General features: G+C 42.8%; 5 protein-coding genes across 5 annotated transcripts; 4 read left to right on the forward strand and 1 right to left on the reverse strand.

The window, feature by feature from the left end:
- Window positions 1-4,977: 4,977 nt before the first annotated feature.
- Window positions 4,978-26,920, forward strand: ankrd27 (ankyrin repeat domain 27 (VPS9 domain); the record flags this gene model as incomplete). The annotated part of the gene is made up of 29 exons (XM_080539490.1): window positions 4,978-5,079; window positions 6,217-6,327; window positions 6,754-6,910; window positions 7,693-7,850; window positions 7,991-8,050; window positions 8,152-8,205; window positions 8,629-8,694; window positions 9,129-9,205; window positions 10,052-10,173; window positions 10,895-10,973; window positions 11,139-11,271; window positions 12,145-12,237; window positions 13,133-13,257; window positions 13,689-13,771; window positions 14,707-14,822; window positions 14,959-15,051; window positions 16,157-16,354; window positions 17,127-17,186; window positions 17,521-17,634; window positions 17,808-17,852; window positions 18,171-18,290; window positions 18,754-18,948; window positions 19,240-19,359; window positions 19,717-19,890; window positions 20,122-20,215; window positions 21,304-21,382; window positions 23,751-23,823; window positions 24,091-24,259; window positions 26,916-26,920. 29 exons carry the CDS (start codon window positions 4,978-4,980, stop codon window positions 26,918-26,920), a joined length of 3,075 nt encoding a protein of 1,024 aa, XP_080395616.1.
- Window positions 26,322-33,459, forward strand: LOC308165276 (palmitoyltransferase ZDHHC7-like). The gene is made up of 8 exons (XM_080539428.1): window positions 26,322-26,444; window positions 26,855-26,988; window positions 27,481-27,783; window positions 27,973-28,097; window positions 30,522-30,618; window positions 31,584-31,665; window positions 32,206-32,336; window positions 33,035-33,459. The coding sequence occupies exons 3-8, from the start codon at window positions 27,487-27,489 to the stop codon at window positions 33,212-33,214; spliced, it is 912 nt and encodes a 303-aa protein (XP_080395554.1). The 5' UTR covers window positions 26,322-26,444; window positions 26,855-26,988; window positions 27,481-27,486; the 3' UTR covers window positions 33,215-33,459.
- A 4,189-nt stretch (window positions 33,460-37,648) lies between these two features.
- Window positions 37,649-41,930, forward strand: tmed6 (transmembrane p24 trafficking protein 6; the record flags this gene model as incomplete). Its single annotated transcript, XM_080539491.1, has 7 exons — window positions 37,649-37,795; window positions 38,648-38,774; window positions 38,961-39,136; window positions 39,711-39,923; window positions 41,177-41,303; window positions 41,422-41,570; window positions 41,709-41,930. The coding sequence occupies 7 exons, from the start codon at window positions 37,649-37,651 to the stop codon at window positions 41,928-41,930; spliced, it is 1,161 nt and encodes a 386-aa protein (XP_080395617.1).
- Window positions 41,931-41,984: 54 nt separating this feature from the next.
- Window positions 41,985-47,599, forward strand: LOC308165335 (mixed lineage kinase domain-like protein; the record flags this gene model as incomplete). Its single annotated transcript, XM_080539493.1, has 10 exons — window positions 41,985-41,993; window positions 42,921-43,374; window positions 44,127-44,304; window positions 44,971-45,071; window positions 45,503-45,638; window positions 45,898-45,982; window positions 46,716-46,861; window positions 47,021-47,070; window positions 47,243-47,383; window positions 47,550-47,599. The coding sequence occupies 10 exons, from the start codon at window positions 41,985-41,987 to the stop codon at window positions 47,597-47,599; spliced, it is 1,350 nt and encodes a 449-aa protein (XP_080395619.1).
- A 5,523-nt stretch (window positions 47,600-53,122) lies between these two features.
- LOC308165336 (mixed lineage kinase domain-like protein) lies at window positions 53,123-57,601 on the reverse strand (the record flags this gene model as incomplete). The annotated part of the gene is made up of 9 exons (XM_080539494.1): window positions 53,123-53,172; window positions 53,338-53,478; window positions 53,655-53,704; window positions 53,864-54,009; window positions 54,841-54,925; window positions 55,172-55,307; window positions 55,500-55,600; window positions 56,224-56,401; window positions 57,160-57,601. 9 exons carry the CDS (start codon window positions 57,599-57,601, stop codon window positions 53,123-53,125), a joined length of 1,329 nt encoding a protein of 442 aa, XP_080395620.1.
- Between the last annotated feature and the right edge of the window lie 7,101 nt (window positions 57,602-64,702).

Genomic DNA, 64,702 nt, shown 5'->3' on the forward strand with positions numbered 1-64,702 from the left:
CGGCTACAAACCCACTGAGATGTTTTTCTCGCCATCAAGCTAGAGAGACCGGCGCTGGTGCTGACTGATAGTCAGGGAGTGGATCGTCGATGGTAGACTTTCTTTGCACTGTCCATCTTCTAACGAAGGGCCTTTTGTGATGCGATGATTCCGCAGTGAGCAGCTCGCTGACTGATCAGGTGAGTTAGACTGGCACATTGGTAATGGTTTGAAACGAATGTCTTAACCAAGTGAAGTGAACGTCGCTGTAGCTAGCTAGGTGGCTAAACCTTTGACAAGTGTGTGTGTGTGTGTGTGTGTGTGTGTGTGTGTGTGTGTGTGTGTGTGTGTGTGTGTGTGTGTGTGTGTGTGTGTGTGTGTGTGTGTGTGTGTGCGCGCCAGTGCAGTGACGCTAGTAAGGTAATATTTCACACACACACTGTTTTGGTGGCTAGGATTTGTTTTACTGGAACTCGACTTCTTCCCATTCTGTTCCACACAAATAAATAGACGGGGAAAAACACGCCGCTGTACTCAGTCAATAAAAAACTGCTTCAAGAGGTTTTGTGGCGGAAAGTCACATGACATTTACTAACCAGTCATCAGAAGAGCTGTGTCGAGTTGTTCGTAGTGGTGGTGTATTCTGGGTGCAGACCAAGGGTCCACCAATCGCGCTTTTGTTTTGCCAAAATCAGCGGCCTTTTAGCTGGCACCCGGAATAATAATAATATAATAACTTTTTATTTGTACAGCGCTTTTCCTGCTAATATTATAGCTCTTTCTTTTAACTCTCTCTCTCTCACACACACACACACACACACACACACACACACACACACACACACACACACACACACACACACACACACACACACACAGTAAGACCAGAGGCAAAACATTTACATTTACAATAAAGGTTCTTGAATAATGGTATACTTTAGTGTTTTGTTGTGTGAACATTCTAAGAATGTGTTCTGCAAGTGTTTTTAGGGTTAGGGATGGCTGAACATAGACTATAGACCTCTGCATGTTTTGAAGTTGGATTGCTGTGAATAGCTTAAAAGTTGTAGGAGGAGTAGCGGTCAGAAAATCGGTAGAAAGAGAATAATAACTAGAACTAGAAAGAAAAAAAGTCCCAGAAGAAACGTTGTGGGCTTGAAAAGTCTTACTTAGTAGTGGACCATTTTTTATTTGCTGGGTAGTTGAAAGAAAGTGAGTGGCTGAAGTTCAAGAGGCAAACCCCCCCCAAAGAAACCCACCTCAAAGACTAAAAACCCATCTTCTTAATATTGCCTTTAAATGACTAAGTAATTAAATTATGATTATATAATGATTGGAGCACTTTGAGCTGCAACATTTGCAGGAAAAGCGCTATACAAATACATTATTATTATTATTATTATTATTATTAATAATAATCAACAACTGTTTTTACTGACCCTGCCTTTATAGAATACCATATATATTTTCAGAAATGAGCTAAATCTTTTTGTTGACTGTTTTGTGTGTTTGTAATGTGTAAGCGATACAGTACTCCATAAAGCTGTGTACACACATGGGGCGATGGGTTCTGCGGCTGTGCATCTCTCACTGACTAGAGCAGAGGGAAAGAGAGCAATCATTCATTCATTCATTCATTCATTCATTCATTCATTCATTCATTCGATTCATTCATTCATTAAACGATTCATTCATCCTCTGAAGCACAGGCTAATTCATGCTTTAATCAAATATCAAAAACAACATTTATTGAGTGAATTTTATGTGCACAACCGTGGTCCAGTTTCCTCCTTGTCTCCCCATCATAAATAACCCTTAGGGTCATCATTAACATTGGAGCCAGAGGTTAAGTGTTTTCAAACAGGTGCAACCTCAAATTGACCAATAAGCTTAGTCTTTATTCACTCGTTTCGTGACCAGTCTGTTTTTATAGAGACTTAATAGCAAACAACTAGCTCTTTGTCACCATAGGCACCATAGGCATAATCATTGTAGCCTTTTTTGATTTGTAGAGTGGAGTCAGTGCAGTAGACTGAAAAGTTTGCAGATGATGACGACCTGTCATGAAAGATTTGTTTGAATTGTGACCAAAAAGGCATGAAAAGGGCTGATTCCCAACACCAATCCACCCCAGTCATGGAATGCCATCTTTGGCTTGACTGAACTAGACAATGGTATGAGCTTTATTCCACTCTGATCACGAGTTTGTAGGGGGTTTCTCCCAACTGGGGCTCTGCAGGCCCAGCAGGTCAATCACATGCTACATTCTTCAGTTTCAGGCCAGCATCCATCTTAATACCAGCACATATGAGGGTGCTGTCTTCAGACCGAGCTTCACTATGAAGCCCAGCCCAAAGAGGCAACTGTGTAGCCTATGTACTGCCCCTCCTATCCTCCGCTGCCCCCATGGCATTCTCACTCCTGCGATTTGTAAAGATGGTGTTGATCTCTGCGTCTGAAATTCTCTTCACGCGCCACAAACAAGTGAGTAGTCTAATCTATCTTATACAACAGAGAGATCCGGTCCATTGTCTCTAATTGGTCAGTTTGCGTTCCAGCCGTGCCAATGTCCTTGATATACGCACGGCTAAATGGAATGTTGACACATCTTTTCGTATTACTCCGCGTTTGTATATACTATCGTTGTCGAAGTTACATTCTTACCGTTGCTTAGCAACCAATAAACAACTGTTCAGCGGAAGAACCACCCCCCTAGCTGTGCCAATATCCACGATAATATACCACGGCTCGTGTTCCATAACGCTTCAATACGACACATAGGGTTTCACATGATGTAGTCCTCTGTTGCGGATGCTCATGTGATGTTTTATTAATGGTTCACTGAGGGTTCAATGGAATGATTGGAATCCCACTCAAGGGAAGCACATGACCTTTCTTTGGTGATCACATATGGAAAATGTTTTTGGTTCAAACTATTCCATATGAACATTTGAATGATTTGGACCGTGACTCAAGGGAAAGTTGAGATTCAGATTCAGATAACATTTATTGCCAATTATGTTGAAACACATAGAAAGAACTTGTTGTGGCATTGGTGTGTGCGTGCTAGTTCTTTTTTCACAGATATACATTGAGACAAGTGCAAACAGGTCAGAACAGTGAATGACGAGTAACAAGACAAATCAGTGCAATGGAATAATAACAATATAGTGCAACAGCGGGCAAGTGCAATGTCAGAGGTTCAGTCCAGTGCAAACCCCACTCAGAGAGGGGGGGGGGGGTGTGGACAGACGGCTGAGGGGAAAAAACTGAGTCTGTGGCACCGGACCCTCACCAGGGAGCGTCACAAGGCGACCACCAGATGAGCTGTCATGTGATGTTACAAAATGTTATGCAAATGCCTTGTGGGTGCTATTCCACCAGACGTCACAGTAATATTGTTAATGATAGTCAAATTCCATATTGGAAGAGCTCTGGTATTTATTTATTGAGCCACATGCTTACACTCCAAATATGAAAGAATAATAAGTTATTGTTACTAGTCTACGTTATTCAAATGATTGAGAATATCAATATTCTGCTGTAGCAATCTACAAAGTTGTGTGATGTCACAAGAGGAAGTTCTAACATCTAATTGTTTTAGCCCATCTCATATTCTTTGATGAAAGTACCAAAAATATTTGCATCAATCTCAAAGTCAACATAACAGGACGTGTCTTGAAAGATCCTCACTCTTTCTGAGAAACCACGGTGCCTTGTCTTCATTACACAGAATATGTATTCAATATAATTTAATAATAAAATAATGTACTCAAATAGAGGATCCAATTAAACATCCTACTCATCACTTAGAAAGCCATTAACAATCTGGCCCCCTCCTACCTTGCCGACCTCGTCCCCCTCCACACCCCCTCCCGTTGCCTCAGGTCTGATGACCAAACCACCCTCAAGACCACCAGAACTCGGCTCTGGACCTGGGGTGATGGGGCCTTTTCTGCCGCATCCCCGTCCCTCTGGAACGCCCTCCCCAACCACATCAGACAGGCCAAAACCCTGCCAACATTTAAACAGGCCCTCAAAACCCACCTCTTCAAGCTTGCCTTCACCAGTTAACCCTCTCCCCCTCCCCTTCCCATTTGTCCCCAGCACTACCTTAATTAGGCCCCTATACTTTCTTTTATTTCTTTTTTTATTACTACTCGATCTTTTCAGTTTGTAAAGCGTCTTTGAGTGTCTAGAAAAGCACTATACAAGTCTAATGTATTAGGCTAATATTATTATTATTACACAGCATTTCATCAGCAAAGCCACAGGTAGACCCAAAGCCACAGGTAGACCCAAAGAGGAGGAGGCACTTGGAGTTAAATAGAAAGGGTTGTTTATGCACAACACAGTCATGTCCTAGTGGCATCTACAAACCTGATCTGCCCTCTCAATCAGCTCTAATAGCTACAATTTAGCAGACCAATCAACAAGAGAACCTCCTCTCTGATTGTTCCAGATGAGACTGATCTCAAAGAGGCGTTGCTCTCATAAAAACTGTGTTTTTAGGTCTGTCTGTTTACTGCTGTCTGTGACAAGAACTCACAAATGTCATATTTCGTCTTCCTGGTCCTGGTGATGCAGTTATGTAGTTAACCATCTTTCGTAATTTCATTTCCGAGAAAGTTAACAAGCTTAGCTGAGAGGCAGCTGTGTTTGCAGAGGGAGACCGAGGAGTGGAGACGAACAATGTTTCTGTTGTTCCTGCCGTGGTGTAAGATGCTCAGTAAGGGCCGCCTCTGAACCGGCGCTTCTGTCTCTGCTAGCTTACTGTTTGTGGACATCTCTATCGATCTCTAGACCTTAGCTAACCACCAGATCCAAATCATGCCAACATCGCTATCATTATTCACGAAAAGCTTGAAACTTGAAATGATTGTTTTGTGGACTGTGGTGTGTGTCGATGTCCCTAATATTCAACTCCTCCTTCCAACATAAACATCCTCTCCTCCCATCCTCTTCTCCTCTTCTCAGGAGCTCGAGTCCCAGTTCCTTATGGCTGTGTATGACGAGAACATCCTGAAGAACCCTTTCTACCTGGCGCTGGAGAAGCAGAGACCGGACCTGTGCAGCAGAGTGGCAGAGCTCCATGGCATCGTGAGTGACGTGGCCAGGCTGTAGAGCTCCATTCAGCACTTTACATTGTGTGTCAGAGACCACGCTCAGCAGAACACAGTAGCTGGGAGGCATGCAATGTAGTGTACTGCAATATTCTCTGCAATCCTCCACTGAGTTGTTTTACTGTACAGTAATGGAATGTTTCTCAGCTGCAATCAGGCTAATTTGTCCTTGTGACTACAGTTTCGTGACATTTCACATTTGCAACTTGATGAGGTTTTGATGTGGGCTTAACAAGGGGACACGACTGTATGCTGATTTGTCTTTTGAAAATATATGTGTGTTGGTAATATAGGTCAATGATTTCTTCCTGCAATGGATGGGGTGTGGCAGTGCACTTCTATATGGCTTAAAGCACATGATACCTGAGAGGCGTCTCTTCAGTGAAGGTTTTAGAGACAGAGGAGTCTTTGTGTTGTTTCAGAGGAAACTGTCATGTCATCGGTCTCTAATGTGTCCCTTCAACTGAGATTTGGTCAATCATATCCATATAACCATAAAATCCAATTTATGGTTGTCTGTTTGGTAAAGTTTAGTTTACTTTGGAAAAACATGTTTGTATTGTTGAAAGCCCCTACTGTGCTGGTTAGAAAAGGAAGCTTGAGGATAAAATCTGGGTCACTCACTCCTGAGTCATCATTGAGTCATCAATATTACTGTTCTGGAAGTTCTCAAGAGAGAGCTGTGTGTGAAGAGAGAGAACGGAGAAGAGAGTGAGAACTCCATTCTGAAGTTTGCAAAGAGTAGTAATGGAAAGATACCTACTAGCCTAACTGTAGGTATTTAGTGAATGTAAAACTATTGGTTATGATATCGAGTGGGTTCTTCATCGCTTCATTTGTCTTCCTAAGCCAAAAACCAAAAACCAAGACTTGTTTGGCTTGATTGCGAGGTTTCACAATTCCTGACATGAGGACGACCTTTTAATGAAACGGTGTCACATATGGGCTCATGGGGCAGCAGCCATGTCACGAAGAAATAAACGATTCTGAGGTGAAATGAGAATGACACAATCAGATGCTTTATACTGCTGAAACTCCTAGTGATGATGAAGCCTTTTTTTAAAAAGCCAGTCTGAGTCACTGTTGGTAAGTCAAGTCCCCGTGTTGCCTCCAGGTGTTGGTGCCATGCCGTGGAAGTCTTATCCTGAGCTCGTACACAGCGGACCACTTTGACACCTATGTTTTACAGCCTGGGGAAGAAGGATATCAGACGCTAGATGGAAAGGTAAGATGCACCATGATAACTTTCACTGCATGTGACCTACGGCGTTAGCGTCCTAAGACCACTATTCCAACTGGTTCCTGTGACAGTTAGAGTCTCCTGAGTACAGTGCCCTGTCCCTGTGCAATTGGTGAAGCATTGTGTTTCTTCTTTTGGCTCTGTACTCAAAAAGTTTCGATTTGAAGTCAAACAATTACTATGAGGTCCAAGTACAGATTCTCAGCTTTCATTTAGGTCACTACTTTACATTGTTAGCAGGCTCACAAAACAAGTTGTTAGTTGACTAGCGAGTGTGTCATTGATTTTCAACATCGCTGAAATGTATTAACATTTAAGTCTAATGTATTATTAGAAGTAGTAGTAGTATTATGGAAGACTTCTACAGTGGATGACTGAAGGGTGCTCTGTATGCTGCTTGCTGTCTTCCAGGTGGTCAGTATCCAGGACAGCCAGGTGAGGCTGGGAGCAGGCTTCCCGGCCCCAGCCACCGTGCCCATCCTCTTTGAGGAGACCTTCTACAATGAGAAGGAGCAGAGCTACAGCATCCTCTGCATAGCCCGGCCCATCGACACGGACCAAAGCCCAGGTAGTGGTGTGTGTGTGTGTGTGTGTGTGTGGTGTGTGGTGTGTGTGTGAGAGTGTGTGTGTGTGGTGTGTGTGGTGTGTGTGGTGTGTGTGGTGTGTGTGGTGTGTGTGGTGTGAGTGTGTGTGTGTGTGGTGTGTGGTGTGTGTGTTGTGTGTGTGGTGTGTGAGTGTGTGTGTGTGTGGTGTGTGTGTGTGAGTGAGTGTGTGTGTGTGTGGTGCGTGTGTGTGTGTGTGGTGTGTGTGGTGTGTGGTGTGTGTGGTGAGTGTGTGTGGTGTGTGTGGTGTGTGTGTGTTTGGTGTGTGTGTGAGTGAGTGTGTGGTGTGTGTGTGGTGTGTGTGTGTGGTGTGTGTGTGTGGTGTGTGTGTGGTGTGTGAGTGTGTGTGAGGGAAGCAATTTACCATGAGAGGAAGGGGGTTGTGGACAGCCACCACATAATATAAAAAATAAATACACAGTTGTAACATTAAATTCATGTATTTACAATCATTAATCATTTCAGAATACATACTGTATATCCTTCCGCCACAGAATATAGTCCCATAAACAATATCAACCATTGCATTGCAGGTCAGCACAGGTGTTCTTAATCAGATTGATTGGGAGGCGCATTGATACTGGAAATGCGGTCTGAACAGTGGGTTGTTGGGATATTTACCACTGTTGCTAGCCAATCAGAATCCAGTGTCCAAACATGCTGTTGTAGAAAGTGTGTCTTTGTGTGCGCCCTCTGCCTCTCTCTCATCTTACTGTCACTTCTCTTCTTCACTCCCCCTCTTCCTCAGCGGAGGTGGAGAACTCTGTCCCCTCCCCCTACTGTCTGAAGAATGTGGAGGACGTCAAGGAGTTCCTGGGTCGCCACGCCGACAAGCTGGACAAGTTCATCAGCAGCTTCTGTCACCACTTCAAGGAGCAGGAGAGGAAAGGGCTGAGGCACCACATCGTAAGCACCGTTCATCCCTGAAACAACATGCATGTGTTTCACTGTAGACCTGGACAGACATGGACATATCTACAGTATGTATGTCTAATAACTCTGCTGCTAACGATAGCTCTGATATATAACGTCTCTTCTCCCGCCAGGACTCGGTGAACGCCCTGTATACTAAATGTCTTCAGTGCCTGTTGAGGGACTCGCGCCTGGTGAGTGTGAACTTCAGTTCGTTCCTCAATGCTCATTGGCTGCATTCCATTGTATCTGCTGAGATGGGAGTCCTGATTGGTTGAACTGCCCTGTCTTTTAGAAAATTCTGGCCAAACAGGAGTTACAGATGACGCTCCTCAAACAGGCAGTGGAGGTAAAGAAGGAAAAAAATGTTTTGTTGATTAATGAGATTATTAATTAATATTTATTTATTTTGTGTTGTTTCAGTATTAAGAACGGAAAATTATGTTTATTTATTTATTTTGTGTTGTTTAATATTAAGAATGAAAAACGATTAGTGCTGTTTATACTTATGAATGAATTAACTGGATTATATAATTTAAGTATAATTGTTCTCACTTGAGAGTGACGGATAGGGGTAGGACAGGATAAGCTTAGGCTTCATCCTACTCCCTTTCGAACATTGATAGGCCTGTACTCTTCATGTTAGTTATTTGTTCTTTTATTATTTTAAATCATGTTCGAAATAAAAGATTCATTCATTCATTCATTCATTCATGCTCCCCCTGTAATGTCATAGCTCATGAAAATCACCAAGTGTTCTCCTCCTTTCTAGATGTACATTCATCATGGTATCCATGAGATCATCTTTAACTTCGTGGGAACTCTCGAAGCCAGCCAGGTACCCGCGCAAACACAATATTTGCCATCCCTGCCAGACTCATTTTCTGGAATCTAAAAGTTGTACATTTCTTTATTACGATAAACCCCTTGAGATGTATCATCTCATTTTAGAGAGGGTCCTAACGTAATATCACAATCATAACAGCAGAAATAATAAGAGTACAATTATGACAAAATACAGATAGACAAGAGACAAACAACAACAACAACATACATTACTAATTCAAAACATTGAAAACATTACAACCATATCAAGGCCAAATGGCTAATAGAATAAGGGAAGGTGGATCTACATACTATAATATACATACTACATTCTACAATATACTTAATACAGCTGAATATAATATGGGTTAGGGTTAGGGTATATCTAATAATCTAAATGCATGACAGGGCTGATGGTGATTGTGTTGTCATTGCTGTTACCATCAGGACGCTGCCTTCAACAAAACCACCAGAAGCCTGCAGGAGCTGCAGCAGAAAGACTTGGGGGTGAAATCTGAGTTTAGGTTTGTGTACACCACATTTGACGGGAAATCCTGGTTCTGCTTTTTTTCGTATGTTAATAATCTACAGTATAGATCAGTGTTCTTCACTTCTCGTCCTGGAAAGCCGGTTGTGTGCTGGTGTTTGTCTCAGACCACTTTGATAAAACAGTTGCTTTGTTATATCAGGTGGGAGTTTTTGAGGGTTAGGGTTAGGAGGGAGCCGGTAGAGAGAACCTGTTGATTTCATCTTTCCCTCTTTCTCCCTCATTCTCTATTTCTTTCCTCCCCACTCCTTCTCTCTCTCTCCTCTCTCTCTCCCTCTCTCTCTCCCTCTCCCTCTCCCTCTCTCTCTCCCTCTCTCTCCCTCTCTCTCTCCCTCTCTCTCTCCCTCTCTCTCTCCCTCTCTCTCCTCTCTCTCTCCCTCTCTCTCTCCCTCTCTCTCTCCCTCTCTCTCCCTCTTCCTCTCTCTCTCCCTCTCTCTCCTCTCTCTCTCCTCTCTCTCTCCCTCTCTCTCTCTCCCTCTCTCTCCCTCTCTCTCCCTCTCTCTCCCTCTCTCTCTCCCTCTCTCTCTCTCCCTCTCTCTCTCCCTCTCTCTCTCTCCCTCTCCCTCTCTCTCCCTCTCTCTCCCTCTCTCTCCCTCTCTCTCTCTCCCTCTCTCTCTCCCTCTCTCACTCTCTCTCCCTCTCTCTCTCTCTCTCTCTCTCTCTCCCTCTCTCCCTCTCTCTCCCTCCCTCTCTCTCTCCCTCAGGCTGTAAACAAAAGCCTGTAGACCCACCAAGGTGCCCAGGAGACTGATAGATACTGAACATGACTGGCCCTGCCTCTCTAACCTGCCTCCTCACCTCCTCTCTCTCTCTCTCCCCCCAGCATCAACATCCCCCGGGCCAAGAGAGAACTCAGCCAGCTGAACCGCTGCACCTCCCCGCTGCACAAGCTGCTCTGCCTCAGGAAGGTGGCCCTCACCATTATGCAGTCCCCCAGTCGCTCAGGTAGGGGTGGGTGGGTGTGTGTGTGTGTGTGTGTGTGTGTGTGTGTGTGTGTGTGTATGTGTGTGTGTCAGTGTCATAATTGTTTAGGTGTGTGTGTGTCATCATTGTTTAGGTGTGTGTGTGTGTGTGTGTGTGTGTGTGTGTGTGTTTGTGTGTGTGTGTGTGTCATCGTTCTAACTATGTAGCATAGTCATCTGGCAGAGCTGCCTGTCATATCTGAGCAGGCCCGCTTTTGTGACTTGCACAATCTACCACAGTGTTCTCCTCCTCCTCCTCCTCCTCCCTACAGCTCTGTCTCCTCACTCGCCCAATAATAGAATTAACCCTTGTGCATACACACAGAAACAGTATGCTAACTGTTAAGACCCAAAATGTGTTAGTCCAGTCTTGTTAATATATATAAATCTGGCTACACAACAACCAGTTTTGTAGAGTGCTTACAAGCCTCTCCTAATTGTAGTTTTCCAAACAGCCAATTTACCAATTTGGGAGCGTAATAAGCTGTCACAGAGGACGAGTGTCTCCCAGAGGTTAGGCCGAGGTTAGGAGTGTGTCGGGTTTTCTGTCTGTAGGATCGTCTGTTTGTAGCATGAAGTTGCCATTCATTTTTTCTGTCTCTTCTTGTCTTCTCTCGCTATGTTTCTCCCATAATCCTCACAACCACTTAAGCGTGTTACAGTTACTAAAGGAACCTCAGTAATGGAATATTTCCCCTCCACAGTGAAAATCGAGGCCATATGCGCGGACGACCTTCTCTCTGTCATTCTGTATTTACTAGTCAAGACAGAAATCCCTAACTGGTAAGCGAAAATTCAACCTTTTTGAGTCATAGTCATCGAACTATCGGGTAATCAAATTACTCGAGGTAAACTAATAAGGTTGATAGATAGACAAAGGCGTTCAGCTTATTAAATCTGACCTACTGTCCAGTCAACAGCCAACGTAAACAAAGTCTATTCTCTCAGGATGGCCAACCTGAGCTACATCAAGAACTTCCGGTTCAGTAACTCCTCTAAGGACGACCTGAGCTACTGTCTGACGTCGTTCGAGGCCGCCGTGGAGTTCATCAGCCAGGGCAACCTGAGTTCCAGCCACACGGTGAGTGCTGCTCCCTCTCGTACTGTTAACACTAGAACAGCCGTGCCTGTTTTACCTACTCTAAGAGCCGCCTCGGGGGTCAAATGACCATAGTCTTTACGATGGGAAGCTGCTATTTACACACAACGACCACTAGTTGGCCGTCTTGTAAATTAGCCTGCCTCCTACACAGAAAAGCTGCTAAATAGCTTTATACTAGCTTATCCTGATGGGATTTTGAAAATGTCAGGATACTGGGGTGGTAGAACACATATCTAGGAAAAGTCATGAAAGGAGGGTCCTGAAATTTGATCGAGTGCAAAGATATAACATTTAGTTTTTACTCACTCATGGTCAAATGACCCCACCCACGGCTCTCCTGGTGTTAAACGTCACTACAGATCCTGACACCAGTCTAAACCTAAACCTTTTCTGCAGTACTGTCAAAACAATGGACCTATCGCTAAGCCACGCCCCCTTTGAAAACTCGGACAAACAAACAACGCTTCACTGACAGTGACTGACTGACCGACCGTGACTGAATGACATTCAATGACTTACAATGGCGGGAGTTGGCAAATTTCTGATTTCTGATGTACCACAGCAAGTAATAGACATGTTTTTTTTTAATATGACAAGAATATTTAGTCTAGAAGCTTTTCACCATCGGATATCAGCGAGCTGTTTGTCCGAGTTTTCTGCCTGTAGTGACTTTTGCTGTGATATGATTGGACAATTTCTATTTTGGGGGCACGGATTAGCGATAGGTCTATTGCTACCTAACGGATGATTGCGAAAGTAAGTAAGAGCCTGGAGGTGAGTGGGTGTAGTGAGGCGGTGGTCAGTAGTGAGGCGGTGGTCAGTAGAGTGACAGACTGGCTCTGTGGTCCGCAGGGCTCCGGGGACCTGAACGGCAAGCTGCGTTTCAGAGAGAAGATGAGCCTGCTCTGCCAGACTGCTGCTACTCCTATCCACTGTCTGTTTGAGGTGAGCCCAACCTCCCTTCAGTCACCTGACTGCCTAAGACTAGCCCAACCTCCCTCCAGTCACCTGACTGCCTAAGACTAGCCCAGGGGTCTAAGACTAGGGGCCTAAGACTAGCCCAGGGGTCTAAGGCTAGCCCAGGGGTCTAAGGCTAGCCCAGGGGTCTATGGCTAGCCCAGGGGTCTATGGCTAGCCCAGGGGTCTATGACTAGCCCAGGGGTCTATGACTAGCCCAGGGGTCTATGGCTAGCCCAGGGGTCTATGGCTAGCCCAGGGGTCTATGACTAGCCCAGGGGTCTAAGGCTAGCCCAGGGGTCTATGGCTAGCCCAGGGGTCTAAGGCTAGCCCAGGGGTCTAAGGCTAGCCCAGGGGTCTATGACTAGCCCAGGGGTCTATGACTAGGGGTCTATGACTAGCCCAGTTGTCTAAGACTAGCCCAGGGGTCTATGGCTAGCCCAGGGGTCTATGGCTAGCCCAGGGGTCTATGACTAGGGGTCTATGACTAGGGGTCTATGACTACCCCAGGGGTCTAAGACTAGCCCAGGGGTCTATGGCTAGCCCAGGGGTCTAAGGCTGTGACCATCCCGGCCTGAACGGTACTGGGCCGTACACCTGCACTGGGAAGATGCCCCAGCCAACCCAAGCCCGAGATCAGCCCAAGCAACCTGACTGTCAACAGAGCATGGACCCCTGGCTTAGCCTGACCCACACATTGAATGGCCTAGTCTGACCCACTGTAGTCTCTCTGAGCTGTATGGCTAGGAGTTCCATCTGTTAAAGTGGAAAGGGCTTACAGCATAGCTTTGTTGGATTAAGATGGATGCCATACTGGATGTATAATTCTAAACATGCAGTCTAATTACTACTATAACAGTGATTGCGTGTGTTCATCCTGTAGCACATAGCCAGTGGTAACGAGGCGGAGGTCCAGCGTGTGTTGAGTGAGAGTGAGATTGACAAAGATGGGGTCAAGATGTGCCACCCTCTGTGTTCCTGTGACCACTGCGAGCTCCAGCTTTCTGGGTGAGGCTACACACACACATATACACACACACACACACACACACACACACACACACATACACACACACATACACACTCACACACTCACTCACACTCACTCATCATACAATGTATTATTGGTTCTTTATTCAGAAGAAATAAATAAGATGCAGTCAGAAGATGCAACAAATACTGTTTTGTGTACCGCATACGCATCAATGTTTTTTTTGCGATAGCAATTCGCTTTTGATAAAGACGGGGGTGTAATTATCATTTTATAATCTCTCTGGCATTTCCCTTTCTGTTTCCTTTACCCCGGGCTAGTATCATTTCCCCATTTTTGCCAATGAAGGCTTTTATTTGAACAATCAAAATGCTCAGTTGTCATTTCCGTCCTCAAGTGAAATTCCACGCTTTCGTTTCCCTTTTCTGAATATTGTGTCTGGTTGCAGACGACTGAATGACCCCTCCATTGTAACTCCCTTCTCTCGTGACGACAGGGGCTACACACCACTCCACGTTGCTGCTATCTGTGGTAAGCATCTAAAAACCCCAGCATCATTACAGTAATCCTACCTGGGGGGTATTCCATCAACGTCACTTAAGGGAAAATCCTGGCTTATTTTGATTTTTCAAAAATAAGGCTACATTTCTTTATGAATCTCGTGGGATTTATCAAAATAAGCCTGGATTCATGTCAATGTGAATTATCGCCAACAAACGTGGACAAGAACCTTTTATCCAATGTACTCCTGACAAATATGGCCCTCCTATGGGGATGTTTCTGGACCCTATAATGTCCAGATAATTATATCTACTATAATTCCTATCATTTTAGTGTTGTTATACTTCTATGAAAAGGAAATGGAAGAGGCTGCGGTATGCCAACTTAGCAGTCGAAGCAGAGGGGCGGGGCTGGAACGTGAAGGTGTGGCCAGTGGAGGTGGGCTGCAGAGGCTTTGTAGCCAGCTCCACCACAAGGCTCCTGAGGGCAGTAGGGATCAGAGGACAGGCCCAACGGAAGGCAATTAAAGAACTGTCCACTGCAGCAGAACGGAGCAGTCACTGGCTGTGGCTGAAACGTAGGGACCCAACATGGGCTCCCAAATGACCACGTGGTGCCACCGTGCGACACACACCCAGGCCTGATCAGCCTGTGGTGGGCCAACCTCGGCAGAGGGTGTCTTGTGATAAATGGCCGAAACACCCAATGAGGTCGGGGACCACAACTGAAGATGTGTCGTACTGGTGGCACCACGTGATCATTGCCAAATTCCACTCCACCCAAGAGGACATCTCCAACTCCACTCAGTCAATTGTTGTGCTAATTATTTAGGGATTTTAACATCTAGTCCTATTAAGAATCCTATGAAAAAGTCATGTATCCAGAGGGTATAGTAGCATACATTTGAGGACAGAGGCAGAGCACGCCGAGACATAAAGCGTTAACCTCTCCCCCCTCCACGGCAGGTCAGTCTCTGCTGATCGATCTGCTGGTGTCAAAGGGAGCCCTGGTCAACGCCACAGACTACCACGCCCTCTCCCCCCTCCACCTCTCCTGCATGAAGGGCTACCAGGGCGTCACGGTGAGACGGGACGCTGCTCAGGGGAGGGCTGCAGTACATGAGGGAAGCTAACATACAAAACGGGTTACCTCCGTTTATTATACAGTTCTATGTTAACCTCAGTGTCTAACCTTTCACATCCACTCCTCTCCCTCAGCTGCTGCTCTTGCACTATAAGGCCAACACAGACGTCCAGGACAACAACGGAAGCACTCCTCTGCACCTGGCGTGCATGTACGGGCACGAGGACGTGAGTCTGCCGCTTTAGAATTAGGGGTGGGCATCGACGATCGATAATTGATCGATAATTGATCGATAAGGATCTTGGTCGATCACAAAATAAAACATTTGGTCGATCACAAAAACAAAACAAAAAACAAAATTTTTTTTTTTTGTGATCGACCAAATGTTTTATTTTGTGATCGACCAAGATCCTTATCGATCAATTATCGATCGTCGATGCCCACCCCTATTTAGAATCGTCTTCCGGGGCCGTTTTGTGTGAATGATTATATTACAGTGTCCTGCGTATGTAATGGGGAGTAATTTTTTTCTTCATCTTTTGGATCTTAACTCCAAAGGTTTGGGGTGGAAATCAAGCAATTACTATGAGGTTAATGTAGAGATTCTCTGTTTTCATTTGATGTATTTATGTTCAGAAATGACCGTACAACACTTTTTATGCATCGTCCCCCTGTTTCAGGGTACCTAATTCAGGGTACCCAAAAGTGATGGGACAGATGTATGAAGTTTAGTATTTGGTCGACAATCCTTTACATGCGATAACTGCCTGAAGTCTGCGACCCATTGTTCCCACCAGACACTGTCTGGCTATCGCCTCTGGTGATGCCCTGCCAAGCATGTACTACAGCATCTTTAGTTTGAGGACATGACTATAGGTGTAGTAATGTAGTGAACAATGAAGGTAACACTGACCATAGTATTGTGACTGGAGTTGCATTCAGAAGATCTAACTTACAATATGTGACTGCAGCTGGTGAAACCGGGAACAATGTTCATACTTTTATTTGCAAAAATGTAAATAAATGTCAGCGTTATTGAAAATCAATGACACGCTCGCTAGGCAAGCCAAAACATTGCAATGCAATGGATTCGGTGAGTAATCCCCACTACTCTACACTAACTAGGTAGTAGTGTAGAATCCATTGCATTGCAATGTTTGGGCTTGACTAGCGAGTGTGTCATTGATTTTCAACAACGCTGACATTTTATTTACAGTTTTCAGAATAAAAGTCTGTCGGTTGGCGACTTGTTCCCGGTTTCACCAGCTGCTGACACATCTGTGACTGCAGTTGCGTTCCGAAGATCTAACTTCCAACATTGTTCTGTCTCAGTGTGTTAAGGCCCTGGTGTACTACGACCTGCACGCGTGTCGCCTGAACATCCAGAACGACAAGGGTGACACCCCCCTGCACACCGCCGCACGCTGGGGCTACGAGGGCATCATCAAGGTGCTCCTGGAGAATGGAGCTAGCACTAGCATATACAACAAGTCCAAGGACACACCCCTGCAGTGCGCCCTCAACTCTAAGGTGAGGTGCCCCCCCCCGAGGTGTCCCCTGCTCAGGTCTGACCTGCCACTGCCTGCAACCACCGCCTCAGATGGCATCAGGACATTTCTGTACTCAGGAGTTTTCTATCAGCTTGAAAGCGCTGAGACAATGTTTCCATCCATAGCCTGCAATGAGAGGAGATGCTCATGCTACGATGATTGTTATGGTTATTAGATAACAGACATACAGCTTTTTGAAGTTTCAGGATTTGTGAACACAAATAACAAAACATCTGCACATGATCTGAATACTTAACGTACTTAACTATGTTCGTCATGACTGAATGTCTACTCCATTTGTAATCTTTTAAGCTGATGTTTCACCAGGAATCCCAGTGTGATGGGAAAGTAATAGCCTAATTATTGTTGGTGGCGGACCCTCTTTTGTATCAGTGAGGTGTTTCATTTATAAGTAAGTAAGTAGCCTTGATATCCGATGGTTCTGCAGCCTAATGGCCCATAGGGCAGGAGCCTATCTCCTGTTTCCGTAGCGTGAGGCGGCTTGATGTACAAGTACACCCCCTGGACATGACGCTGGTATGTCGCAGGGTCTTACCCCCAATCCAACCCTTAAAGCTGAGTGCCAAGCAGGGAGGCATCAGGTAACATTTTTATAGTCTTTGGTTTGACTCGGCCGGGGATCGAACTCACGACCTCCCGATCTCAGGGCGGACACTAACCGCAAGGCCACTGAGCTGGCAGTGTTTATTAAGCTGTGTGTTGGGACTAAAATGGGGGTGTTTGTCTTGCAGATTCTCACTCTATTGGAATCGACACACAATGGATCTCACCAAAGAGAGAGCAGCAATGATGTATGTCATACTTCTACTCAATTACATTTAAAGGGCTTTATTGGCATGGGAAACATACGTTTATTACATCGCCAAAGCAAGTGTGAAGATAAAAACAAAAACGAAAAAGAATGTAATGTACTATGACTAGACTAGAATATGACTAGACTAGAATGACTAGAATAAAGAAACGTTTGTTATGTATACGTACAGTATACAGGTAGATAAAGATAACTTTAAAATAGGGAATAGAAAAGTGTGGACGTTGCAGTTTAAAAAAATATGAACATGAACTAGTAATGTAGGCGTCAGGTCAGTGATGGTGCTCTCTGTCGCCACCTGCTGGTCCCTACAGTCTCCCAGCCACTCCCCCCAAGCCTCCGACTGCAGCAGCCGCCGCTCCTCTGTCTCCAGCACCTCCTCCCTCACAGAGGCCAAGCCTGAGGCTGACAAGGTACGCCACAAAGAGGTACGGATGAACGAGGACCCCCCTGCTCCAAGGCTGACCCCGTCACTGCCTGACGAGAAATTCCGTAGAAGCTTTTTTTAAGCACAAATAAATAATTGTCTAAATTGAGTATTAAAAAAAAAGAACTAAAATGATCTGGGTGTTTTTTCCCACTTTCTCTCTGTGACGAACAGGTGGAGAAACTGCTGCGTGCCGTGGCAGATGGAGACATAGAGATGGTGAGGGTTGAGGACATTTATTGGCTAATTATTATTAGTGTGTGTGTGTGTGTGTGTGTGTGTGTGTGTCTCTCACGCACACACACACACACACTCACTCACTCACTCACTCACTCACTCACTCACTCGCACGCTCGCACACACACACTCACTCACTCACTCTGTGTGTGTGTGTGTGTGAGAGAGTGTGTGTGTGTGAGAGAGAGTGAGTGAGTGCGTGAGTGTGTGTGTGCGAGCGTGTGAGTGTGCGAGTGTGCATGTGCATTGTGCATGTGTGTTCTCGTCTGTCAGCGGTTCTAACCCCGCCGCGTGTCGTAGGTGCGTTACCTCCTGGAGTGGTTAGACGAGGAGCCAGAGGAGGAGGGTTTGGAGCTGCCCTCTCAGACAGAGTTCTGCCACCCCCTGTGCCAGTGCCCACACTGTGGGCCAACCCAGAAGGTCAGACAACTACCCTATCACAACAAAAAAACGGTCGAAAGATCCTCAAACCTAAAACTCACCCGTTTACATTTTTGGGCATTTAGCAGACGCCTTAGTCCAAAGCGACTTACAATCAATGCATTTGAATTAGTAGAGTGAATTAGTAGACTTGGAGAAACAGTACAAAGGGGGTAGAAGTAGAAATCTTGGGAGACACAGTATAGGGGGAAGCAGGTGTCTCAGGAGACACAGTACTTGGGGGGGTAGTAGATATCTCAGGAGGAGCAGTTAAGGTGTAGCCTGAGGAAATGTAGGGTCTTCAGTCTCCGACTGCAGTTCTGACAGCTGTGGGAAGCTCATTCCACCAGCGGGGGGGAGCCAGTGTAGTGATCGTGTTGGCGTAGAGGTGGTGGGGGAGGGGCCAACCCGACCTTGATGTCTTGTGTGTCTGCTCTTCCAACTTCCAACTTCCACTCAGAAGCTGGCCGGCCTGCAGGCGAGCGGTCTGGGTGTGAACAGCGGCAGCGGCGACGGCTTCACCCCCCTCCACGTGGCCGCCCTGCACGGACACGCGGCGCTGGTCTCCCTGCTCACCCGCCACGGGGCCAACGTCAACGCCCGCAACGCCCAGAGCGCCACGCCGCTGCACCTGGCCAGCCAGAACAGCCACCTACAGGTGGGCACACACACACACACACACACACCTACACACAGCAGGGCAACAGAACAGACACCTACAGGTGGGCACACACACACACACACACACAGCAGGCCACCAGAACACACACCTACACACAGCGGGGCACCAGTCACACCTCACAGACGTCCACACTGACCACTCTCCTACCATCACTGAGGCTCACGCAGATTAAATCTTTGTCGTCATAAATTGTTCACAGCTGTCATAGGTCATTCTCAGTACACAAACAGGCTGATGTTTGTGATTATTCCATGTTTTATTTTTCAGGTGGTGACGCTACTACTGCAGTGCAACGCCAAGCTGAATAAGAAGGATCACTATGGAAACACCCCGCTGATCCACACCTGCCTCAGAGGCCACCTGGACATCGCAACCCTCCTTCTCCAGGTGAACACCGACCGGCCGAGGCTGCCCCCTGCTGGTCCCTCAGAGCCAACTACCCCTGTAGCTCCACGTCAAAGACACATTCTGTCGAAAAAACACATTTCGGCGCGTACGGACCAGAGAGTGGCGAAACGATAACAAAAGAGCTAATCTGACAATTTCAGTGACAAACGTTTACAGCCATAAACGGCTGTGTCTGTGTCTGTGTGTCTCTGTGTGTGTGTGTGTGTCTCTGTATGTGTAATATTGTTTATTTATTGGAAGGATCCCCATTAGCTATACCCATAGGCATGAGCTACTTGTGTGTGTGTGTGTGTGTGTATATCCGTCTTACCGTTCCTGTCTGTTCTGCCCCGTCAGAGCAACGCCTCAGTGAACCTGGCCAACCACCAGGGGAACACGGCGCTGCACGAGGCCGTGAGGGGGGGCCACCAGGCCCTGGTGGAGCTGCTGCTGCAGACGGGGGCGCTGGTCCACCTGAGGAACAAGAGACAGAGGACCCCCCTGGACTGTGCCCAGGAGACCGGGGGCAAGGTAACGTCACAGCGTTAGACCCTCACCGGAAATATCTGGGATATCTGAGCCCAGCATAGAACGGTTTGGGGTCTGTGAAATAGTGTGGAAGAAAAAAATAAAGTGTATACCAGCCTGAACCTACTGCATGTTGAGTAGCAGAGGGTTATCCCTAACCCATCGACCTGGCTAGAACTGAGAAATGTTGAGTTCACGTTGACATTTTAAACTATGTGTTTTCCTTCCATACAGAACACCGAGATCCTGAGGACTCTTCAGAAGGCGTCTGGACTCTCTCCGGACGCTGAGCCAATCAAACTGCTCTCTGTACCCAAGGGTGCCCTGGGTAATAAGAGCACTAGCTAATCAGTGTACCATCCACCTGTAATACCGTTGTAAAGATGAACGATTTAGACTTAAGCAGGTTTCAAGATTCAAGATTCAAGAATGCTTTATTGTCTGTCACAGAGTGACAGAAATTCTCCTTTGACAGGCAGAAGTGCAGTTCATGAATACAGTTTCCACATTAAAAACACACATAGGTCACATACATACAATAAAAACAGACAGATATAACAGTGTTTATGTAGTGCCTATTTAAAAAGTCTAGTCATTTAAAAATAATAGTAATAAAAACAGTATTATGATTTAAAAAGCTAAAATGCTCAAATGCAGTGTGCTTCCTATTTTAAAATGTTCAGGGCGGTGGTTGCAGTGGGAATGAATGATTTTTTATATGTGTTTTTCCGGGCCAGTGGAGTTCTATAACGGCGGCCTGATGGAAGTGGCTGAAATGATTGGTGGAGGGGGTGAGAGGGGTCCTGTGTGATTTGTGTGGCTTTTCTGATTAGTGACCGGTTGTAGATTTCAGACAGGGGGGTTTGAGGTGAGCCGATGATTTTACTTGCCTGATTGACTATACGGGAGAGTTTGGTTTTGTGTTTGACAGTGAGGGAGTTGTACCAGGATGTGTTATTGAAGGTGAGAATGGATTCAATGAGTGATTTGTAAACCAGGGTTAAAATGTCCTTGCTGATGTTAAAAGCCCTGAGCTTCCTCAGCAGGTGGAGGCGCTGCTGGGCCTTTTTGTAGATTAAGTCAGTATGCTGGGAGAAGGACAGAGAGATGTCAATCTCTGTCCCCAGGTACTTGAAAGACTGTACCTGTTCAACCAGCTGGCCGTTGATGCTGAGGGGCTGGAAGAGGTGGTGACAGTCTGCCTTCTCCCTGTTCCCAAAGCACAGCTCCTTAGTCTTGCTGGTGTTGAGCTCCAGGGAGCTTTGCTGGAACACCAGGGCTAGGTCTTCTGCTGCCTGGTGGTACTTGGCCAGGGCGTCGGCCCCAGTTTACTTAACTACCTAGTCTTCCAAAGGCCCACAATGCAGTACTGTCTCTGTGTTCCGTACTCGTAACTCCTCTCTCTGACTCCAACAGCACACTCGTTTGTCCAGAGGCTGAGGTCCCAGGATGGTGCCAGTGGTAGAAGACAGAAGCTGGCCCAGTCTATCAACAGGTAGGCTCTTGTAGTAGATTTATATCATTTTAATACTGAGAATTTAGGGTCTTTCTGCATGCCGGGGAATCTGGCTCTGGAGGAAGGCCTTCCCTTCCTGTGAGTGTTGGGCCCAGAACTGTGGCGCAGAAAGATTATGATTGGTCAAGCAAGAATAGTGACTTCATCAGGCAGGAAACTGCTATATAATGCTTGCCCCTCTGACAGGAAGGAGCTTTTTGTCTGCTATTTTCTCTCTGCGCTCATGTGACTTTGCTTAATAAAAGGCCACTTTGGAGACAATCGATTTAAGCTCTTTGTGCTTTATAAGTTTTACTCAATCTATTAAGAATCAATTAAATCCACCACACTCTCAAGATGCCATGGAGGAGGCAGGTCAAACCCCTTTTTTGACGATTTATGCGAAGTGAAACCGTGTCAAAATGCACTCCGATTTTTTGCCATTATGCTAAAATGCTAAATGGATGGTTTCATCCTCTTGGACTCCACCTTTTACTGTCTGTCTCTGGTAAAGACTTGGGGCCTTGCCTTTACGCCCCCCTTCTGTAATGAAAGTTACTTTAATATGTAGGACTTACCTATGACTCAACCTTCTGTCAGTCTCCAAATGTATGCTGATAATAATAATAATAATAATAATAATACATTAGACTTACTGAAAAATATAGATATAAACTTGACTGGTGGATAGTCCAAATCACTGTGGGTAGTCCAGTTAGAACTATGATGTCCTTTTATGCATAGATACAACAACCAGGCCAGGTTACCATCAAAGGCTTTAATGAATTCGTGAACTTGTGGTTCTGCAAAGACAACAGAATGCAACTGTAAGAACAATACACAGACTCCACTGAACATACATATATACACGTATACCTATGCCACATGCTATCTACCCTATAACACATATACATATTCACAGCACATCAAACATACACCTAGCATACGTACAGCATATGGGCAGTAGTGCGCATGCGCCAGTCATAACATCACGCAATCTCCCCAACCGACAAACATTCAACATCTAATACACATTTATCTACCTCACTGCTGAGGAAACACGGAGGATTACTCACTTTATCGTGGACGCACAACTCACGATCCATAACAATCTTAACTAAACTCTAATGGGTTAACTAAACTAATATGTACTCGCAACTTTCTCCGGCTCGTAATTCCTGCTCAACCTATTCTTCTCTCGCTCGTAATTCCTAGAGCCCGCCCTCTGCTGGCCAGTGATTGGCCGCTTTGACCACTCAGTCCTCCAAAGCCTTTTTAACACTTACGTATATAGTGCTTTTCTAGACACTCAAAGACGCCTTACAAACTGAAAAGATCGAGTAGTAATAATAAAAAGAAACAAAAAAGAAATAAGAGAAAGTATAGGGGCCTAATTAAGGTAGTGCCAGGGTTAACTGGTGAAGGCAAGCTTGAAGAGGTGTATCAGACTGGCTGAATCAGTCGTGCTTGCACCTGAATGTCAACAAGACCGTGTGTATGTTTTTTTCCCCAAAACATCGACAGATGTCCGTCAGACAGATGTGCTATGCAATGGTGAAGAACTTACGGCGGTATCCGAATTCAAATATCTCGGCATCATTTTGGACTCAAATCTAAAATTCTGAAAACACATAAAGAAGGTCATCCATACCGGGAAGTTTAATCTGTTCAACTTCAGATGTATCCGTCCATACCCATCAACTGAAGCAGCCTTGCTATATATGCACGTGACACAATGATTTTTCCCATCTGTCGTACTGTATTCCAAGCTGGTCCCAAGCAGGATCAACCACTTTTCATCAACGTGACTCCCTCTATAAACATTAACAAAGCATTAAAGACCCTAGATAAAAAGCCTCTCAGGTATCACCACTGTCACATCACTCAAAAGTATAACTTAATAATAATAATACATTAGACTTATATAGATCTTTTGTAGACACTCAAAGACACTTTACAAACTGAAAAGATCGAGTAGTAATAATAAAAAGAAACAAAAAAGAAATAAAAGAAAGTATAGGGGTCTTTGTAGGACAATCTACTCTGTATACTGCAATTACACCTACATTTCGGGCGGAGAAGCGGCGAACAAGCAACGCCAGCGTCCTCTCTCGACCGGCATCTTTTTTAAAGAAAATGTTTAATGTTGCTTACTTACTCACCCTGGACAGCCTTCGACTGTATAGTGATGCCTGCCTTGTTTTTAAAATCCTTCACAACCTTTTTGTCCAGGGACCACAGCTGAAAATGTGCCTCCTGGCTAAATCTGGCATATTTACACTTGTTGTTAATTGATATGCATTGTCCCTTCTTAAATAAACTGAAACTGAAACTGAAACTGAAACTCTCTGCCTGGTCTGGTTTGAAGGGTTCAGCAGATGAAGAAAGGCGTGCCGAAAGACGTCAGCGTACCTTCCATCCCCTCAGCAACCCACAGTCAGGTACTCCCCCAACCAATCACCACGCAGCACCCAGCCACACGACCAATCACATATGTGTTATGAAAAACATGCTTTTCTGGGGTGAATAAGTAAAGGCCCCAAGCGCTGATAGAGCATGGGGGATTGTGAAGGTTAGCAAACATGCTAACATGATCCTGAAAAATGTTGGAGTGGGGGGAAAAGACACAAAAGCTAGTTATAGCATAACTATTATATAGTTATAGCATAGCCATATGATGCTAACGTTATCCTGTATTTCCTCTCAAGGAGCCAGGCGGTAAACCTGAGAGGAGGCGGATGAGACGCGGGGAGACCGTGGACGGCAGCGGGCCGTTCAGCCGCTCGGAGAGCCCTGAGCTCGGGGACAGAGAGCAGCGGCATCTGAGCCGCTGTCACACCATAGACGCAGAGCACCCTCCTTCACCACAGTGGGGACGTAGAGAGGACCACGCTGGAGAGACAGAGAACACACACACTCCCAGCGAGCCCTCCTACACACACACCCCCAGCGAGCCCTCCGACACACACACTCCCAGCGAGCCCCCCTACACACACCCCCCCAGCGAGCCCTCCGACACACACACTCCCAGCGAGCCCTCCGACACACACACTCCCAGCGAGCCCTCCGACACACACACTCCCAGCGAGCCCCCCTACACACACACTCCCAGCGAGCCCTCCGACACACACACTCCCAGCGAGCCCTCCGACACACACACTCCCAGCGAGCCCTCCGACACACACACTCCCAGCGAGCCCTCCGACACACACACTCCCAGCGAGCCCTCCGACACACACACTCCCAGCGAGCCCTCCGACACACACACTCCCAGCGAGCCCTCCGACACACACACTCCCAGCGAGCCCTCCGACACACACACTCCCAGCGAGCCCCCCTACACACACAGCCAAGTCAACGGAGACGCAGAGGGAGATGGAGAAAGAGATGGCCACACTCACCCAGACAATGACACTCAGTCTCAGAGGACCTGCACAGAGACTCCACTGGCAAACGAAACGGAAGAACTAGTCTCTAAAGCAGTCTGAGGAGGGACAAGTTCAGGGGACAAGTTGCCCAGAGTGGTTTAGTTGTGGCAGCCTGGTTCTACTAAGTGTAGAAAGGATCTGGGCTCTTTTTACCTGTTTTCGAAGCACTTTCTCCTCGCCTTCACAAAAAAAAGGGATGCAAAACATGTTTATTCAACTTCATGCAAATGTCATTTATTAAAGTCTAGTTTTTTTGATTTTGTTGCCCACCAATACTAAAGGACACAGTCTTTGTAAGACCCTAGTAGTGGATTCGGATAGAAGTGGCATGTCAGTATATCATAAAGCAGATGGTTGGTCTACTTGACAAGATGGAGATCTGAGAATCAATGCTCATACTGTATATTGTACATCTGACGGTTCAGAAGGTGTAGAATCAGGGACTGGTTTATAGAGCTTGTTTGTGTTGCAGTCATTCCCTTTGTTGTCCTACTCCTCTGTTAGATCTTTTATTCATTATATTTTAACCTATTTATGACAGAACCACCTCCGCAAAGTGGGCCCAGTATGATTACACCTATATTGCATTGAATGTAAGAAAATACAGTTGCAATTAGTTTTCTTGTGCTCTGTGTAGAAAGAACTATAATGTGATTCATAAATATCTTTAGCTCAAACCACAAATAGATTGTAGTGTAGATACTGCATTTGAAAATGTAACACCACAACTACCATTGATGTTTTGGTCAACTATATGCTGATGCCACATATTATGAAAATAATGACAAATGTTTCCTGTCAAAAACAAGTAAACACTAAAATGTTGATTTGCATTCTGCTGTCAATTCAGTTTGCATTTTTGGTTGAAACTCACTTTTCCCTCTGGTTCATGGTTGTTGAATGAGGTATGAATGAGGATACATCCTCCCTTTACAGTATGTTTGAATTTTCAAATGTCATGTTGGTAAATTACCCAACTGGGAGTTTGCACTTTACTAGCAATTTGTTTTCTATCCACAGTCTTAACTCTTATGTGTAGCTGTTTTGTAATGTTTCATTACAAGGTCATCTCATGGAGACTAAAATGATTAGTGTCCAGCCAAAAAATAAACATTTACATACGTTTTTTTATTATTATTATTCCAAGGTGGCTATTTTGGTAAGAAAAAGTATGACTGAATTATTTTTGTACCACAATATTTTATTTCAGTTTTGAATGTTTAAAGATGCAGTGAATGTGCCTTATTTAATTCTATCAAAAATAACCTGTATTAAAACCATGATCAAGAGTAAATTGTTTCAGTGATATACTTTGCATTGAATATTATCATCGACTATCACTACTACTCCATCAGTACCAAACACTGGTTGACATTAAACGGACGTTTGGAGAGGAAAAAAAGGGGATTTGAACATGAAACGGTGAGATTTCTTTCAAAGGTTGAAGATTTATGGGAGGGGCCGAAAACTTGTCCACCGGAAATGCACCTCCCTTACACACCGGAAATGCACCTCCCTAATACATTGTTGTGTAGCTTCCAGCTGCATGTCAATGTCGGGTGTCTGCTTAACGACATGGAATCGGTCGTAACGTAATAAGGGTGAGCGGGAGACAATTGGAAACTGCAGAAGCGGTAAGAATGTGGCTCAAATAATCAAATTGCCAGCTAGCTCAAACTGCACTGGGGGCATGAGAAGGTGTGCCTGGCTAGTTAGCTGGTAGCTGGCTGATCAGTGGCTAATCTGCTCCAAAAACATGCAACACATCTCAATCTCTCTCTGACGATAGTCACCGTGTTTTGGTTTAGCGTGCATGTCAGACGTCAGCTAAGTCAAGTTGTTATTGACATGCAAGTTCAAGCCAGCTGGCTACCGTTGTTGATGTTAGCTCTCCTGGCTAGTGGCTCGTAGTGGGAGACAGCAGCAGTCCAAACCTGCTCAGCCAGTATGAGACACTGCGGGCTAAAATGTTCTTCTTTGCCACATTTAGAAGACAGTGATGTGCAAAATGATGTTCCCTCCTTCTTCGTGTGCTTACCACCAGATATTAACCTGAGATGATGATGTGTTGGTCCTGAACTGTCCCCGTCGCTCTGACTTTCCAGACTGACCAGCTACACGTCCAGTATGTGGCCTGGGAAGATAGCAGACATGTCACTATAAACAGGAGACTGAAGAGTGAGTAAGCTGTGTTGACTTAATGCTGAGCCATTACACAAGCAGCTAGTGTGTGTATAGTAAGGAGGACGAATCGTGCCACACAATGAAATACAATACACACATCGAAATTGCAATACATGCAAATGCAAAAATACGGAATATTTGTGCCAAAATGAGGGGTGGGGGGGGGGGGGAGTGTGGCTGTAACAGAATGGTCATAAGGTTAACATGGACCTGTCTTAACACATCAGCCAAAGTAGTGTTCAATGTAATTCCACAACTGGATACTACTTAATTTCCTTAGTTTCATAGTTAGCTATCTTACTATACAGAAGCATATCTCAAGCTCGGGTTGCTGTCACACAACTGAGGCTATAGGTCGACTGGACCAGTCGTTCCAGAATTGTAATTTTGGATTATAAACAGGATTAGGATTTCTCTTACGTTTTTCTTTTGTGTTTTCTTATTCCGTTATCTGTATCACTCTGTCGGCAATCGGTCTCCCTTCAGGGCAGCATGTCTTCAGGTCACCGCCTGCGAGATGTGGAGCAGCACCACCCCCTGCTGGACGGGGAGGAGGTTGCAGGTACTGCAGCAGGGGAGGTGGAGCAGGTGTGGTTCATCCAAGATGGATGTGGCATGGTCTGTGCTTTCATCACCTGGTTCCTTGTGCTCTATGCTGACTTTGTGGTCACCTTCGTCATGCTACTGCCCTCCAAGAGCTTCTGGTACGCAGTGGTCAACGGGGTGCTCTTCAACTGCCTGGCTGTGCTGGCACTGACCTCTCACATACGCACTATGCTGACTGACCCGGTGAGTGGACATTCCAGTTCATGGAGGGGGTGAGGTGAAGTTCCACCTGTTATGGAGAAGTAGTGGGGGAAAAGGAGGACTTGAAATTCATGAGAAACCATTATCTTTTTAGTTACAAAAAGTAGCCGTCCAAACCGGCTACCATCTCTGCCCCTCTTCCCTGAATGTGTTTATCCAATATATGTGCAGGGAGCTGTACCCAAAGGCAACGCCACTAAGAAGTACATGGAGAGTCTGAAGCTGAAGCCTGGAGAGGTGATCTACAAGTGTCCCAAGTGCTGCAGCATCAAACCAGAGAGAGCCCACCACTGCAGGTGACGAGGCCTGAGGGAATGTTTTATAGCGTGTGCTTTTATGCTCTACTTTCATGCCATATATATATATATATATATATCAGGGTTTCCGTTAGAAAAATTTGCCGTCGGACATCGTGTCCGGGAAGAATTCGATTTACCGGACAAACGTGATATATTCCGGTCATCATATTAAAATATAATATTTTTTTTTTTTCCAAAATCATATATTTTTTTCCTCCAAATCTAATGTTTGTCGCGGTGATTACTGTTGTGTAGCGGCCTATATATGCCATTTAATGTCTATTTCTCATCCGATACGATTAGATGCGAGCTATATAATATATAATAATATAACATGATTTGACGCATGCGCGCTATGCCATGCGTCAAATCCAGCGCTGAACGGGTCCAGCGCTGAACGGGCGCCTCACTGGGAACTGAACAGACAGCATCGATCAATGAACGGACTCCACATTACGTTAACTGAAGTTTGTTAAATTGTTTGGGATTAATGTGAGTTTTCTATTTTCTCTTTACAGTTTTACCCTTTTTTTTTTTTTAAATCAATAAAACAACGTCATTTCTATAAGTCTCGCTGGTTGGGAAGGCATTTCGTTTAGCTCGGGAGTATGACAATGGGAAGAACATAACTGTTTATTGAGAAACAATTGATAGGCAGTCTGGGATACGTATATAAAGAAATACCACAATGTCTAGATGTATAACATTTTATTGAACAGTAACAGTGCAAGCATGTAGGCTACGGGGAACAGGGATTTTGGTCAGTAGGTCCTTTGTACAGAGGGCGTTTCTCTCCGACAACGCGTTCCCAGGTACCATGGAAGTCATAGGTAGTCCAGCACACTGACAGAGAGACAGACAGACAGACAGACAGACAGACAGGCAGACAGACAGATAGACAGACAGACAGACAGACAGTCAGCTTACTTCTACCCTTTTGAGTGGAATTACTCCTTTAATTAGCTGTTAGCCATCTCAAAGCCCCCTGAGTTGCTCGTCAACACTGAGAATAGACCACATTATAGAAACCAAAACACCGTTTTTTTAAATCCACAGGGAATAACCGAGAGTGTAAGGAAAGGCACACCCAGCGCTGTCAGTGGTGGGGAGACTTGAAGTGGCTTTGCTTGATTTCCATCACAGATTCAAGGATTGAAACACTGATGAAAATAGGGAGTAATAGTGATGGGATTATTTTAGATTATTTTAGATTAGATTAGATTAGATTAGGTGAGATTCAACTTTATTGTCATTGCAGAGTACAAGTACCAGACAACAAAATGCAGTTTAGCATCTAACCAGAAGTGCAAATAGTGATATAAAAACAAACACTTAACTTTCGGGGAAACTGCTAAAATAAAATAAATTAAATAAATTAAAAAAGAAAGCGACTATTAGCACCGCCGAATGACAACAAACGTATGAGTAATGAGTAAAACAATGTCACTTTTATAGTATGTTGTTTAACTTGCCGTTCGGTCGCCATGGCTCTGGTGTGTGTAGCAGCTTCAGCTAGCTGGCTGGAAACTTCTAGGGGTGCGTTCGTAAACACGCTCTGAGAGCGCCGGAGCGCACGCTGGCTTCGATGTCACAGAGCGACCGAGTCGTTCGATTGGACGAGAGGCGTTCCGCGAGTGCTGATCGGATTTCCAGAGCGTGTTTACGAACGCACCCAGCCAGCTTTAGCGAATTGTATTCAAAGGGAATTATTTTCACCGGACAATATGTCCGACGACTTTTCAATTTGTCGGACTTCACCAAATTTTACCGGACAAAGACCGGCAATTGCCGGTTAACGGAAACCCAGATATATATATATATATATATATGTAGCGACTAGATAGAGACAAAAGTAAAATGACGCTGAGAGACGTGAGCAGGGTCTGGGTTGGTAATTGTATGACGTGCCAAAACAATTTGCTGAGATGAAAAGTACGTTTTAGAGCATTTATTGAATAGAACAATCAAACTGGGTGACGTACAAAAAGAATCAAATTAAAACAAACAATGCGTAAAGAATATGGTCAACAAAAATACAGCGACCCTGTCTCCCCTCTCTCTCTGTCTACTCCCGCCATACAGGTGAACAGGTGCTTAAATTAACCTCAGACTATCACCTCCCATAATCATGTGACTTCCGGAAGGTCTGAAATACTGTCATCAAAACAATAAACAAACAATCAAAATAAACTCATTAGCCTTTTATACAAAATACCCCATAAATCAAATTCATGGCTCCTACAATATATATATATATATAATTTATATATTTATGTATTATTATTTTTTGTCAAAAAAAATGTGAGTTCATATGAATATTCTGTTGTTCTTGTAACTTTTTCTTAAAAGCTGGGTAGTTAGTTGGCGTAGTTTGTAAATGCTGTAATGCTGGTGTCTGTGCTCGGTCTTTCTCCCCTATAGTATCTGTAAGCGCTGCATCCGTAAGATGGACCACCACTGTCCCTGGGTGAACAACTGCGTTGGGGAGAACAACCAGCGCTTCTTCGTGCTCTTCACGGTAAGTTTCCCTGCAGCTCTACTGGGCATCGGAAATATTGAATTCCCCCCCCACCCCACTACCATTTTATTGTTTTGCATGAAGCGTTGTTTTTATTGTTTTTTTTATATGACAGAATGAATAATGTTAACTTTTTATTTGTGGTATCTTCTCACCTGTTATCTAAAAGCCTGGAAACCTGCCAGTCCCTGCTCACTGATTGCCATAAGGAGACCACATTGGTGATATGATGATGCTTTGGAAGTCTCACCAGTGCCTTGTAGGAGTAGCAGGGTTCTCCCCATGGTTTCTCAACAGCGTGGCGCTGGATCACATTATTGAAACTCGATTCGCATTTATCCACGTCGAGATACGGCAAAAAGCTAAAAGGCTGAATTCCCTGAGGAACATCATAATCTTTCACTTTCGTTTTTTTTTTTTTTTCGACAATGTCCAAAAATAATTACTCATCATTATGAAATACATTAACTCCTCAAAAAATTGGAAACGTTATTTCGGTCAATTATTCCTCCCCTTTAATAATACCAATTGGTATTGTATTTTATATTGTTGGAAAGCCCGATTAGTCACTTTTACAACGAGGTACAACTTGTAAGGATCATGCATTTGTGGAAGGAGCAATACAGCTAAACGTGTGGGTAGCGGCCCAAATTTTTTTTTAATACCAATTGGTATTATTAAAGGGGAGGAATAATCGACCGAAATAACGTTTCCAAACTTTTTGGGAGGAGTTTTAGTTTAATTTGCTTTGTAATGTTGACAGAGTGGAGCAGAGAAGTTCCCAGTGTGCCACAGCGCCATTCTTCCATTGTTTGGGGAGAGCCCTGCAGTAGGCTGTGGCTAGTGTTACCTGTGCTTGTCCAGTACTCTAGTTATAGCTTCACATATGTTTTTTTTGTTCAGTGAATGGTTTACCTCAGGTACCAGTGTTGAGTCACAGTGAGTTCTCTGTCCTCTCTCTGCAGATGTATATAGCCTTGATCTCCACCCACGCTCTCGCCCTGAGTGGGTACCAGTTTGTAACCTGCGTCAAGGTGCAGTGGAGTGGTAAGCATCATTCACTCATAACTGACGAGGAGTCATCCAACACACAATACAAACACATACAAACGGATAGATCCGGTCCATTGTCTCTATTGGTCAGTTTGCGTTCCAGCCGTGCCGATATCCTTGATATACGCACGGCTAAATGGAATGTTGACACATCTTTTCGTATTACTCCGCGTTTGTATATATTACCGTTATCGGAGTTACACTCTTACCGTTGCTTAGCAACCAATAAACAACTGTCGAGCGGATGAATACACTTACAATAAAACATAGTTCCATTAAAATACATGAATTAGACGTTTGTCTTGTCTTTCTTTTGTGAAATATTGATAGATAAATGTGGTAACCGTTGTATAAAAGAGCTATGGAACTCGAAGCCGTGGTGTATCGTCTCTGCTTCACATCGTGCCTAACCACCCCGATAGCTGTGCCAATATCCACGATATACCACGGCTTCTCGTTCTGTAACGCTTAATTATGCAGCTATGTTGACTTCAGAAAGTATCAATAATCTGTGTTGTGTTTCCTCTGCTCCAGAGTGCAGTGACTTCTCCCCCCCGGTGACGGTGATGCTGATGATCTTCCTCTGCCTGGAGGGCCTCCTCTTCCTCACCTTCACGGCCGTCATGTTTGGCACTCAGGTCCACTCCATCTGCAACGACGAGACGGTGAGGATGAGGAACTGTCACGGCAAATACTGTCCGGGCCGATGCTAGCATTCTGGACACATTCCTGAGTAACCTTTACCACTGATTAATGTCCGGAGCCAATTCGGGTACATCGCAGCGAGCGGTAACGTTTACTCAGGAATGTCCGGATTGCTATCGTCGGCGATTACGTCTAGGTTGTTAGCTAGCTAGGTAGTTTCAGTACATTCTAAAACACTAGGTACTTCGCAATAAATCTGTCCAGCATGCTAGCATCGGCGTAGCAAGGGCGTTTGAAAGACCCAATGACGTAACCCGGACAGATTTTGGCCGCCCGGACACTATTTACCATGACAACACCACCTGTGTTTCCTTCACTGAGCCACACAGAAATGGCAAATTTGATAATGTCAAACAATTTACAGATACATCCCATATAGAACAGATATTATTCTCTATTCCACATCATAGATAACTGTTTCCATGCTATTCATTCCTACTCACACCTGAGGCTATGAGTTTGGAAAGCTGAGGTACTAACAATAAGTATACAAAGAAGAATGAGAAATTAAGCATTTTATTTAAGGTGCTTACACAACACATGTCGCATCGAGCTATCTTAATGCATGTAGTGTATGTGAATTGCTTTTTTCATTCCTGTAATGTCTGTGTGTGTGTGTGTGTGTGCGTGTGTGTGCGCGGGCGTGTGTGCGCCACAGGAGATCGAGCGTCTGAAAAACGAGAAGCCCACGTGGGAGAGGCAGGTCCGCTGGGAGGGCATGAGGAGCGTGTTCGGAGGCCAGCCGTCCCTGCTGTGGATCAACCCCTTCGCTGGCCTCCGACTGCGAAGGCTGCTCCTGAAACGCTCCCGGAAGGGAGGCGCAGAGTTCTCTGTCTGACCCTCACATCAGCACCTGGGTGGCTGGCTCACTGTGACTGTGGCCCAGGCCCAGTTCTCTGCCTTCTCCCTGAAAGTGTGCTCCGGTGCACACCTCCACCACCACCACCACATGCGTTTAAAAGCACAGGAACGGTTTAAGCATGGGTGTCCACCACTTCTTATACAAGTAATTTTTTTCTTAGAATTCCATGCGGCATATGCTATGGAATATACTTGAGGAAGAGGGCAGGGAATTAGGATGCTGAAAACCGCTGGGGCTGGGGCTGGGGCTGGGGCTGGGGCTGGGGCTGGGGCTGGGGCTGGGCCTGGGCCTGGGGCTGGGGCTGCGTCTGTCAGCAGTGCACAATCAAGGCCTATCAAACTGCATGAACAGTGGTGCTTCTGGATATCACATCATTGTAGTTGAAATGGAGTATGAATCGAAGGTACCGAATACAATCTGTTTTAGGTCAATTTAACCGACTGTACCGTAGTCTTAAATCAGATTGGAACACTGCACAGAAGACGTTTTCTGAAAGGCAACCAACCAACCAACCAGGGAAGAGGGAGAGTCCACTTCATCTCAGAGAACTGTTAATTTATTGCCATTTTAAAGACACTTGCTGTTTCTGCTCTTCACACTCTAGGGGTGTGAGTCTGTGGTACCTGGTGGTATCTTCACCTCAGGAAACACCCAAATGAGACATGATTAGTTAACCACTAGTACCGTTGGATATCGATACAATTGTTTTAATGAATATATTGCTGGAGGATTGTGTTGTTTTTACATCAATGTCAGTGCACCAACTTGCAACTTAATTTATTTGTGTTAACCTCAAACTAACGTGTACCTTGCGTAGGCAGTAGATTAGGGAGGTTGGGACCTTGCATAGGCAGTAGATTAACTGATGTGTACACCTTGCATAGGCACTAGATTAGAGAGGATGGGGTGAGAGATGTTTAAGTAAGTAATTCCAGGTTACCAGTAAGATGACAAATGTTAGAATCAGCTGTTTTGATCCTGCAGGAGGCAATCATATCAACTTTTAATTTTGTGTCTGACCGGCTTGCTGTTAATGAGCCAATTGAAACACAGTGAAGCAAATTATATTAGCCAGTTCAACAGTTCTGAATATGTGAAAATGTTCAAATGGCCTGTTTGGGAGTATGATCTCAGCACAAATCAATAATCAAAGTATACAAGGGTGCTGTATGATATTTACTTCCACCGAACAAATACAGTATTGTAACCCCCCAAGAGAGTTCATACAATGTTATTCATGTGCATGTGCTTTCCTCACAAGTATACCATGCTACACTCTCCTATGTATACCGGGGACTTATCATGCTGATTGTAAGATGTATATACAACCTCCAATTTATCATGATCATTTGAATCTTTTTTCCCCCCTTGAAATATACATGTTTTGGGGATACAGTGTAGACTGGATGAGTCTTCAAGGAATGTATCAGGAATGGTCTGATTTAAAATTATTTTATGAGATTACGCCGTATGTTCTGTATTCTGTTTTACAAGCATTTATTGGATACCCATTAAATGAACTTCATTTCTACCTCCAAAATGATTATCTCTTTGTAGATATTACCTAGTGTCTTTGTAAATATTACCTAGTGTAGGTCTGTGTAGATATTACCTAGTGTCTTTGTAGATATTACCTAGTGTAGGTCTGTGTAGATATTACCTAGTGTAGGTCTTTGTAAATATTACCTAGTGTAGGTCTTTGTAGATATTACCTAGTGTAGGTCTTTGTAGATATTACCTAGTGTAGGTCTGTGTAGATATTACCTAGTGTAGGTCTTTGCAGATATTACCTAGTGTAGGTCTTTGCAGATATTACCTAGTGTAGGTCTTTGTAGATATTACCTAATGTAGGTCTGTGTAGATATTACCTAGTGTAGGTCTCATGTAGATATTACCTAGTGTAGGTCTTTGTAGATATTACCTAGTGTAGGTCTGTGTAGATATTACCTAGTGTAGGTCTGTGTAGATATTACCTAGTGTAGGTCTGTGTAGATATTACCTAGTGTAGGTCTGTGTAGATATTACCTAGTGTAGGTCTGTGTAGATATTACCTAGTGTAGGTCTTTGTAGATATTACCTAGTGTAGGTCTGTGTAGATATTACCTAGTGTCTTTGTAGATATTACCTAGTGTAGGTCTGTGTAGATATTACCTAGTGTAGGTCTTTGTAGATATTACCTAGTGTAGGTCTGTGTAGATATTACCTAGTGTCTTTGTAGATATTACCTAGTGTAGGTCTGTGTAGATATTACCTAGTGTAGGTCTGTGTAGATATTACCTAGTGTAGGTCTTTGCAGATATTACCTAGTGTAGGTCTTTAGATATTATCTAATGTCTTTGTAGATATTACCTAGTGTAGGTCTTTGTAGATATTACCTAGTCGTGAGCTTACATTTTTGTCAAAATTGATTTTTTTACATAATCTGATCCATTAGGTGTTTATTAATGCCTATGTGGTGTTATTTTTAAAATGTTGACATTTTTGAGTTAGTAATTAATAAAATACAATGGTTCCATCTCACAAAACATAATGGAATGTAAAAACTTTGACGCTCAATATCTCTGAACTGCCCTAAACGGAGATAGAACCTTATAATTCTAAGCTCAAGTAGTGTAGGTCTGTGTAGATATTACCTAGTGTCTTTGTAGATATTACCTAGTGTAGTTCTGTGTAGATATTACCTAGTGTCTTTGTAGATATTACCTAGTGTAGGTCTGTAGATATTACCTAGTGTCTTCTTTGTAGATATTACCTAGTGTCGGTCTTTGTAGATATTTCTCTAGTGTAAATCATCAGGAAATTATGAGCCATTGGAATACAGTTACGTTAGACCAGGGGTCCCCAAACTTTTTTCTGTGAGGGCCACATATTTTTTCCTTTCTGTGATGGGGGGCCTGGGTTGGTCTCTAACATAAAATAATATGGAACGGAGTGGAATGGAGGCGGTTGCGCAAAGCAATTGCGCGCAGGAGAGCACTGGTGGATGCAAACAAAGTCTAAACAGTTGAATTTGGATGGAATTTATACCTATAGTGATATGTCAATGAAATATAATCAGTTTTACAGTCTGATACTTGAGGGAGGACCCTCATCATACACGGGGGGACCCATGAAGCAGGGCTGTCTGGGGGTCCTTAAACGAGCATCAAACCCTTAATTTCTTGCATTCTGGTGAATTTAGATGCAATTTGTGCCCTTTCTGCATCAATTTATGGTGGAAATGTCATTATTTATGTAAAGGAAACACAATATTCAGGCACCAGATGACCATTCAAAATGTTATGTAATATAATGCAATATAAGGCTCTCAGGCATTCTGTACTTTCAAATATGTATTCTCCTTGAGCAGTCAACATCAACTATCAGCTATTTCGCTAGCAAACACGAAAGCTAACTTATTTGCGAAACAGCGCCCCCGCCACCACGTCGGTGCAATGCCGCAATTGCAGTTAGAAATTACACGTTGTTCAAAGGGCCGGTCCAAGTGTGGGGGCGGGCCGTGTTCGGCCCGCGGGCCGTAGTTTGGGGACCCCTGCGTTAGACACTGCCCCTGTTGCAATACAATACTGCTTCCTATACATTTTTTCTTAGGTCCCTTTAATGTTCTGCTCACCAATCATGTCCCACCAAATAAGATAGATAGACTTTATTTGTCATTGCTACAGTACAGGTACCAAACAACGAAATTTAGGAGGGGAGGCTCCCCTGGTGTTTAGGAAAAGAAAAAGAAACACATTTTTAGAAAAAAGCATAGATGCATAAAATCACAAGAAGGTAAGGAGCTGGTTTACATCAATAGGGGCTATGTACACAATCCACTGTACTATACTGCACAGATAGTCAACTAGGGTTGTCATATTTCCCAACAAAGTATTTTTTCACATTATTTTAAAGTGTCACAGTTTGCAGGCTTGAAAATGTACATGTTTGTGCCTCAGCACTAGCTGCCATACGACGTCAGAGGGAGGGAGGAAGAAATGCATGTGAAATGTATTCGGGTGGCGTCCCAATAGTCTCTTCTCTATTCCACACATTCTCCTTCCTCACTTCCTTCTCAAAATGCATTGGAGGAGAAGATCCAAGGTTCCTCCCCATAGACATTCTCCTCCAATGCTTTTTGAGAAGGAAGAGAGGAAAGAGGATGGCAGGAAAGACTATTGGGACACAACAAGGGCCAAGGGACTGACACCACCTGTGAGGAGACCTGTTTTTTCTCACCACACCACCAAGGGTAGGAGATATTGGTACAGCATGTTGTGGTTAATCATCTCCTGGTCACCCTAGTAGTAGGTAGCTGCATTTCTGTGTTTATATTTTTAAAAATTGCTCTCCAGAAGAAGCCAGGCCATGTTGTATGGAATATGCTACATTGTGCTCTTGGTCCTGTTGGGGCCATGTTGGGGGGGTCCTATGGCAGACCCCCATTCCGAGCTGGCAGACCAGGACTTTCTCTGGGGGGCTGACCAGTATGACTTTGCCATCGTAATGCAGGCGATGGAACTGGAGTGCTTCTGGCACTTTGCACACGTTGGAGAACGCTTCTACTTGAACTATATGGTGAGAGATGTTTTTCCACGGTTTGGTTGAAGCATAACATTATTATTTCATGTCATGTGATATTTAGTTGTCTTTATCTTTTTAATTTCTATCTTTAATCTCTGCCCTGTCATTTGATTTGAGTTTATAATCTGGATACAAAGTTATTTCCTTTCTCAGGACCTTGCAGTGAAATCCATTGTAATTCTCAGAGGTAGTCTACAGGCCGCAACATATGGTTCCCACATGGTTCAAATCACAGTCACTCGTGAGTGCGTTGTTAATGAGAGGTTATACCAATTGCATCTCACCTCAATTCCTTAAAGAGGAGGATTTTAGAATCAACTTGTTTTGTTTTTTATTGTCTATTTACTATTGTGTCTCTCTGTCTGTCTGTCACTAGCCTTTTCTCAGTTCTTAGGAACACTCTCCTCATGTCCACTCTCCTCATGTCCTGTCCTCTTGCAAGTGTATTCATCCGCTGAACAGTTGTTTATCAATTGCTTAGCAAAGGTAATAATGTAACTTCGATAATGGTAATATATATAAAAGTGGAGTAATATGAAAAGATGTGTCAACATTCCATGTAGCCGTGCGTATATATCATGGATATTTGCACGGCTGGAACGCAAACTAACCAATAGAGACAATGGACCGGATCTATCCGTTGAAGATGTAATAATAATATAATAATAATTCATTACATTTATATAGCGCTTTTCCGAGGCTCAAAGACGCTGGCTGGTTCCTCCACTTACATATTCTCTTCCAATGCTTTTTGAGGACGAAGCAAGGAGGAGGACAGAGGAGAGGAGTGGACACTACGAGTCATGTTCCTAACAACTGAGGAAAGGTTTATGTCTCTGTCTCTAGGTCCAGTGGGTGACAGGTTTTGGCAATGACAGACACCTGTCAGTAACAGTCAATGCTCCAAGCGGCATTATGGCATCTGCTGTTGATGATCCTAATGGTCAAATCGCCTTTAAAGCTAAGGAGACAGGTACATTGTTCCTCTGTGTACACACACACACACACACACACACACACACACACACACACACACACACACAAAGAGAGAAAGAGTGCAGGACAGATGAATAAACATAAGGCTCTTCTACCTCACTTGGTCATTTTTTGTATGTACGGTATGAGCTAAATACCGAATTTGATTTCTTCTTAAATATAGGTTTCTATCAAATGTGCTTCAGCAACTTCCACAACCGCTTTGGCAGCATGCAGATCTTCCTCAACTTCGGGGTGTACTACGACAGCTCCGCAGAGGCTCAGAAACAGAAGGATGAAGCGCAACAGAAGAAGGAGGAGGTCAGCCAAGACTTAAACAACACCCTGTCCACCATAGAGGTACTGCACGAGATGACTGAGTCACTGTACACTTGGGTGTCATGAATGAATATGAAGTAATGCTGTTAACGCTCTCGTCATTAATCGATGCTTATTACAACTTTAGTCTGTTGGAAACCGTGGATTGAATAATTTATATTTCTTGAATACAATGAATGCTTTGATATTCATGAATTGTTAATCATTTTCTCAAGGCATTTTAATTAAACATTTCGTTAGCCTCATAGCATAATTGCCTAAGTCATGCTTCACTTGTGGTCAGCCGAGCCATCTTGGTATGTAGTGTCAAAAATGCCTATGTCAAAGAGATGACTTGGGCAGATAGTGATTTTGGAATGTAACAAGCATTCTGATAGGCTGATGGCATAGGCAATAATGCACAGTGAATCCGCAGTGTTAGGAGAGTAGAGTTAGGCAGATATCTCAATTTGGCCAAAATATGACTTTTATGCTATCATTAGCCTCATAGCATATGACAATTATGCTATGAGGCTAATGATCTAGGAAACTAGGTGTTTTTGAGCCTGTTAGATGATGCAGTATTTCACAACAATCCCTTTTATGACATTTTCAGGAGACTTCCCACAGGGTGGAAGGTTACGTCTTCCACATATTTCGATACTACAACTTTGGCCGCATGCGGAGAGGTGTGGACTCCTACCTCCTCCGCTCCAACTCCAGATACGTGACCTGCTGGTCTGCAGCCCAGTGTGTGGTCATCGTCTTGGCAGGCTACCTCCAGCTCTACGTCCTCAAAAGGCTCTTCAACACCAAGACCACCACAGAGGCAGACAAACCTCGCTGCTGAAGCCTCTTCAATTAGATCCATTCAAGTTCCTTTATTCACTACCCAGAGCTCTCATACTTACTGCTTTTGGCCCAGAAGTCTGTTAAAGTTGAATAAAAAATCTCATCGTTTTGATTGCGTCTTTCATTTTTAATCATATTTATTTGATTTAGATATTTGTCATTGTCTCTGTGTTCTGCATGGTGATCCGCACACCACTCTTAAGGAACACTGCTATTGTATAGTTCTTGAGTCAGAATAGAGGGTAATATCAGAAGTAGTTAATCATTCTCCTGGGCTTCATATCTAATAAGCAGCACAACAGAACAGCAGCTACCTCTACCCCCCCCTCACAGTGGGTGTTTGTGTATGAATGTAGACCATGCAAGCTACACTGTGGTGTGCTACAGCCATACTCCTTACGGGACATTGGGTCAGGGGACAAAAGACAGAGCCCGACTTAGGTTCGGAGGATCATGTCTTTACGGGGTCAGATCACTATGACTTTGCCATCGTGGTTCCTGGTTCTGGGACGGAGTGCTTCTGGCACTTTGCACACCGGAGTGGAAACATGTACCTCAATTACATGGTAGGTGCACTTCCATGAAACATTAGTATTGTCCAGGGAGCAGTAACCCTGACAAATTATGTACTTTGTAAAAAATATTTGTCAGAAGACACATTAACTAATTGTTTAAAATAGGCCTGTGAAGATTAATTGAATAACTGAACAGATCAATCAACTACTGCTTTAGTTGACAACTCTACATTTGTATCAGCCCAAGGACAAGTAGCCTAGTTAAAGCTAGCGTGAGCAGACACCAAGGAGGCTCAGTTTCAGCAATTAGTATTCTGTCTTAAATGGGAATGGCAATTGGTACCTTTATGTGGTGCACTGTTAACTTTTAAAGGGGCCTTCTTCTCCCCCACTCACTATTTATGTAACACGACTTTGGGTTTCTTGTCTAAAAATTGGTCAAATAAAGTCGCTAACCGCCTAAATTGCAAAGTTAAAAAGGCAGACCTTGGCTTTCACATTTCCACATCAAATTATTTTGTAGATTATAGATAGAATAGAATATTTTAGTAAATGTTTTTTAATCAACTGGCAGCAATAGGCACAACTTGACTGACCTACAGTAGTGTTGGTTCTCCTTGGACTTATCAGCTAGAGATTGTGAGTGATACAATTCTACACTTGACGCTTAATTACACTCTGTAAACTTGGCTGTGCCAATGTTCTGTGTGTGCAGGGCCAGTGGGTGACGGGGATTTCCGTAAACCTCCACCTGTTAGTCACTGTCAACTCCCCGGACGGGACCCTCGTGACCTCCATAGACGACGCCATTGGTCAAATCAACTTCCAAACTGAGATGACCGGTATGGAGTGCCATTTTATTTATCCATTATATCATCTGATATTTTTCATCTCTCAAGCATTTATGTCACCCTATCAATGTCATCCTTATTAGTTCTTATGAACATTTCTGATTCATAGGCTTTTATAAGATGTGTCTGGGTAACTACCAGTTTGGAAGCATGAGAGTCTTCCTCAATTTTGGTGTGGACTATGAAGGCTTTGAGGAGGCCCAACGAGGGGTCGAGGAAGAACAAAAGGTCCTAAACAGCACCCTGTCCAATATTGAGGTTTGTGTCAGCCAGAAATACATGGGTTTTGAAATTTCCTGTCAAAATGATTATTAGACAAATATTTATTCATTTTCAGAGTCGATAATGTCAAGTTTGTTCTAAAAAAAAGTATGCCATCTACCATGTCTTGTCTAGGAGAGTGGTTACAAGATACAAACTGACATATTCCACATGTGGCGCTACTACAACTATGGTCGAATGCGGAGAGGTGCAGACCAGTATCACCTCCTCTCCAACTTCAGCTATGTGACCTGGTGGTCTACAGCCCAGTGTGTGGTCATCATCATGACTGGCTACCTCCAGCTCTTCTTTCTAAAGAGGCTCTTCTACACAGACCCCCAAAGGCCCCGCTGCTGAGCCTTTGGGGCAGCCTTCGAGTGTAACTGATGTCACCTTGGATGTATGGACCGTATGCAGGATGTTAGCCTTCGAGTGTAACTGATGTCACCTTGTCTTACTAGAAGGATGTATCTAGACTGTAGGCAGCGTGTAATGGATCTATCTATTGTACAGTCAGTCATCAAATAAAGGTTGTTTCAGAATAGTGACTGATCTGTCATGAGTTTCATTTCCTTCTCACGGTGATTTTGTTGTGGTATATTGGGGCATATTCTATTGAATGACCAATTAATGATGACAATGAATGACTCCTTGGAATATACTATGTGGCATGCCAGATCACATCACTGAAAGCATGTATTGGTTTGGTACTATTGAAGAAAGAAAAGCTATCTACCTATCCTATCTCAAATAACATAGCATGCGGTAAGAAAAGGAAGTTACAAGCTACTCTGGACGGTGTAATGAGAGGGAGGAGTTTTAAAGTGTCGAGGAGTTTGAGTTTCCCTTACAGTAGAACCAGACCTTCTCTTACAGGCCAAACAGGAGCAACCAACACCAACAATCAATCACGGTACAGTTTATTTGAAACATTGCTGTAATAGTTTAGTTTATGGCACCTTAAAAGTGTAGTGACACTTGTGATTAATCTATACTTATATACTAATACATACTACCTGTTTTTAAGAACAATGCACTCAGCTCAAACCATTCACTGAGTTCACTATGTTATATATAAGGAGTGTATTGTGATAATGTTGATGTATAGATATGTTGTTCTATTTTGTTAACTTATTAACTGTTTGTTGCCATTATTCAACCACTTACAACATGACTTGTTGTTCTTCTTTTCTCTTCTTGCTTCTCCTTCCTTCTCTTCTCTCAACTTCTCTCTTTCTCTTTTCATCTCATCACCCTTCCCTTTTCTCTGTTCTCCTCTCCTCTCCTCTCCTCTCCTCTCCTCTCCTCTCCTCTCCTCTCCTCTCCTCTCCTCTCCTCTCTCACCAGCCAGCCTGCCATGGAGCATGCCCAAAGCCTATCTTCACCATAGCAAAGGAGCTCTATCGTCTGTGTAAGGCAGCAAAGGCCAATAAGAAGCAATGTGAGAATTTGGCCAATCGAGTACGTCATCTTGAAGTGATCGTGAGGGCACTCCAGGAGAAGGGAAATCCTGAGCTAGCGAAGGACATCCTCAACGAACTCAGTGAGACCCTTAAATCCGCTGTGCACGTGGTTCAAAGATATGCTTCATTCACCTTCTGGAAGGGCATGGTGAAGGCCTATGACATAGGAGGAGAGTTTGAGAGTTTGAATAACCGCTTGACCGAAGCGGGTCAAGGGCTCCAGCTCGCACTGCAGGTTGACGGAATGAAGATTAAGCCAGATGTACTTCAGGGGGTGAAGGGACGTCCAGAACAGGATCAGGCAGACAGAGAGAGCGACATACAGGAGCTGATCAAATGTAAGAGACAACTCTTCCTCGCAGTTCCAATGGGCCCTTACTAATGAGTTGCTACTCAATCATTACATGCCTGACACATCACATTATGTAGGCTAAACACTTCAATATAATATATTATATATATATTAGCATTCTCTCACGACATTGTCAAACAGTTGATTTGTGCTCTATCCCATAGTGCTAAAAGCAATGTTGTGCCTCAAGAACACCCAAGAAGACATGAAAGACATGAAAGACTTATTGAAACTCTGTGAGTAGACATGAACTGTCAGTGGCTGGGGCTTGGGACATATCTGGTTAGTTAAGAGACTATTAAGAGAACTTATTTGACTTGCTCTAGCCAAGTAATAATTGTAAATGGAGCTCAATTCATGAACTATCACAAACTTTGTCCATCATTGAATCATAGTAGTAAGCCATCACCTACACTGACATGTAATAGTAATATTTGCAAAGTTGACAATGTAGGACTTCCAAATGTTTGTGGGAACAATAGCATAATATAACATAAAAGGCTATATATATTTTTCTTGTAGCCTAACAAATGGGAAGATCAGAATAATTTAATATTTATTTGAAAATAGTTTTTTTTTTAAAGACCTGACCATTCTGTTATCTTGCATTTTGTCACACCCTCTTCTATGTGAGATCTTACCACGGTTGTGGTTATGTACTGTGTTTGCTGGGCAGTCCATAATCTCTTAACTATGAGGTCCATCTTATTGAATTTGATGTGTTGATCCCATTGGCAGTGGACAAGCCCAATATTTTCCTTCAAGCCATCCGAGAGATCCAGCCAGAGGAGTTGAGTTATGATGTGCCCAGAGAGCCCATCTTTACATCTGCCCACTCAGAGGTGTTCAAAGGAGAGTACAACAAATCCTCTGTGGCCATTAAAAGATACGCCTGCACAAAGGACATTACCCCAAGGTATGTAGTGTAGCACACGACACCTACACTCACCGGCCACTTTATTAGGTACACCTTGCTAGTACCGGGTTGGACCCCCTCTCTTGCCTTCAGAACTGCCTTAATTCTTTGTGGCATAGATTCAACAAGGTGCTGGAAACATTCCTCAGAGATGTTGGTCCATATTGACATTATAGCATCACACAGTCGCTGAAGATTTGTGCCAAGAAAATATCCCCACACCGTTACACCACCACCACCATGTTCACCCAGAGAACGGCCGCTCACTGGATATTTTCTCTTTTTCTGACCATTCTCTGTTGCCCCTAGAGATGGTTGTGAGAGAAAATCCCAGTAGATTTCTGAAAATACTCAAAACAGCCCGTCTGGCACCAACACCCGTGCCACGTACAAGTGCCATTCACTTAAATCACCTACCTTCCCCATTCTGATGCTTGGTTTGAACTTCAGCATATCGTCTTGACCATGTCTACATGCCTAAATGCACTGAGTTGCTGCCACATGATTGGTTGATTAGATATTTACGTTAACGTGCACTTGAAAAGGTGTACCTAATAAAGTGGCCGGTGAGTGTATATCATCAAGTTAATCATGGTCGTAAACTCCTCATCCACAAACATCGAAAATGAGAACTTAATAATGGTTTTCCTCCCACAAAAAAAAAAGTCTAGTGAGAACGACCTTCAAAAAGGAGGTGGAAACTATGAGACGCTTTGAGTCGCAACACATCCTGCGAATGTTTGGGATCTGTGTCCAGGGTGAGAATGGTGAGTATAGTACAAATAAGAAACATTTTCAAATCACACCATATAATGTGTGCGTGTGTGCAAGTGTTTGTGCGTGCGTGTGTGTCAGTGTTAGCGTGTTAATGTGTGTTAGCGTGTTAATGTGTGTCCGTGTGTGTGTGTGTCTAACTGCTTTTTGCTCCACTTGTTATCATGTGGGCTGGGGCAGCTGTGGCGCAGGAGGTAGAGCCGGCGTCTTATGATTGCAAGGTCGGCAGATCGGTGCTTCGAGCCCTGGCTGGCCACATGTCGAAGTGTCCTTGGGCAAGACACTTAACCCCAAATTGCTCCCAATGAGCGGGCCGGTGCCTTGCATGGTAGCTGGTGTGTGAATGTGTGTGTGTGAATAGGCCATTGTAAAGTGTTTTGGAATAAGGCGCTATATGTTAGTCCATTTATTTACCTTCATGTAGGACCCAATCCAGACTACCTCATCATCATGGAACACTGTGAGAGGGGCTGTCTGAGAGACGTTCTGGACTCCCCCCCTGGCCTAACCTGGAACACAAAGACTCGCATGAGTCTGGGAGCAGCCCATGGCCTTTACAGGTACCACACCTCAAGCAAAATCTCTATTGATATCAAGGCATAATCTAAGATCTGGATTATTACATAGATTATTACACATTTATCTTATCATTTATCTATGTGTTCCTTCATCTGCATACTAAGACTCCAATGCTTGGTTCTATCCACAAATACTATATATTTACAGTGTTGGTCACAGGATGTAGGCTATAGCATCCTATTCACACTGACCAAGTTTATTATGACTTTGACAGTTTTGATTATTAAACCCTTTCTTTAGATTACACCAGACTGAGGAGAAGTTCAGTGTACACGGATGCATCAACAGCAGCATGTTCCTGGTCACTGAGTCGTACACAGTCAAGGTAAAGGTCCTGAAGGCTTTCTAGAGAAGTTCAATAATGAAGAAAGATCAGGTGGTGGAGCTTCAGAGTATAAGATGATGTTTTATTGACAAGACAAGGGCAGACAGAACAGGCGCAAAAGCAGCAGACAAGACAGGCGCCTGGGAGAAGGTTCTGGTACAGTGAGCAGACGTTTCTCAAAGAGTAATTTCTTGTACATCAACGTAGTACTTAGTTCTACATCTGGCTTTGCCCTGATTGGCTTTACTCTTGAGAGGGATCACAATTCAACAGCTGGAGTGTAGTTTCAATTAACTAGTACATCCATATGTGGCCATATTTCCAGGTGATGACCTCAACTAGAAAAGACGTTATTGCATTCAAAAGATTGTTGACCAAATACTAAATATGAGTACTTTATTTACACATTATATGATTTTTTTCCAATACGTTTGGAGCCCTGAAATAAGGGTTTACAACAACAACAACCCAGTCTGAAACCTTCATTGAATTAAATCTGAGAATCCCTACTTTAAATAATATTTGTTTGATTTCAAACTCAAACTGTTGGGAGTATAGAGCTTGACAAAATGCACTATTGTGTGGACGACAGCATACTATTGTGCTATTGTATTGATGACAGCGTAACCACATACTGTATATCATAGTGTTATTAGCTATAATTCTGTGGTGGTAAGTAACATCTCTCAATGTACTCTGTGTTCTTTGCATGGTTGTGTTGTTGTGTGGTCAGCTGGGTGGTTTTGAGCTGGCGAAAACAGAGACGTCGTTGAGGAGGTCAGACAGAGCGGCTAAAAAGACCAGCGCCTTATGCTACACCTCACCTCAGCAGCTTGGCAGCATCAACCACCCTTATGACAAGGCCTGTGAGATGTACAGGTCAGCTTCCAGTCACACACAACAGCATCTTCTCTCAACAACTACAACTAATGTGAAATCTCAAAAGAAACCTACTATGTTGTTACTGGACTTGAAATTGCTATTGGTTCAGTGTCCATCTACTACAGTCTACAGCAGTTTGAAATATGTTCTTTGCAGCTTTGGCATCGTCCTGTGGGAGATTGCAACCCTCCAGCATCCATTCAAAGGTTTGTATCAACTTCATCAATGAAAATGTATACGCTTATATGCTTTTATATTACAATTATGTTTCAGAAAATGTATGAATTGGGGTGAACTCTCCTTCAGAATCTATGTTTGCCCCCCAGTACCTTGTTATTTGTCACTTCATGTTTGTTCTCTATCAACTAAACTCAACAGACTGCTCAGCTAAAGACATTCTTAGAATAGTGTGTGAGGAGAAAGTTGCAGAACCTCTTCCTGCAGACTGCCCTAAACAGCTTGGGGACCTGATCAATGCCTGTCGCTCCTATGACAGCTATTACAGGCCAAATGCAGGAGGTAGGAATTATGACATGAATATTGCTTGGAATTGCTAAAACAAATATACTTTGATTCCATTCTCCTCTCACAGTACCTCTTTCCTCCTACTCTCCTCTAGTCATAATAGGTGTTTTATCAGGTGCCAGTAGAACAAAGTGACTATTTACGTGTTTCTGTTCCACAGTGTTGGTGGACAAGCTACGCATGGCAGTAGGGCAACTGACAACGGACTAAGACCAATCACTGGCCAGCAGAGGGGGCGGGCTCTAAAACCCTAGAGCGAGAGAAGATCGACTGACAAGTTTAGTAGGAGTTATGACGAGCGAAGAAAGTTAAAAGAATATATATTGGCTTAATGGTCTAATACCAGAGTTTAGTTTATTATTAACAGTGAGTTGTGCGTCCATGATATAACTGCAAGTCTTCCCCTGTATTTCCTCAGCATTAAGGGTAGTTCTGTGAGGTAGTTAAGAAATGCTATGATGTTAACTGGGGAAATATTGCTACTGGATGTAGCTAGCGTTAGCCATAACATGTTTACACCGTTAATAGATCACCCCGTTTGTTGTAGACTAAAGAGGGTAAAGTAAATACATTTATAAGTTAGTTGGAGTTGTGTTAAGATAATTAAGGCTACTGGATGTATATGGATGTAGATTAGAAGTCGAATGTTTGTCGGTTGGGGAGATTGCGTGAGGTTAGGAATGGTGCATACTGCCCATATTCTGTACGCATGGAAATGTAAGCCTTGTAGATATTATGTATTAATATCTGTGCTTATCTTATTCAGGTTTATTAGAGATGTGTATTTACTATGTTTACATTGTATATTTGTGTTATTTTTATGTTTATATTGTATTAATGTGTATATTTGATATGTTCCGTATCATCTGTATGCTGTATTCTTATAGTTGTATTCTGTTTATGTTTACAGAACCACAAGTTCACGGTTTAATTAAAGAACCTTAACCCATAAGAACCCTTCAAGGAAAATTATCGGGGACATAAAACAGATTAAATAGACCACATAGAACACATTTCTGACATTTCCTAAATACCACCCCCTAGTGGCAAAGATCTGAAATGTTGCATATATGTAGGGATTTGTATTAAAATAACTAGAAGTGATAAATCAAGTACTGTGTGTTCATTTAAATAATATGTGACTGAGATCAGTTGAAGTCTCACAGAACCATAAAAGAGAGGTTCTCGGTGCTGGGCTCGAGGAGCCAGTCAGCTCGTCTGCCTGGCGGCCTCTTCTGGGACTGCCGGCCACGGGGTCGTGCGGCGGATCCTATGCAATAGGCAGAGGATAATTGGATGCTAAGTTGGGTTAAATTGGCTGCCAAATTGGGTGAAAAAGGGATAAAATCTGAAAAGAAAACAAAAAACAAAAGAGAGGTTCTGCTTTTGAGCGACATGGGGGGAAGGGGCTCCTGACTGGGAGAAAGTGTTGTGGTTCAAACCGCCTGTAGATTGCTTATTTTTACCTATGTACTAACAACCATTTTGTACCTGCTGTTATGATATTCTATTTTCCTATACTCATTTTATACTATCATAACTAATGATTAATGATAAGTCTATTCTTCTATACTGTATTTTAACTTGTTAATCGAATCCCAAGTCATGGGACTCTGTGGGCATGGCAACAGTGATGTTTACACAAGCGATCCTGATAAGGACATAGGACCTACAGACCTGGTCAGGAGGGAATGTGTTTGAAGATTAAACAACTGGCCAATTAGTGCTTTAGAACGTACGTAGAATACACCCAAAATAACTATCAAAATATCTGTGCATCCTAAAAACATAACTGTGTGCATATGCTTACTGGTTCCTTAAAAAACATTAGAATGTGTGTGTATCTAACGTCGCGCAAGACTAGGCTGCTCAGGATATCGTTGCCGACAGAGTGTCCGAACACTCTCACCATGACAAACGACCGGGGGGTCAGAAGAAGAAGATAACACACTCGCACGGACACCGAAAGAAGTCGAAAGCCACATACCGATATAAAACAGACGCTTACCATAAAACCTACCAGAGGGACAGCCCATCCCTAAATGTTAAGGAAAATGTATAAAGACTATGCACCAAGGCCAAACGGGGCTCTTGTCCGGTGAAGCTTCTGCAGTTAACCAGCTGATACTGGCTTGCGGAGGTGAAGCTAGATAAGACCCCTTTCCATGGAATGAAATGCTATTGTTTGCTGATGCTATTGCTTGCTGATGTGCTCGAATAAATATTCTCTTAAAGAACAGTTCAGTAGTGGTGCCAAATATATGATTGGATTATTTTATCTTAGAAGTTATATCAAGGACGTCTCGTTGAGATTAAACGAACTCGCTTGTAAGTGACGACTCAATTAAATCAATTCTGGAGAAGTTGATCGCTTTACATATGTCACAATGGTTCCCCCAATGTGATCAGAAATTGTACATATATGTCACAATGGGACTTTAATCGTTAAACGTTAATTTAACTTATTCCTCATTGGAAAATAAATCAACCTGACAATCTCTTTCTGTTTGTCTTTTTATCATTTATTTTATTTATTTTAGAGTGATGGGGACCCTTTGTGAATGGAGGAGAGGCTAGTTGCCATCTCTGCCTGGAAGCTCCTTTGTTTCAGTGGCTTTTGGACACCAAGTAGTTTGCAGTCACAGCAGTAGATCAGCCATGCGTTAACAAGGCCTAGCATTATGGTTTGCCAGAAAAGGTAGAGGTATCACCTCCGTGACCTCATGTGTATATTACTAATCAGGGTTCGACGTTAAGGTTTTTTCCTTCTCAAATCTACTTGCCCATCTACATTTTTACTTGCCCTGCCTACCGTTGCCGGCTGTGCGGTGCATAGATTTCTCTCACAACATACTTCTAACTAAGATCCGTTGCCTGTTGATTGTGTGTAAATCGCTACAGAACACACGTTTCTTAAAAAACAGTGTTCATTAGCTATATTACATCAATCATTATATTTAATAGTAGATGAGAATTGGTTCCAACTATTAACTTATTTGTAGCATGGACGGGTAAAAGCAATGTGGCAGAAATGTAACCTGTCAATCAGAAGTAATTTCAGATCAGTGAAATGATAAGTGCTATTTCAGAGTATTCAGACAGGGCCAATTACACCCTCCGTGCCCTCTCTGTACAGGTGAGCCACATGTTTAATGCCGGGTCACAGTTCACATTAGGGGTGTGGGTAACTCACGATACAATAACCGTATGATATTTTGCGCCCCGATACTGATGGTATCATGATATAGCGATGCAATATTCGATACATTGTAAGACAAGTCATCAACAATACATCACAATATCTGTGTTAACTGAAGAAAAAATACCATTATAAAGGCAAAAAGCAGGAATTGTGTTTTTTATTCATTCACGTTGTTGTTGCTGGTTGTGAACAATGAAACAAACAATAAATTAGGCCTAGCCTACATCTTTCTTACTCGTCTCTAACATACACAAACACTGACTGCAGTGTTTGCATGCGACATTGCACTTTGACATTATCACATTTTAAATAGATAACATGCTACATTATCAGCTTTCTCAAATAAAGTTTGCGAACGGATACAAGGTGTTGTGGCATAGCCTGGGTGCTTGAATACCGTCCTTGTTGCAACTAAATACAACTTTACACTGCGGATACCATAGATATTACATACAGTAGATACCATAGATATTACATATAGTAGATACCATAGATATTACATACAGTAGATACCATAGATATTACATACAGTAGATACCATAGATATTACATACAGTAGATACCATAGATATTACATACAGTAGAAGCCTCATTTGAGACGATAGACAGTCAGACACATAGCAGCTACATTCAGCAGTGGCCAATGAGGCATCTACGTCTTAGGCATTCTACATCTCTGTCGGATACTACACGGCAGAGTTTGACGCTTGACTTTTTACAACGCGCAACTGCCAGAAAAACATACCGGCATATACAGTAAATGTATTCTAAATTTAACAGGCTTTTATTCTGAAAGAATAATTTTTAAGACTTTTATTCTGAAATATTTTGGGGGGGACTTTTATTCTGAAATATTTTGGGGGGGACTTTTATTCTGAAATATCATTTTGGGGACTTTTATTCTGAAATATTTTGGGGGGGACTTTTATTCTGAAATATTTTTAGGGGGACTTTTATTCTGAAATATTTTTGGGGGGACTTTTATTCTGAAAATATGTTTTGGGGACTTTTATTCTGAAATGTAAACAAAATCAGACTTTTATTCTGAAATATTTTTGGGGGGACTTTAATTCTGCAATATTTTGGGGGGGACTTTTATTCTGAAATATTTTTTGGGGGACTTTTATTCTGAAATATTATTGGGGGGACTAATATTTGGTAGTAAAAAAAAATTGTCCGTTTTTTTAATTTACCGATAGGTAAAAATGGTTTCCTTATACATTTTATTAATAATTTAACAATAATATAACATGATTTTTTGTTTACATTTATTTTAATACGGTTTGAATTGAACAGTATAAAACAAAATATCATTGAATCAGCCAAAATAACTGAGCAGATCATCATTATTTCTCTTATTGTGACATGTTTGCCACATTATTTTTTTAAGGCTAAATGCCCGGAGTGACGTATGTGTTAGTCATTTCTATCTGATTTGTTTTATATCAGTTTGTTCAAGAAATGTGTTCACAACAGGTTAAATATAATAAAGGACATGTTATGCAAGTATTAGAATTCTTAAATGGGTGAATCTTACCTTTAGCAACGAAAAACAAGCTTTTTAAATGTAGCTAATTCTCTCAGATCTGTGACAACCTGGCACAGCCATCTTGGAAATGTTGTTATGGGAAGACAAAATCACTGACCTGTCACATGACCCATCAGGATGTTCAGTAGGTGTCACTTAAGGGCTTCATGAGTTAAAATCAAGGATAAAGCTGTATAAGGAACTTTCCAGAACATTTAAAGGATGTGTGACACCTGTGTTACCGTGGGTCCTTATGGGTTAAGAAAACAATTGAAGGACAAAGAAGGGAACGTGGAGGTTTACCTTGAGTGACTGTGTGGCCTGCCAAAGTGCCTCTTTGTTCTACTGTTATTGAAATTAAAATTGAAACGAAATTGAAACCACAGCAGATCCAAAATCACTTCAAGATATGATGTATTTTTAAATCACAACTAAGTGTGAAATGTCGATTAATTGTTATGACATTGGGATTAGTGGATGAGGGAACTGGTTGTGTTTCTGGTAGTTAGATGGCAGATGAAAATAGCTGATCGTGGGCATGACCGATAATAGGGGCCTGTTAGCTAAGAAGTGAACAACATATTTCAAAGAATGCTTTATTTGAAGCACACAAGCAAAACCTCTCCAAAACGTTACATTGTGGGGAAAAAGCTCTGAATTAATTCCTAGAATTTATGTAAATGTTTATTTTTTTATAACCAAAACAGTTTAAAAAAAATCTTGATCCTCTCTTTTGGTTTTGCTCCTCTGGGACTTGCATATTTCAGAGAACTGGGGAGATGATCTTCTGTCTTAGTCCGTTGTCAGTTGCCCTACTGCCATGCGTAGCTTGTCTACCAACACTGGAACAGAAACAAGTAAATAGTGACTTTGTTCTACTGGCTATAATGATGATTCTTCACTCGTTACTCTCCTTGCTCGTAAGTCCTACTAAACTTGTCAGTCGATCTTCTCTCGCTCTAGGGTTTTAGAGCCCGCCCCCTCTGCTGGCCAGTGATTGGTCTTAGTCCGTTGTCAGTTGCCCTACTGCCATGCGTAGCTTGTCCACCAACACTGTGGAACAGAAACACGTAAATAGTCACTTTGTTCTACTGGCACCTGATAAAACACCTTTTATGACTAGAGGAGAGTAGGAGGAAAGAGGTACTGTGAGTGGAGAATGGAATCAAAGTATATTGTTTTAGCAATTCCAAGCAATATTCATGTCATAATTCCTACCTCCTGCATTTGGCCTGTAATAGCTGTCATAGGAGCGACAGGCATTGATCAGGTCCCCAAGCTGTTTAGGGCAGTCTGCAGGAAGAGGTTCTGCAACTTTCTCCTCACACACTATTCTAAGAATGTCTTTAGCTGAGCAGTCTGTTGAGTTTGAGAAGTTGATAGAGAACAAACATGAAGTGACAAATAACAAGGTACTGGGGGGCAAACATAGATTCTGAAGGAGAGTTCACCCCAATTCATACATTTTCTGAAACATAATTGTAATATAAAAGCATATAAGCGTATACATTTTCATTGATGAAGTTGATACAAACCTTTGAATGGATGCTGGAGGGTTGCAATCTCCCACAGGACGATGCCAAAGCTGCAAAGAACATATTTCAAACTGCTGTAGACTGTAGTAGATGGACACTGAACCAATAGCAATTTCAAGTCCAGTAACAACATAGTAGGTTTCTTTTGAGATTTCACATTAGTTGTAGTTGTTGAGAGAAGATGCTGTTGTGTGTGACTGGAAGCTGACCTGTACATCTCACAGGCCTTGTCATAAGGGTGGTTGATGCTGTCAAGCTGCTGAGGTGAGGTGTAGCATAAGGCGCTGGTCTTTTTAACCGCTCTGTCTGACCTCCTCAACGACGTCTCTGTTTTCGCCAGCTCAAAACCACCCAGCTGACCACACAACAACACAACAATGCAAAGAACACAGAGTACATTGAGAGATGTTACCACCACAGAATTATAGCTAATAACACTATGATATACAGTATGTGGCTATGCTGTCATCAATACAATAGTACAATAGTATGCTGTCATCAACACAATAGTGCAGTGCATCTTCAAGAGCCAGCTCACTAGGCACATCTCTTCTTTGAAATCTACTGATACAGTGCCCTTCATAAGTATTGGAAAGAGGACGCATTTTGTCTAGCTCTATACTCCCAACAGTTTGAGTTTGAAATCAAACAAATATTATTTAAAGTAGGGATTCTCAGATTTAATTAAATTAAGTTTTTTCAGACTGGGTTCACCATTTACAAAGTACTTTCCCTTATTTCAGGACTACAAACATAGTGGAAAAACTCATTTAATGTCTAAATAAAGTACTCATATTTAGTATTTGGTCAACAATCTTTTGAATGCAATAACGTCTTTTCTAGTTGAGGTCATCACCTGGAAATATGGCCACATATGGATGTACTAGTTAATTGAAACTACACTCCAGCTGTTGAATTGTGATCCCTCTCAGGAGTAAAGCCAATCAGGGCAAAGCCAGATGTAGAACTACGGTAAGTACTACGTTGATGTACAAGAAATTACTCTTTGAGAAACGTCTGCTCACTGTACCAGAACCTTCTCCCAGGCGCCTGTCTTGTCTGCTGCTTTTGCGCCTGTTCTGTCTGCCTTTGTCTTGTCAATAAAACATCATCTTATACTCTGAAGCTCCACCACCTGATCTTTCTTCATTATTGAACTTCTCTAGAAAGCCTTCAGGACCTTTACCTTGACTGTGTACGACTCAGTGACCAGGAACATGCTGCTGTTGATGCATCCGTGTACACTGAACTTCTCCTCAGTCTGGTGTAATCTTAAGAAAGGGTTTAATAATCAAAACTGTCAAAGTCATAACAAACTTGGTCAGTGTGAATAGGGTGCTATAGCCTACATCCTGTGACCAACACTGTAAATATATAGTATTTGTGGATAGAACCAAGCATAGGAGTTTTAGTATGCAGATGAAGGAACACATAGATAATGCGTAATAAGCTATGTAATAGTCCAGATCTTAGATTATGCCTTGATATCAATAGAGATTTTGCTTGAGGTGTGGTACCTGTAAAGGCCATGGGCTGCTCCCAGACTCATGCGAGTCTTTGTGTTCCAGGTTAGGCCAGGGGGGGAGTCCAGAACGTCTCTCAGACAGCCCCTCTCACAGTGTTCCATGATGATGAGGTAGTCTGGATTGGGTCCTACATGATAACAAGTGGAGCAAAAAGCAGTTAGACACACACACACGGACACACATTAACACGCTAACACTGACACACACGCACGCACAAACACTTGCACACACGCACACATGCGCACATTATATGGTGTGATTTGAAAATGTTTCTTATTTATTCTACAGCTATTCCTCAAACTCTGCGTACTGTACTCACCATTCTCACCCTGGACACAGATCCCAAACATTCGCAGGATGTGTTGTGACTCAAAGCGTCTCATAGTTTCCACCTCCTTTTTGAAGGTAGTTCTTACTAGACTTTTTTTGTGGGAGGAAAACCATTATTAAGTTCTCATTTTTGATGTTCGTGGTTGAGGAGTTTACGACCATGATTAACTTGGTATACACTCACCGGCCACTTTATTAGGTCCACCTTTTCAACTGCACGTTAACACAAATATCTAATCAACCAATCATGTGGCGGTAACTCATAACATGGTCAAGACGATCTGCTGAAGTTTTGCTGAAAACCAAGCATCAGAATGGGGAAGAAAGGTGATTTAAGTGAATGGCACTTGTACGTGGCACGGGTGTTGAAAAAAATCTACTGGGATTTTCCCACACAATCATCTCTAGGGGCAACAGAGAACGGTCAGAAAAAGAGAAAATATCCAGTGAGGCCGTTCTCGGGGCAAAAATGGTGGTGGTGGTGTAATGGTGTGGGGGATATTTTCTTGGCACAAATCTTCAGCAACTGTGTGATGCTATAATGTCAATATGGACCAACATCTCTGAGGAATGTTTCCAGCACCTTGTTGAATCTATGCCACAAAGAATTAAGGCAGTTCTGAAGGCAAGAGAGGGGGTCCAACCCGATACTAGCAAGGTGTGCCTAATAAAGTGGCCGGTGAGTGTAGGTGTCATGTGCTACACTTACATACCTTGGGGTAATGTCCTTTGTGCAGGCGTATCTTTTAATGGCCACAGAGGATTTGTTGTACTCTCCTTTGAACACCTCTGAGTTGGCAGATGTAAAGATGGGCTCTCTGGGCACATCATAACTCAACTCCTCTGGCTGGATCTCTCGGATGGCTTGAAGGAAAATATTGGGCTTGTCCACTGCCAATGGGATCAACACATCAAATTCAATAAGATGGACCTCATAGTTAAGAGATTATGGACTGCCCAGCAAACACAGTACATAACCACAACCGTGGTAAGATCTCACATAAAAGAGGGTGTGACAAAATGCAAGCTAACAGAATGGTCAGGTCTGAAAAAACAACTATTTTCAAATAAATATTAAATTATTCTGATCTTCCCATTTGTTAGGCTACAAGAAACATATTTATCAATACCAATGTTATATAGCCTTTTATGTTATATTATGCTATTGTTCCCACAAACATTTGGAAGTCCTACATTGTCAACTTTGCAAATATTACTATTACATGTCAGTGTAGGTGATGGCTTACTACTATGATTCAATAATGGACAAAGTTTGTGATAGTTCATGAATTGAGCTCCATTTACAATTATTACTTGGCTAGAGCAAGTCAAATAAGTTCTCTTAATAGTCTCTTAACTAACCAGATATGTCCCAAGCCCCAGCCACTGACAGTTCATGTCTACTCACAGAGTTCCAATAAGTCTTTCATGTCTTTCATGTCTTCTTGGGTGTTCTTGAGGCACAACTTTGCTTTTAGCACTATGGGATAGAGCACAAATCAACTGTTTGACAATGTCGTGAGAGAATGCTAATGCTGGTTATATTGAAGTGTTTAGCCTACATAATTTGATGTGTCAGGCATGTAATGATTGAGTAGCAACTCATTAGTAAGGGCCCATTGGAACTGCGAGGAAGAGTTGTCTCTTACATTTGGTCAGCTCCTGGATGTCGCTCTCTCTGTCTGCCTGATCCTGTTCTGGACGTCCCTTCACCCCCTGAAGTACATCTGGCTTAATCTTTATTCTGTCAACCTGCAGTGCGAGCTGGAGCCCTTGACCCGCTTCAGTCAAGCGGTTATTCAAACTCTCAAACTCTTCTCCTATGTCATAGGCCTTCAGCATGCGTTTCCAGAAGGTGAGTGAAGCATATCTTTGAACCACGTGCACAGCGGATTTAAGGGTCTCACTGAGTTCGTTGAGGATGTCCTTCGCTAGCTCAGGTCTTCCCTTCTCCTGAAGTGCCCTCACGATCACTTCAAGATGACGTACTCGATTGGCCAAATTCTCACATTGCTTCTTATTGGCCTTTGCTGCCTTACACAGACAATAGAGCTCCTTTGCTATGGTGAAGATGGGCTCTACAGCCTCCATAGCAGGCTGGCTGGTGAGAGAGGAGAGGAGAGAAAAGGGGAAGGGAAGGGAAGAGATAAAAGAGAAGTTGAGAGAAGAGAAGGAAGAAGAGACAAGAATAGAAAAGAAGAACAACATCCTAAAACCACTGACAGACACAGAATGACAGTAAAGATCTCTCTGACTTGTTAAAAAGCTTAAGACACACGTGCTGAACTCTGGTCTTACTGGTCTTACTGGTCTTACTGGTCTTACTGACTCATGACTATTTGCAGGAAGAAGACAGAGGATGTACCCATACAGTCAATTCATGGACTTACCTTCATTGGATTATTGAGCCTTTTGATTGCTTCATGTCACCTATGTTTGTGTTATATGAGTGATTATTATGTAATGTTGTAATAATTAGGGGCTGGAATGTAGGAGGCATGAATGTGATTTATAACCCCCCAACCAACACACTACAAAAATGAACATAGTATTATAACTACTGCTCACTACTAGATTACTTGTATACCATTGGAGTAATATACTACCTTACTGTGTTATCATATTGTATTTCATATAATCTGCACAGCATTTGTGCCCTATTGAAGCCACTGTAAAATCCATCACTTCATTACTTCATCAATGTAGGGTTACTTTTTTTACTTAGCCTACTTACGTTACTTATTATTATTTATTTATTTATTTTCTCTGAATGCTGCAATTTCAATGTTGAGGAACCAAAGCCAAAGAATGTTACTCTTGTGTACAGTAAGATGTAATAAAAGCGATTCTGATTCTGATTCTGATATAATCCAGTAAGAGGTAGGCAAAGCAGGGGTCGGTACACATGTTGTCAGCTCAAAGAGATCAATGTGCATAATCCAATAGGGAGCAGGCGAAAAACAAAGTAATAAAAACACTCGGAGATCAAAAACCATGAATTGACTACGTAACACTAGGAATTGCTGGGACGTTTCGACACAAAGGCACAGACACGAACTGGCACAGAGACATGGGTAAACACAGACTAAATACACGGGGGAAGATGGTGAGGGACAGGTGAAACCAACCAGGGCGGGTAGACACAAGGGCAAGGAGCGGAGCGACAGAGAAAGCGAAAGACAACTAAAATAAACAGGAAACAATAAATAAAAAACATGAAACAAGGACAAACATAACCCAAGGAAACAGGACGAGACGTAACAATCTGTAGGGTTGACTATAGAGAAATAGTCAGACTATAGAGTCAGAAATGTCGCTTGGTTCATTATTGGTATAGTTTCACATTCAGCGTTCTGCATGAAGTAATTAAACAATCAGCCATAGTGAATAGTTTGAGCCAAGAGCATTGAACTTGATATCCATTTTACTTTAAAAAAAACTATTGAAGGACAAATAAGGGAACGGAGGTTTACCTTGTGTGACTGTGTCGTCTGCCAAAGTGCGTCTTTGTTCTACTGTCATTGAAATTGAAACTAAGGAAAGCATTTATTTCCACACACCCAGGTTTCTATAGAGCTCCTCCTACCATTGTTCAGAGTATATCAAACTTCCTCTGCTCCTGTTTTCCTTTAAATTACTGTTGTCTTAATTGCTTAATGCATTTTTGTTCAAAGACCAATGCTATTGAAAATAACTCAATAAGCCAAAAATGCACATAGCAACTCATAGTCATTGATAACAGCCAAGATGGACCTAAGTAGGAAATTATGTATTTTTCACGTTTTTCATGTTTTATTCACTTTAATTGTTAATGTTCACTGTGACTGTTTAGAAAAGCACCATAACAACAATGTGTCGCCTAATAAGTCTGTGGGCAAACAAAGAAAATAGCTCACTGCTCCTGTGAATATAATAATTCGTTTGACTGTTCCCTGATGAACATCAATGTTTGAATAACTTGTCATAGACGTTGGGTTTTAAGCAATATCATACAAGAGGGAGTCCGATGGACAAGTCAAAACAAAAAAAGAAATCAATATGTATTAATATCTGCAAAACATTAATTCCTCCTTCCGATCTGAATAGTAAAAATAAATAAATAAGCAAAGCGATGCCGCGCCTCATTCTCGCTGAGGCTATTTCAGTCTCTCGCAGTTCGTTATACGTAGATGTTATAGAGTAGTTCATTCATAGTTCGTAAATTCGCTCAGAGCGCCAGAGCGCACACTGCGTTCAACGTCATAAAGAGACCAAGTAATTTGATTGGACAAAAGGCATTCCATGAGTGCTGCTCAGATTCCATAGCGAGTTTACGAACGCAGCCATATTGGCGCTTTTCCACTACACTGCCCGGGTCGGCACGGCACGGCTCGCCTCAGCACGCTTTTGAACAGTTCTGGGTACGAGACGTTTTCCACTTTACAGGAAAGACCCGGGACTGTAGGAGGAGTTACGTGTCATAAGATTCCCCCCGCTATACAGATCAGCGGGGGGGAATGCGATAAGAATTATGTCAAAATGCAGCACTATCGTGCACTATCGTGCAGCCTTACAACATGTAACGTTAAGTGCCTGTTAACCAGGGGCGTGTCCAGGGGGTGGCCTGGGGTAGCACGTGCCACCCCTGAAATCTGATTGGCCACCCCAGGTGCCACCCCCCTGATTGATTGGCACACAGCTGTATATAGTTTGTTGTAAAGAACTCTCGCAAAAAACACATACGAAATATTGTTTTAAGTACAATAAAGCTTTATTTATTTTAAGAACGTGTGGTGTGCATCTCCAGCAGTGCGATATCTGTAAACATACTATCTGTAGACTCTCCGCTCAGGGTTGCCAGATGGGATTGACAATTTCGAACCTAACCAGTCTAAAAACAGCTAAATCCACCAAAAACCAGCCCATCTGGCAACCCTGTCTCCGCTGCTTCAAACTCTTCCACTTGTTGCGCAAAATGGGCCAGAGTTTGTCAAATCCAATGTTGGGCATCTCGTTTCTTAAGTCCTGGTATAGACCATTTTACAGTCGACGTCATCAAAATATGTGCGCGCATTTAGGCAACGGTAAGCGTGGACAAAAACAACATTCTTGATCCAGAGTTAGGTATGCTTAAAATAGCTTACAACGGCTACTAGCATAAAGAAATGGGGGGGCGGGTGTTGTGTTGTTGTTGTTACGGTAGAGGAGAGGAGAGCTCCGGTGAACTGACAGTTTTGTATGTGGAAGTTTGCAATTAAACGCACGGATTGTAAGACAACCTATCTCTTATTATTTCACCACTGTCCAAGTCGGGACGTTACAGTATCTCTGAAATCTATAGCTAATCTATTCTCTGATTTCAATGGAAAACCTATTGTTTACATGAACAATTGTCTAATATGTAGCTAGACTAACATCTAGCTAAGGCAGGCCTAGCCAAAGTAACCAGCGCTTGCTGGTGTTCTATCTGTCTAGTTAGTAAACAAATGTGTGTGTGTGTGTGTGTGTGTGTGTGTGTGTGTGTGTGTGTGTGTGTGTGTGTGTGTGTGTGTGTGTGTGTGTGATATGTGCGTTATACATAGTCGTCTTGTGTCCTTGTCTTTGGCTTGGGAGGACTTCTGATTTCAAGACACAAAAGTCTGAATCTATGTCATGTTATTTGATGTACTGTACATGACCACAGATTGCGTAGTTGTAGGCATCTAGTGATTTATATGCTCTCAATTTCTCACTGGTCTACACGATAGGCTTCTCCACCAAATAATAATAATACATTAGACTTATAAAGCGCTTTTGTAGACACTCAAAGACGCTTTACAAACTGAAAAGATTGAGTAGTAAAATAAAAAGAAGATGACTAAATCTAAATCTAAGTGTCTTTGTAGGACAATCTACTCTGTATATTGCAAGTATATCTAGATTTCGGGCAGAGAAGTGGCGAACAAGCAATGCCAGCGTCCTCTCTCGACCGGCATTTTTTGAAAAGTGAACAGTCTTAGGAGTATGATCAATGTAATGTTAGCTAGCTACCTCTAAACATGGATTTGGCTGGGCATAAATTAATTAATTTGCGGTGGTAAACACAGTCTGGCTATCTTATCTGTCTGGTTAACTTATCCTGTGTCGTTCTGAGTTATAGGTGTATATATATCTGCCCATTGAATATTAGGCCACTTGCTAATGTCATCTACCCACTCAGTAATAGCACACGGATCTGGGAGTCGCCGACCATTTGACAGAGTTAGTTTGTTTAAGTAGCATTCCCAACTTTGGCGACTGCGAATTAGAGGTGATTCGCATCGAGTTTATGTGAATGAAGCTGTTTCCATTAAATTTCTCATGCGAATCAGAATGTTTTATGGAAACGCACCTGTTGATATCTGAAAAGTTGAAGAAGATATGCATATTTCAATGTTGGTACATTCCAAATCAACTAACAGAGAAAATGCCTTTCAAACTTTTCATACTTTTCACAGGCAGGTAATGGCCAGGTAATGGATTGGAACAATATCTCGTTAACTCCGACCACTCCCCCAGATTTGTTTGTTTAAAGAATAAATATGGGAGTTTAATATTACATTTGTATGGTGCCACTCTGTTGTGTTGTGATTGGTAGCACTGGGACTTTTAAACAGGGATTGTAATGTTAGTAGCCTAATTAAAGTATACAATGGGTAGTGGAGACAGAAATGGTAATAAAAAGCACAAAATGGTGCATACAAATTGACCAGAATGCAGGGAATTAAGTGTTAAATTCTCAAAATTGTGCCACCCATGCATAACTAGGTGCCACCACTGGGCCACCCCAGTGAAAAAGGTCTGGACACGCCACTGCCTGTTACTTGCCGCTTTCAGTTCTAGTACTAGTTTAGATCAATGCTGACATGTGTTAAAGCCCCGATTCACTCGCTCTCGCACTCTCCGTTCCTCCGCTGCCTTTCAACTCATTATACCTTCTGCCCGCCTGACCACTATGGGGTCTAGAGCGTTCAGTCACTCTGCCCCCGTCTCTGGAACTCTCTCCCACAAGATATCCGCTGGATACAACTGGTGGTTGTTCTTTTGTCTTTTGTTTTGTTTGTTTGAATCACTGTTTGAACCTGTTGGAATCTGTTGCTTGTTTTTAAATCATGTTTTGTAAGGTGTCCTTGAGTGCTCTGAAAGGCGCCTATAAATAAAATGCATTATTATTATTATTATTATTATTATTATTATTATTATTATTATTATTATTATTAAAGAGTGACCGATAGGTGGATTGGCAGAAGATAAAGCCTAAACATTAAATCAACACTAACACTGCTGTGTTTTTAGAGTCCCTTTTAGAGAGGAGACGATGGATCGTCTTTTTCAGAGGACCAGCTCATCATGTATGTTCTGGACCTGCACTTTGCAGGAACAGACACCACCTCAAACGCACTGCTCACTGCCTTCCTTGACCCATCCAGAGATTCAGGGTATGTCTTTAAACTTTATCTGCTTACTATATGGCATATATACATATATATATAGTATATGCCTTCAAATTAATTTATTGGCTCTATTCTCTAGATCTATAGATTTTGGGAATAATGTGTCACTCCATTATAATTAGTATAATGTAACATTTGACAATATAAAAATATCCGTGAATAATACGGTGGAAAACTGTTAAATCGCAACAGTAAAACACCGTAAAATGAAAAACAGTATATCACAGTTACAATTACAGGGAATTACTGTAATGATAGATAAGAGGATGAATATTATTTTTACAGCAAAACAATCTAAAAAGGACATTCTTTTGTTGTTAAAAATATCAATTTGTGGTATAAATAACAGTTAAAGACCATTATATGGCAAACAACAATTTACCGTAAAAATTGCATTACCAAGCTGTTTAAAGTATGTTTTTGCTGATGTCAAGGATATAATTAACGGTAAAACACAGTTGAATGGTAAACCAAAATATACCTTCCTTTTTACAGGAACAGGCAGTTAAATATATATATATATATTTCCCCTTATTTTTACAGCAACAATTTGTAAAACGTACATTCTTTTATTGTTAATGATATACACTTGCCGTATAAATAATGGTTAAAGACCATTATAAGGCAAACCACAATTTACCATACAAATTACATTACCAAGCTTTTTAAAATATTGTTTTTGCTGATATCAAGTGTAGAATTAACGGTAAAACAGTAGAATGGTAAACCAAAATATACCTTAATTTTTACAGCAACAATCTGTAAAATGAACGCAGGTGAATGAGGTTTGTATTAACGCCCTGTGATAGCGGCTCAATTATAGCGGCTGAATTAAGCCAAGTGCTATAATATAGGGTAGGCGTTTGTCTGGAAGCGGGAGAGGGCAGAGAAGGGTGGCTTCTCTGTAAGTTGCATTTGTAACGTTTGATCATGACAACTGGAATATATTATATATATTTTGGTCTGGCGAGAACGTTCGTTGCGCGGAAATTGACTGATTGGGTGAAATGTATTTTTTTTTGCCGTTCAGTCGGGCGTTTGACTGACCATTTATATGCAACGTTTGCAGGAAAAGTGCTACACAAATAAAAAAAGTTATTATTATAGGCAACTATGGGCGTCAAAGGGGGTGGGACAAGACGCTCGTTACCGTGCGCAACATTTTAGAGTTGTGATTCATAAATGGAAGCAGGCGTGGGACTTGCAAATGCCACTGGCGTGCGCACCGTTTTATTAATCCGAATGTTGGTGTGCGTAAATGTTCTTGCTTTGCGTAGGTACGCAAGCCGTTTACGCCAGTTATACGCAAAACTTTATAAATGAGGCTGGTCCCATAGGCTACATGAAGTCAACAATGAGCTCAGGAACATTAAGAAATATGTAGAGAAAGATAGACAGTTTAATGTATACATCTTCCACTGTATCCAAAATATCCTAAATATAATGCTTAGTAATATAATGCTTAATATGTCCGGGAGCCATGGGGTTGAACCAGCTTTTCTGCTGTTTCTTGTTGCATCAGCCATGACTGCAGCATCCTCACTCAAATGAGAGCTTTTTTTTCCCGGGGTGGTCTCTGTGGAATATTATTCCGGCGTTTCATGACCTGGGTCATAAACAACGATACCTTCCTCCTGAGGAGAGCTGCTGGCTGCTCGCTGATAGGCTGGCTGAAGGGAACCTCCCTGATGACCTGGTTGGTGGAGGGAACCTCCCTGATTGGCTGGTTGGTGGAGGGAAC

The sequence above is a fragment of the Nansenia antarctica genome (genome assembly GCF_963989245.1).
Source record: "Nansenia antarctica genome assembly, chromosome: 9".
NCBI classification, from domain to species: Eukaryota; Metazoa; Chordata; class Actinopteri; order Argentiniformes; family Microstomatidae; genus Nansenia; species Nansenia antarctica.

What these genes read in the sequence shown, in the direction of transcription:
- LOC308165276 (XM_080539428.1), top strand. Translation starts at nt 27,487, where the DNA reads ATGTCTTCAGGTCACCGCCTGCGAGATGTGGAGCAGCACCACCCCCTG. An exon ending in GCACTATGCTGACTGACCCG is followed by an intron (nt 27,784 to 27,972) that starts GTGAGTGGACAT and finishes ATATATGTGCAG; the next exon opens with GGAGCTGTACCCAAAGGCAA. An exon ending in CGTCAAGGTGCAGTGGAGTG is followed by an intron (nt 31,666 to 32,205) that starts GTAAGCATCATT and finishes CCTCTGCTCCAG; the next exon opens with AGTGCAGTGACTTCTCCCCC.